Source organism: Gracilinanus agilis, chromosome 1, assembly GCF_016433145.1.
Source record: "Gracilinanus agilis isolate LMUSP501 chromosome 1, AgileGrace, whole genome shotgun sequence".
Taxonomy (NCBI): domain Eukaryota; kingdom Metazoa; phylum Chordata; class Mammalia; order Didelphimorphia; family Didelphidae; genus Gracilinanus; species Gracilinanus agilis.
In genome coordinates, this window is record NC_058130.1 from 222,267,487 (window position 1) to 222,339,575 (window position 72,089).

General features: G+C 37.4%; 2 protein-coding genes across 4 annotated transcripts; one reads left to right on the forward strand and one right to left on the reverse strand.

The window, feature by feature from the left end:
* Nucleotides 1–14,609: 14,609 nt before the first annotated feature.
* On the reverse strand, nt 14,610–40,000 carry LYRM1 (LYR motif containing 1). Of its 3 annotated transcripts, none has more exons than XM_044657460.1 (4): nt 39,938–40,000; nt 25,877–26,043; nt 18,515–18,607; nt 14,610–15,718 (listed from the first exon to the last, which is right to left on the reverse strand). In XM_044657460.1, exons 2-4 carry the CDS (start codon nt 26,033–26,035, stop codon nt 15,602–15,604), a joined length of 369 nt encoding a protein of 122 aa, XP_044513395.1. In that variant the 5' UTR covers nt 26,036–26,043; nt 39,938–40,000; the 3' UTR covers nt 14,610–15,601. The 3 variants fall into 3 exon arrangements, with proteins under 3 accessions (XP_044513395.1, XP_044513394.1, XP_044513393.1); XM_044657459.1 differs by lacking the exon at nt 39,938–40,000 and adding an exon at nt 39,656–39,712; XM_044657458.1 differs by lacking the exon at nt 39,938–40,000 and adding an exon at nt 34,721–34,908.
* Nucleotides 40,001–66,046: 26,046 nt separating this feature from the next.
* Nucleotides 66,047–69,575, forward strand: DCUN1D3 (defective in cullin neddylation 1 domain containing 3). The gene is made up of 2 exons (XM_044657461.1): nt 66,047–66,477; nt 69,080–69,575. Exons 1-2 carry the CDS (start codon nt 66,047–66,049, stop codon nt 69,573–69,575), a joined length of 927 nt encoding a protein of 308 aa, XP_044513396.1.
* Nucleotides 69,576–72,089: the final 2,514 nt, after the last annotated feature.

A 72,089-nucleotide genomic window follows, 5' to 3' on the forward strand; every position in this document is an offset into this window, starting at 1 on the left:
CTACAAGCTTCTTAGTTGATTCTCTAGGATTTTTTAAGTAGACTATCATATCATCTGCAAAAAGTGATAGCTTAGTCTCCTCATTGCCTATTTTGATATCTTCAATTTCTTTTCCTTCTCAAATTGCTACTGCTATTGTTTCTAGTACTATGTTGAATAATAGAGGTGATAATGGGCATCCTTGTTTCACTCCTGATCTTATTGGAAAGGCTTCTAATTTATCCCCATTGCATATGATGTTTGTTGATGGTTTTAGGTATATACTGTTTATTATTTTTAGGAAAAGTCCTTCTATTCTTATACTTTTCAATGTTTTCAATAGGAATGGGTGCTGTATTTTGTCAAAGGCTTTTTCAGCATCTATTGAGATAATCATGTGATTTTTGTTTATTAGATTGCTGATATGGTCAATTATGTGGATGGTTTTCCTAATGTTGAACCATCCTTGCATTCCTGGTATAAATCCCACCTGATCATGGTGGATGATCCTCTTGATCACTTGCTGGAGTCTCTTTGCTAGTATTCTATTTACGATTTTTGCATCTATGTTCATTAGGGAGATTGCTCTGTAGTTTTCTTTCTCTGTTTTTGATCTACCTGGCTTTGGAATTCAGTACCATATTTGTGTCATAAAAGGAACTTGGCAGGACTCCTCCTTTGCTTATTATATCAAATGATTTGTATAGTATTGGGATTAGTTGCTCTTTAAATGTTTGGTAGAATTCACTTGTGAATCCATCAGGCCCTGGAGATTTTTTTCTTAGGGAGTTCTTTGATGGTTTGTTCAATTTCTTTTTCTGATGGTGGATTATTTAGGTATTCTATTTCTTCTGCTATTAATCTAGGCAATTTATATTTTTGTAAATATTGATCCATATCTCCTAGATTACTAATTGGGCAAAATAGTTTTTAATGATTGCCTTAATTTACCCTTCATTAGAGGTGAGGTCTCCCTTTTCATCTTTGATACTGTCAATTTGGTTTTCTTCTTTCCTTTTTTTATTACATTGACCAGTACTTTGTCTATTTTATCTGTTTTTTCAAAATACCAGCTTCTAGTTTTATTTATTAATTCAATAGTTCTTTTATTTTCAATTTTATTAATTTCTCCCTTGGTTTTTAGTATTTCTAATTTAGTTTTCATCTGGGGATTTTTAATTTGCTCGCTTTCCAATTTTTGAAGTTGCATGCCCAATTCATTAATCTCTGCCCTCTCTAATTTGTTAATATATGCACTCAGGGATATAAATTTCCCCCTGTGTACTGCCTTGGCTGCATCCCACAGAGTTTGGTAGGATGTCTCATCATTGTCATTCTTTTCAATGAAATTGTTGATTGTTTCTATGATTTCTTCTTTGACTAATTGGTTTTGGAGAATCATATTATTTAATTTCCAATTAGTTTTTGATTTGCCTGTCTAGGTGCCCTTACTAATTATTATTTTTATTGCATTATGATCTGAGAAGGTTGCATTTATTATTTCTGCTCTTTTGCATTTGTTTACAATGTTTCTATGCCCTATTACATGGTCAATCTTTGTGAATGTACATGTCCAGCTGAAAAGGTGTATTCCTTTTTGTCCCCATTTATTTTTCTCCACATATTTATTAAGTCTAATTTTTCTAAGACTTCATTCATCTCTCTTACCTCTTTCTTTTTTTTATCTAGATCTGAAAGAGGAATATTTAGATCTCCCACTAGTATGGTTTTACTATCTATTTCCTTCTTGAGATCTGCCAGTTTCTCCTTTACTAATCTGGTTGCTATGCCATTTGGTGCATACATATTCAGCAATGTAATTTCCTCATTGTCTATACTGCCTTTAATCAGGATGTAATGACCTTCCCTGTCTTTTTTAATCATATCTATTTTTACTTTGGCTTTGTCAGAAATCATAATTGCCACTCCTGCCTTCTTTTTCTCATTTGAGGCCCAAAGGATTTTGCTCAAGCCCTTGACCTTAAACCTGTGTATGTCCACCCGCCTCATATGTGCTCCTTGTAGACAACATATGCTAGGATTTTGTTTTCTAATTCACTCTGCTATTTGCTTCCTTTTATGGGCTAGTTCATCTCATTCACATTCAGAGTTATAATTATCAGTTGTGTATTCGCCGACATTTTGGTATCCTCTCCTAGTTCTACCCCTTCTTCTTACACTATTTCCTTTTAAACCAGTGGTTTGCTTTATGCCAGTAACCATTGTCCCCTCCCTTGATTTACTTCCCTTTCTACCCCTCCCTTATTATTCCCCTCTTTTTATTTTTAAGGCCTAATGAGTTGCCTCCCCTTTTTTCTCCCCTCCCTTTTTTGACTTCCCCACTCCTCTGCTCCCCTTGGTTTATCCCTTCTGACCTTCTCAGTAGGGTTAGATAGAGTTTTATATCCCAATGGATAAAGCTACTCTTCCCTCTCAGGGTTAATTCCACTGAGAATAAGGTTTAAATATTACCTTTTAATGCTCTCTTCCTCTCCTTCTTATAATAGTATTCATCCCTTCCCATGCCCTGTTTGTGTGTAATAGAATATCCTATTTTTCTTATTCATTCAAGTTTCTCTTGGTGTCCTCTACTATTCATCTCCTTCTTTCCCAACCCATACCATCTTAGACCATTTAGTATTCCAACCTCTCCCTATGAATAATTCTTCTAATTATTATAATAGTGAAAACTATAATAGTGAATAGAGTTCACTACAGAGAATTATACATAGCATTTCTCCACATAGGAATACAGATAATTAGATCTTATTGAAGCCCTTAAAGAGGCAAATTTAAAAAAATAGGAGTTTTCTTTCTTGTCCCTCGTTTCTTATTTACCTTTTCATGTTTCTCTTGATTTTTGTGGTTGGATATCAAACTTTCCATTTAGTCCTAGTCTTTTCTGTGCAAATATTTGGAAATCATCCATCTTGTTGAATGCCCAAACTTTCCCCTGGAAGTATATAGTTAGTTTTGATGGGCAGGTGATCCTTGGTTGTAGATCCAGTTCTCTTGCCTTTCTCAATATCATATTCCAAGCCTAGTGGTCTTTTAGTGTGGAGGCTGCCAGATCCTGTGTGATCCTGATTGGTGCTCCTTGATATCTGAATTGTCTCTTTCTGGCTTTTTGTAAAATTTTTTCATTTACTTGGAAGCTCTTGAATTTGGATCATATTCCTGGGGGTTGTCTTTTCTGGGTCTAGTACAGAGGGTGATCTATGGATCCTTTCAATGTCTATATTGTCCTCTTGTTGTAGAATTTCAGGGCAATTTTGCTGAATAATTTCTTTTAGTATGGAGTCCAAATTTCTATTAATTTTTGCTTTTTCACGAAGATTAATGATTCTCAGATTGTCTCTTCTAGACCTGTTTTGTTGGTCTGTCACTTTCTCATTGAGATATTTCATGTTTCCTTCTATTTTATCAGTCTTTTGACTTTGTTTTATTTGTTCTTGTTGTCTTAGGAGATCATTAGCTTCTAATTGTTCAATTATAGCCTTTAGGGACTGGCTTTTGGCTATAATCTTTTGGTTTTCCTTTTCAATCTGGTCATTTTGGTCTTCAATTTACTTGCCTCACTTTCCAATTGTGAAATTCTGCCTTTTAAACTGTTGTTTTCTTGCCAGATTTTGTTTTCCAATTTGCTTAACACTTTGTTTGATTTTGGGGCATCTTTCTCCAATTGGGAATTTCTGTCTTCTAACCTGTAAATTTCCTTTTGAGCTATTTTCCAATTGTCTCACCAAATCTCTTCCATCTTTCTCATCATCTCAGATTTGAACTCTTCAATAGCTTGTGGCCAGTTTTCATTATTTTGGGAAGGTTTGGATATGATTACTTGTTTGTTCTCCTCTGCTGTTTGCTCTGTTGTCTGGATTTTCTCTGTGTAAAAGTTGTTGAAGTGTTACAGAGTTCTTCTTGATAATCTTTCTCTTTTGGGGTTCTTGAGAATTGCTTGCCATTGTTAGCCCTGCATCCTCTCAGGTTTATCCTCACACTCAGGGTCTGTCTGCACTCTTTAAGCTCCTGAGGTCTCAGGTCTAGTTGTTCTCAGGGTCAAGCCTCCTGAAGGTCCACTTGCTTGTTCCTCTGCCCAAGGTTCCTTTAACAGTCTCAGGGCACTGCTTCCAGTTGTGCACCCCTCTGCACTGGGTCCCCACTCAAGGTCCTCACCTGCGCTCAGGATCCGTGTCTGTACTTGCATTCGCGCCCGCACTCATGCCTACGCTCTGGTTCTGTGTTCAAAGTCAGCGTGTTCTTTAGCCTCTTGCAGTCTTAAGTCTTGCTGCTCTCAGGGGCAGGCCCTGGTGACCCCAGGTATCTGCCAAGGACTTAATGTGTGCCCCAAACTTGCTCTAACTCTTGTGAGGTGTCTTTGGCACTGTAGGTGGTGTGGGTTAGGGGAGGTTGTTGCTTAGTTCGCATTTTAGTGAGAACCATTTCACCCCTTTATAGCATGGAAATGCCTTGATTCCACGTACCTGCAATGCTGCACCCTGTTGTGGGGTCCCTTTGCTCCTCTGGATTTGTTTTTATGTCTTCTTGAGGAGTCCTATATGTGTGGGTTAGGAGAGGTTAAGCAGCTGCTTTTTACTCTGCAGCCATCTTAACCAGGAAGTCTCTATATCTTCAGGCCATTTCAAATGAGTCTCAGTGCACAGTTTTCTGATTATAGTTTTCAGTTCCCTGTTCATTCTTTTGACTTACCTTGAGCTCTCGGTGTGGTATGGTATATGAAACTTTGGTGTTATTCCTAAACATGAATAAATGTGTGACAAGACTGAATCAGTAAAATGAGTTCCTCTGTCTGAACCAATCCTTGCGGACAGGCCAAAATGAGGTATAATTTTTCTTAAAAGCACTACCACAACAAATGATGCTGTTACTCTAGTGGTTGGAAATGCTTCTGGCCATCTGGTTAGCTTGTCTAGTATGACTAAGCAAAATTTGTAATGTCCAACCTTTGGCATTGTAATGAAATCTATTTGCAGATGTTCAAAAGGTGTATAAGTCAAAGGACATCCACCAAAAGCTTTTCCGCAAAAGATATGCTGGTTATCTGCTTGGCAGGTTTGGTAGGCTGCATACATTTTAGAGTGGATGTTAGTTATGCCAGGGGCTAGCCATACTTTTTTCAGAGGGTTTACAATGCCTTGCGTTTCACAATGACCAATTTTTATGGATGGATTGACAGATTTGATAATAAAAAGTTCTAGGGAGTATTGGTTTTCCTTCAGATGCCACCCATACTCCATTACTCTGGTTAGCCTGGAAGTTTTGTTTACATTTAAATTTTTTTTTCATCATATGAAAGAGATAGAGCTTAGTCATTGATAATTGCCAAATTTAAGATTAATTCAGGGCCTTCTATAGCAGTGAGTTTTGTAATAGCATCTGCTCAGTGGTTTCCTCTAGAGACAGGGTCAGTTCCACCTGTAAGACATTATGGTGCTCCTGAAGCTATTGGGTCTAGCTGAGCCAAATAATATGCAGTTGGACATTGAACAGGTCCTAAAGGTTGGGTTGACACCTGAAGCGTCTCCTTTTCATTCATGTATGTGTAGAGTGAGTGTTTTTTTTTAATTTGGGATGCCTGGAACAGGCATAAACAGGATAGCCCGTTTTAATTTAGTAAGCACTGTTAGGTTTTCTGCATCCAACCTTAGTGATTCAATGACTGCATCTTTTGTCAGTGCTATAAGGGTTTTGTCAAATTCTGTGACTATAGCTGATCCAATGTAATGTATACCATTCCTCATAAAGGAAGAATCATCCATAAATAAAACTAGATCTGCATTTTCCAAAAGAATGTCCAGGAGATTTTCATGAGGTTTTGCTGTCATGGACACTAATGATTTGCAACTATGCAAATGGTTCTCCTGTGATTGTTAAACCTGGAAGCAAGGTGGCAGGGTTGAGTGGTGTATAGCATTTTAAAGTGATGTTTTCGTTGCCTAATAAAGTTATTTCATATTTTATCAGTCTTTGGTCAGAGAATGCCTGTGTTCTATGCCTTAGCAACAATGCTTCAACTTCATGAGGGTACATTATCGTTAGTGGGCATCCCAATACTAAATCTGGGGATTTTGTTACTAGCAAAGCTGTTGCAGCTATGCTTCTAAGACATTATGGTGCTCCTGAAGCTATTGGGTCTAGTTGAGCCAAATAATATGCAGTTGGACATTGAACAGGTCCTAAAGGTTGGGTTAAGACACCTGAAGCGTCTCCTTTTCTTTCATGTATGTGTAGAGTGAATGTTTTTTTTTTTAATTTGGGATGCCTGGAACAGGCATAAACAGGATAGCCCGTTTTAATTTAGTAAGCACTGTTAGGTGTTCTGCATCCAACCTTAGTGATTTAATGACTGCATCTTTTGTCAGTGCTATAAGGGGTTTGGCAATTTCCCCATAGCAAGGAATCCACTGCCTGCAATACCCTGTTGTTCCCAAAATTGTTCTGAAATAAATGAGTTATTTCACCTATAAAGATGTTAAATTTATAAAGTGCTGTTCTCTGTGTCAGGCTGATGGGCTGGAATAGTAGGTCTCAGACCTGAATCTGTGATAAACTATTCAATTCCAAGTGCTGTGTACCTGAGGGCCATGAAGTTAAGTCAGGGTTGTTAATGGACTCATTTATAAATTGCTCCTTCTCCCTCTTAGTAAATAATTCACTCAGAAGAATATCTGTGTCTTCAAAGCTTTACTGCCCTCTTAAACTCCTTAATAGCATGGCGGGGTTCCTCAAAATATCTAGGCATCCCCTTTCTGAGGCTATCTAAAGCCCTAGAAGTAAATAGTTTCTGTGTTCTCAAATGGACAATCCAAGAATCTGGCTGCAGATAGGTAACTTCTCTCAATAGCAATAAGGAATCAGCAGCTGTGCTTGTTTCCTTAATTCCCTGTTCTACAGTTGGTGTTGGTTGGGAATCAGAATTGTCTTTTTTAGCCAATTTAACTTTGCAAAGTTTGCTGCATTTGCTCCACAGCATCCTTCAACGTTAGGACAAGCAGTTTCAATTCATTGTCCTTCTGGGCTACAGCACCTCTGCCTAGAAGCCTAAATAACATCTTTCTGATGTTACTATAGGTCTGGTACATAATGAAAACCAAAAAGAATATCACTGGAACATACAAGAGTACCCTATCAAAAGTCAAGCTTCAACAATTTAAAATTCCCATATAAATTCATCAAAAAATATATTGTTTCAGGTATTTCTACCATTTAGCAAACTGTAACCCAGCAGCAGGTATTGAAACATATAGGCCAACATTCCATCATTATTATTAACTTTGTTCTTTTGATTGTTTTCAAGTTTTATTAGAAAAAATTTTTTCTGGTACTGGCCTTTTAAATAGTTCCAAGCCAAAGATAGTATCTTTTCCTGATTGATTGGTCTTATTCCTGGGGAGATTTCAGTTGCTCAGAAAAAAATTTTCCAAGATGACTGCCAGCTACTGTCTTGGTAGTGTTATAATAAAACTAGATGTAGTAGATGTTGAGAGAGAGGGAGAGGACGATATGACCTCCCTCCTTTATAACAGTGCCCAAGCAGGATCCTGCAGGTCAAAGGATGATATCCCTTCAGGTCCCACCTGGGGTTGATTGATATTATATAATGGGCTCTTTAGCTTGGTAATGGTTGGTATCTGACTGCGTATCTCCCTTCCCAAAGAAGCTATGAATAACCACTTCAGGAAGGTACTTTAAAAGCTTTGAATGTATTTAAACAATGATGGGGTAATGGGATTGGATAGAGGTATTGGGAAACCCTAATTAAATTTGGTAATGATAAATCCCTAAACTGTAGGCAAATAATGAATTAGGATGGTAAGCTTCTCTCTGGTCCAGCCTGGCCACAGCCACACCAGAGTAGGCAAACTGCTGCTTGATGTTTTAGCTTTTTCTTTGCTAGATGATATGCCTAATCAGTCTTTGGGATATCCACCCCTTTCCACCCTCTTCTTCTTCTCCTGCCCACTTCCCGGATCCCTCCCGGGCCCTGGGAAACCTAGATAACTAAGATGACTGATTTCCTATATCTAGGGGCAGTAAAATCAGAGATAATGGTCTGGGTACAGGTTGATGATGTTAACAGGAACAAACAGGAGGATCTTGCAAGGCTGAGCCCGCAAGTCTCAATCCTCGAAAGACCAGGATCCACAGATCTCAGGTCTCAGGGAAAGAAAGGAAGCTCAGCCAGGGCTGCCAGGGTGTTTTATACCTTCCTGGGCCAACTGCTCTCCCCCCTGTTCTCACAGCCCCCTGGGAACATTACAATATCCAAAGGATCCACCTGTCAGTCAACAGTGTGGATTCCTGGCTCCCAGAGATTCAATATAACAGTAGGCTTCAGTAGGCCTCACTTTTCAAACAGACAAAAACTACCATTTTGCTTCAAAAATCTGCCCAGCTTCAACAGATTCTTGCCTAACCTGGCTCAGCCAACCGAAATAAATGTTATTTCACTTATAAAGATGTTAAATTTATAAAGTGCTGTTCTCTGTCTGTGTCTTCAAAAAAGACCATACCAATCCAGGTAGGACTGACAGAACTTTCTCACGCCAATACTGAAGGACTTGAACTTAGCAATTGAGGTTCAAGGTTGCAGCTTTTCTGACATATGTTAGAGGCCAGACTTCCCTGAGCTTCATCTTAGTCAAGTACCAAAGGCTGGCTATCATGGCTCGTGCCCTATCCCTAAGAGTCAAGGCAAATCAAACCAGGGAATGACATTTCCCTTTTCACACACAAAAAAAGTGGTCATTTTCTTTTTCTTTTAAGTGTGGCAACTTTCTGTAGTCATGGCTACTGAATGGGTAATTGCACAATTGCTTAAATCACTTTAATTGGGCCTTGATTTAAGGACCTGCTGTACGTTTATTTTTCCTTACATTTTTGCACATAATACTGATATTTTACATTTCATTCACAAGTTATTTTTTTCTCTTTAATTTGGATTTTTAATTTTTTTTTTTAAATTTCTTTTGCCAATTGATTTACACAACCCCATAACTCAGCCATGTATCCTTAGCTGGTCTGGGTGTTGGCCCTAACCCTCTTCAGGGAAGAATGTGTTATTAATTATCCTCAGGGGGATATGTATCTTTCATAATCAGAATGTATATATTATAACCTATAATGTAAAGTTTAAATTCTTTTGAGAGTAATTTCAGGATAGGAAATTTTTTTTAAAACCCTTAACTTCTGTGTATTGGCTCCTTGGTGGAAGAATAGTAAGGGTGGGCAATGGGGGTCAAGTGATTTACCCAGGGTCACACAGCTGGGAAGTGTCTGAGGCCAGATTTGAACCTAGGACCTCCTGTCTCTAGGCCTGACTCTCAATCCACTAAGCTACCCAGCTGCCCCCAGGATAGGAAATTTGCCATCTCCCCAGAATCCAGACAACGAACCTGTTTGGAGAAGGCACCATGAAGATGCCTGCAGAAACCTACACTGCATCAAGAAGATCCAAAATGAACTTTGGGGTGCAGTTGATTGAACTATGAAGAGTTGAATGCATTTGTTTTGAATGTACACTCATGCCAAAGGGGACTGCCCCCTAATTGGCTTTTTGTCAATGTGCCTAGGAATCATAGGGTCATTGTTTTTGTCCTCTTTTCTTTTTATCCCCAAATTTCTGTAATTTAAAAGTTAGTTATGTTTGCAAGAGCCTTCGGGGAGACCAGTCTCTCTTGGCTCTTCAGGGGGAATGTGTAATTGAAATTTTAAGGACTCTGATCTAAAAAGTTTAGGGGTCTTTCAAACCACATTTCCCATGATTCCTGGCTTGAATAATCACATGGACAGGAAGCATAACATAGAGAGAATAATAAAAAGGAAGTGCCAGGATTGGCACACCCTCTTTCCTGGCTAAAGCAGCATGGTGACGGAGGTAATGGAGGTTCTTTTAAAATGACTCTTAACATGGCATGTGGCTTCATTTTTCTAATGTCTACCAATAAATCCTTTAATACCCTAATATTTTTAAATCTATCCTTTTTATATCCATTTTATTTCTTACAGAGGACAGGTTCTTCTTGCCTGGTAAGATCAGACCTATCTAACCTACACTATCTAAAATTGATTCATTATCTTCCTAAACAAACAGACATTCACCACTCATGAACTCCTTCAATCTGTTTTTAGACCCAGATGTCAGTATTTAACTGCCAGTAGCTCTTGACTAAGACAGAAACCTCCTGAGTTCACAAGATCCAGGGGCAAAAGCCTTCTAACTGCCAACCCTTCCTTCCTTATCTCCCCTTCATCACCTTGGTAACAGAATCCTCAGCTCTGGCTCACTAACCCATCAGTTCTGCTCTACTTAGAAATCCTGCTCTCCTACCTCTTAAAAAGAAAGAGTGAGAGATTAAGAAAATCCCTTTAACACTATTGCATTATGGTCCAAAAGATTGAATTTAATATTTGTTCTTTTCTACATTTGTTGTGAAGTTTTTATTCCTGAATACAAGGTCAATTTTTGTAAAGGTGCCCTAGCTGAGAAAAAGGTATACTACTTCCTACTCCCATTTGGTTTTCTCTTTTCTAAAATTCTATTCATCTCCTTACTTTCTTTATTATATGGTTAAGACTTATCTACTTCTGAGAGGGGTTCCTCTCACAAGTATCATTTTTACTATTTCCTCCTGTAAATCATTTATCTTTTCCTTCAAGATTTTAAATGCTATGAAATTTGGTACATATGTTTAGTGCTGACATTAAATCATTATCTATTAGCAAGACGTAGTTTTCCTGCTTATCTCTTTTAATTAGGTCCATTTTTGCTTTCACTTTGTCTGAAATTATTGTGATCTGTATTTTTAAAAAAGAATGCATTTTTTCAATTGAGCATAGAAATAAACAAACAAATAAATATATACTATCTTTGAATCAATTCAAATGAGAGTAAGATTCAAGACCTTGCCTATTACTTTCATTTTCCCCTCTCATACTATTCCTTTTCTCTTTCATGGGCTTAATTTGCCCATTTTTCCTTTCCTGTTCTTCTTCTCATACATCCCTTTTTAAATACTCATAATTATTATCTAAGGAAATTCAAGTCCACTGCCCCAGTGATGATAAAGTTCTTAGGGGTTCCATTAAGCACTTTAAGTTCTTTTTATGTTTAGCTCTTATGCTCGAGTCTGTGCTTGTCAAATATTTTATTTAGCCTTTGCTCTTTTCTTCAGCAATGCCTGAAAGTTCTCTATTTTGTTAAATATTCACCTTCCCCCCCCTGTAGGATTATACTCAGTTTTGCTTCTGGATAGATTATTCTTGGTTGTAATCCTAGCTCCTTCTTTTTTCAGAGTATCATTTTCTAAGCTCACCACTTCTTTAATGTGGAAGCTTCTAAAGCCCCATGGTGTTTGAATTTATCTTTTTTGACAGCTAGCAGTGTTTTTTTCCTTGACCCCCTGGGAACTCTGGAATTTAGGCTACAATCTTCCTGGGAGTTTTCATTTTGGGATCTTTTTCAGGAGATGACCAATGGATTCATTCAATTTTTATTTTGCCTCCTGGTTCTATATGTTGGGGCAGTTTTCCTCTATAATTTTCTGAAGTTGGATGTCTAGACTCTTTTTCTGATCGTGGGTTTAGTCAAATAATTTGAAAATGATTTCTACTCAATCTATTTTCCAAGTGGATTTTCTGATGACATAGGTCACATATTTTCTTGTCTTTTGCCTTTATTGTTTCTTGATGTTTTATGAAGTCATTAACTTCCACTTGCCCAATTTTAATTTTTGAAGAATTATTTTCTTCAGAGGTAATTTATCTCTTTTACCATTTGGCCAATTCTCATTTTCAAGAAATTATTTTCTTCAGTGTTTTTTAAGGTCTCTTTTACTGAGCTGATAATTCTCTTTTTTATAATTTTCTTGCATTACCCTCATTTCTTTCTCTAATTTTTCCTCTACCCTTTTTATTCTTAAAAATATTTTTGCTCTTTTTAATAAAAACCTTTAACTCTTCTGAGAATTCTTGTTGGGCATATGTCCACTCAGTATTTCCTTCTCTTTGAGGCTTTGCTTATAGATTTTTCAAGTCATTGTAATCTTCTGTGTTAGTGTCTTAAGCTTCTCTGTCACTGTAGTAGATTTTTATGGTCAGACTATTTTGGTGTTTGCTCATTTTCTGTTTCTTCACTTAGGACTTTATGTTAGATTTGGGTTATGTTTACTTCTAGGAGAGGTGGGGTGGTGCTGTCTCTGAATTTCAGGCTTCTATGCCCTTATGTTTTCAGAGGTAGGTCTAGGGCCTATAAGTTTTGGATGCTTCTAGACAACCTCTGGGAATCCCAATAAAGGTATGGTCACTGCCCTTTTGATCTGTGCTCTAGTCCACATACAGGCAGGGTCCTTATTCCCTTGTGATCACAAGAGTTCTTCTCCACCCACGAAATGGGTAACAGGTAACAGAGTTACCAAATGGCATCTGGTTCTTTGTCCAGTGTTAGCATAGGAATCTCCTATAATCTTTCTGACTAGGTGTTTTAATTCTCATACTATTGCTACATGCTGAGTTTTCCCAGTACTACCGCTGCTGCTGTTGCTGTCTCCAAGGCCCAAAACTGATGTCTCTTCCACCATGTCATGGTCCCATCCAGCCTCCACAACGTCAGTGTCTGTGAGCCACTCTTTCTGTCCTCTAAAGCTGTTCTGGGCTGGAAAAAATGACTCATTGTGACTTTTTGTTAGGTGTGCTGACTCTAATTTAATTTGACAATCTTTAAAAAAAATGTTTAGAGGGAAAATGTTGTGAGAGGCTGGCAAAAATACTCACTTAGCCCTGCCATCCTCTTTATCAGTTCTAAATGTTTTTATGTCAGAAAATTTTGCTCTCCATGGTTCTGGGATAAATGTGGTTGTATGTGTTACAGTGAAAGCTCAAAGCCCTCAGTGGATAATAAAGGGGCTTCATTTTCCAAAGGAAGAGAGGATTTATTTTGCAGTTTTAAAATTTTGCCCAGGATACACAATTTGTGGCAGTTATGGTTATAGGGACAAAATGTCCTTCTTGCCTTGGTGATTGATTGATGCAGTCTCCTCCAAAGCCAAGGCAGGAATCTCAGCTACTCACCCAACAAGCTGACACAGGATCCAGGGAAAGAGTCTCCTTCAAAGCCAAGGAAGCAAAGAATCACTTCACTCTAGTAAGTGGCTTGTGAACTCTCATGCTTAATGGTTAAGTAGAGGTGCTTTGAGTTCTTGATTGAGTTAAAGGTTGCTGATTGATTTCATTAAAATAGACAAAAGGAGATAATTCTATCTTCACAATGCTGCTTCAGAAGGCATGATAAGAAGGTGCTGTGATGAAAACCACTTAAAAATGTCTTAAATAAGTCTTGATTGATGATACATGTTAAAACCAGTGGAAATGTGCATTGGCTATGGGGGGGGGGGCTTGAAGGGGCGGTGGAGAGGAAAGTAAAAACATGAATCATGTAACCATGAAAAATTTTTCTAAAATATTTAAATCCAAAAAAAAGTCTTAAACCAGTGATGGGCAAACTTTTTAAAGAGGGGGCCAAAGGAAAGGAAATGTTTATCTGTCAGTCTGTTTCTAAAGCAATTCTTTCGAAGTTTCATTGTATTGTATCCTACTCATTGTATTCATCAGATTAGGAATAATGTCGTGGGGCCAGAGAGAATATTTGAGGGGGCCACATATGGCCCCATCACCATCTTAAATCACTATTTTTATTTTCTTGTTGTAAGGGAAATAATGTTCTACTTAAAGAGCAAGTTCTGAAGAGCTTTGTACCTTAAAGCAAATTGTACAAAAATAAGCTATTAGGAATTTGGTAAGTGAACAAATGTATTAAAATTGTTAAAATGAGCACAAAGCTCTGCTTCCTACTCAAGAGTAAAAGGGGAAAGGGGAAGAGGGTTGTTTATTCCTTTAAAACTGTAGAAATCAATGAAAAATTTCTTTTGCTCAAAAAAGTAAAAAAAAAGTAGGTTGCCTAAAATTCAATGTTTGTATTCAAATATTTGTATTCATAAAGCATTAGTGCATATCCATGCAAAGAAGCAATATGGTCTCCAGATATCTTGATGATTTAGAGGGTAGCATCTTTGAAATGATTAGAGATCAGGGTTGGTGAAAAGCTATAGGTCTTGTCAACAAATATCCTAGCAGATGACTATCATCATGGATCTAGAGCTGGACTATAGAGGCCACTAGGTCCAACCCTTAATTTTACAGACAAGGAAGTTGAGTCCCAGAGAGGTTAATTTGACTTGCCCAGAGTCACAAAGCTAGTCAGTTTGAGACAGACTTGACTGTAGGTATCATTGACTACAGGTCCAATGCTCTATCAATGTCTCACCATCTACCTTTGTATTTCATAGAACATTTTCAAGTACCACAGAATATGGATTGTTATTTCCATTCCTTCTCTAATTCTAAATAAGCCTTCTATTTCTATCTCATTATAATTCTCATCTGTGAAGATGCCCCAGATCAGGATTACAAAGATTTGCTGTGATATGAATCAGATAGCCCTATCCTAAATGGAAAGTGTGATTCCAAATGTAGCATTCTTTCTGCTACAGAACTAAAATTGAATATAAATCTGTTGCAAAGTCATTTTGAGAATGGGTACAAATAGTGAAGTTCAAAATTTATGAATAATTTTTAGTGACAATTTCAATGACCTTTCAACATGAAAGACAACACAGTAGGGTTTTTGCTTAGCTTATTACAAAGGCACAGTCTCGTCTCCTTTTGATCTATATTTTTCTTTTCCCTATTTATAAATAATTACAAAATCTGCCTAGCCTTGTAATTTATATAGCTTATTTTCTGTTTGTGAGATTCCAATTTTGTTTTCAATTAGAAATAGTCTTTGGCTTTTACCAACTGTAGTATGAATTTGCAGTGAAACTTTGAGGCCAGGATTATAATTCATAGGTTTTAGAATTTAATTTGAATGCATTTAACGAACAGAATGAAATATATTACATTAGTTCCTGAAGAATCTGGGATATTTCCCTGAGATGATATGATCTCTTCCACTAGTAGTTAAGGGGGTGATAGTAATTAGAGTATGTATGATAAACTCTGCTAGTGTGGTAAAAGAGAAAAATAGCCTATTTGAATATTAATGAGAAGTATATCTTTGACACAAGAGAACCCCCCAAACTATCAGTAGAACAACTAAAACATAAAAGGTCTTATTTTAAATATATTCATAACTTAAATACAAAACAAAATAGTCCACAGTACAAGTCTGAGCTTAGTATCTGATTTTCATAATAATTTAAAGAACTTCCAAGAGAAACTGTTAACAAGTACTGCCATGTCTCTATTCTAAATTATTTCCACAAAAAAATTTTAATTTAAACAAACGCAATTTCTGCTATGTTTTGACTTTCATTTAAGAAATTACTTAAGATCATGATTAGAGCCAATGTTTTGGGAGTTAGCATCTTCCTGCCTATTAGCAAGACACTGACACTGATAAATTCAAGGATATATAAACTAGTGTAATAAGATTTGAAATCCAAATCTTTTAAGTGTTTAAGATAGACTAAATTCAAAAGATTCATCATCTAATTTGTGCTCAGGCCCTGATGGATTCATAGTTCATAGAGAGAACCTATTTCTTAGATTATGAAATTTCATCATGAGACTTGAGATATAATGGTCTGGAAAGTTTCCTTAGCTTCTCCTGGTTTTGAAATCCACGACTTTGAAGAGGAGAGAGGGCTGTTGGAGGCAGGTGAATCTACACAAAGAAAAAAACATCTGTGTCAGATAGTAAAGTAAAAACCCACAGTTGGTGTTTTCCTTTTAAAAATGTAGTATACTGTTTGGGGCAGCTAGGGAATACAGTGGATAGCTGGGCCTAGAGTTGGGAGGATCTGGGTTCAAATCTATCCTCAAAAACTAAGACAGAAGGTAAGGGTTAAAAAAAATGCAACAAGGCCAGGTTCCTGATAGTTCCATGGGAAAGACAAAAGAAAACCTTTTAAACAAGGTAGTGGTAATGCTATTTCACTTCCATATGGTTCTACAGATGCCATCGTCTCTGCCCTTCAGTTCCCAATCAGACAATCTCAACCTAGAGTAGGAATTCTTAACCTAGGGTCCATGTATTTCTGGGAGTCCATAAATAGATTTCAGGGGATCAGTGAATTTGAACAAGAAAAAAAATACATCTTAATTTTAACTAACCTCTAATTGAAACTTAACATTTTTTATCTATAGGCTTTTTTTATTAAACCCTTAACTTCTGTGGATTGACTTATAGGTGGAAGAGTGGTAAGGGTAGGCAATGGGGGTCAAGTGACTTGCCCAGGGTCACACTGCTGGGAAGTGTCTGAGGCTGGATTTGAACCTAGGACCTCCCGTCTCTAGGCCTGGCTCTCAATCCACTGAGCTACCCAGCTGCCCCAAAATTTAACATTTTTTTAAATGAGTGTAGGAGAGGACTTCCAGTTAAGATGGCGGCAGAGTAAGGAACAGCTGCTTGATCTCTCCTAACCGAAGCATACAGGACTCTTCAAGGGGGCATAAAAACAAATCCAGGCAAACGAAGGGACCCCACAACAGGGTGCAGCATTGAAGGTACGTGGAATTGGGGCATTTCCATGCTATAAAGGGGTGAAATAGCTCTCACTAAAACGTGAGAGGAAGAAGCCCCTCCCTCACCCCCCCCCCCGACCACGTACAACGTCAAGGCCAGCGCACAAGAGTTAAAGTAGGTTTGGGGCACCCATTAAGTCATTGGCAGCTCCAGGGCTTGTTCCTGAGAGCAGCAAGACTTAGGACCCCAAGAGGCTAAAGAACGCACATGGACTTTGAATACAGACCCCGAGCGCCTGCGCGGGTGAAGGCATTGCCCTAGGTGCATTCAAGGATCTTGAGCCCAGGCTTGGACCTCGAGTGGGAACCCTGTGCAGACTGGAGCACGGCTGTGGAAGCAGCGCCCTGAGACTGCTGAAGGAGCCTCGGGCAGAGGGGCAGACCAAGGACGACCAAGAGGCTCGACCCTGAGAACAACGAGACCTGAGACCTCAGGAGCCTAGAGAGCGCAGACAGACCCTGAGTGTGAGGACAAAGCGCAGAAGGCGCAGGTCTAACAATGGCAAGCCAAAATTGGGAACCCCAGAAGAGAAAGATTATCAAGAAGAACTCTGTAATACTTCAACAACTTTTACACAGAGAAAATCCAGACAACAGAGCAAACAGCAAAGGAGAACAAACAAGTAATCATATCCAAACCTTCCCAAAATAATGAAAACTGGTCACAAGCTACTGAAGAGTTCAAATCTGAGATGATGAGAAAGATGAAAGAGATCTGGCAAGAAAATAACAGTTTAAAAGGCAGAATTTTGCAATTGGAAAGTGAGGCTCAGAAATCAAATGAACTGATAAGCAAATTGAACATCAGAAATGACCAGACTGAAAAGGAAAACCAAAAGATCATAGCCGAAAACCAAAAGATTATAGCCGAAAACCAGTCCCTTAAGGCTAGAATTGAGCAATTAAAAGCTAATGATCTCTCAAAACAGCAAGAACAAATAAAACAAAGTCAAAAGACTGATAAAATAGAAGGAAACATGAAATATCTCAATGAGAAAGTGACAGACCAAGAAAACAGGTCTAGAAGAGAAGATTTGAGAATCATTGGTCTTCGTGAAAAAGCAGAAATTAATAGAAATTTGGATTCCATACTAAAAGAAATTATTCAGCAAAATTGCCCTGAAGTTCTACAACAAGAGGGCAATATAGACACTGAAAGGATCCATAGATCACCCTCTACACTAGACCCAGAAAGGATAACCCCCAGGAATATAATAGCCAAATTCAAGAGCTTCTAAGTAAAAGAAAAAAATCTTATAAGAAGCCAGAAAGAGACAATTCAAATATCAAGGAGCACCAATCAGAATCACACAGGATCTGGCATCCTCCATGCTAAAAGACCACAAGGCTTAGAATACGATATTCAGAAAGGCAAGAGAGCTGGGCCTTCAACCAAGGATCACCTACCCCTCAAAATTGACTATATACTTCCAGGGAAAAGTATGGGCATTCAACAAAATTGAAGATTTCCAAGTATTTGCACAGAAAAGACTAGGACTAAATGGAAAGTTTGATATCCAACCACAAAAATCAAGAGAAACATGAAAAGGTAAATAAGAAACAGAGGGGAAAGAAAGAAAACTCATAATTTTTTAAATTTGTCTCTTTAAGGGCTTCAATAAGATCTAATTATCTGTATTCCTATGTGGAGAAATGCTATGTATAATTCTCTGTAGTGAACTCTATTCACTATTATAAATCAATGTAGGAAAGAGTTAATATTGATAAGTTCATAGTTTTTATTAGACTATCAAAAATGGCCTAATAAAAGGTTGAGAACCCCAGATCTAGAGATTAAGTTATGTTATTTGTTTCTGCACTAATATCATACTTTCCCCAAACCACTAGTCCACATGAGAAAGAATGCTTAGAAATTACCAGCTTTGGGTGGTATAGTGGATTGGTACTAACATTTGGAGATTGACTCGAGACTTACCGGCCTTGGATATGGGATCTGATAATGCAATCCTATTTCAATTCTTGCTGTGCATTCATCTATACATTGTTTAATCAATTCCGAATCTGTAAGCTGTCAAAATGGGAAAATAAAAGTTAAAAAAAAATTGCCAGCATAGCACATTCTAATGCTAAATAAAGTACTTGCTTATTTTTTAAAATTTCCTTACATAGATAGCCAATAAATTTAATGTTGATCATGGAAAAGTAATTTAGCTTAAATTTTGCTATGTTGATTGAATTCTAAAGGAACCCCATGACCTCAGCTTGGGCTGCTCCAGAAAGCCCATCTGAGAAAGATAATCAAAAAGAAAATAAAGGATTCTATGCAAGGCATTGTAGCCTGAAGGTTTAAAGAAAAGGTCTTTCAAATTCCAAAACTGTTTACATGTCTAAATGTGCCCAAAAAGGCAACTCAATTTTAAGGAATGTAATGAAAAGATAGTATTTAAAAAACATAAAACTAATGTCCCTCAATTGAAGAATGGCTAAACTATAAAGCATATGATTGTGATGAGATATTACAGTGCCATAAAAAATGATGAGTGGATTAAATTTTTTTTAACTTGGAAAGAACTATATGAGATAATGAAGAATGAAATGAGTAGAACCAAGAGAAGAGTATATATAGCTATAGATTTAATATTGGAGAATAACTTGTGAATTTTTACCTCCAGACAATGAACTAAGAAGTGGAAACACAAAAGACACAATCTATATATTTTGCTGGATAATGCCTTTTATGGCATGGGAAGGGGCTGAAAAAAAGTAATTAAAAAAAAAACTAAATAGGAAAGGTGGAGAAAGGGCCAGGATTTTGGTGTTTATTCAAAGTTCACATTAAGACTATGAAAGAATTCAAGTTTCATCAGCTGCCCAGAAAACCTCAGTTACTGCATAGTCTGTGAACTACGTCTGTCTTGGCCATTCCAAAGATCTGCTTGTACTTTAGTACTGACTAGACTGGTGAAAGACAAGTTCCCTGGAAGGTAACATCTAGAATTAGCAACTGATTCCCTCAAGATAAAAACTTGGCTTTCTTCCTCTTTTGTAGCAAAAATGCAAGGCCAAATAGTCTCAGTTTCCCCATTATGAGAAGCTGTCATTGTGATAATTATCTATTTTAGCAACAAATACAAAATTCTTATTTCTCTTTTGGGATTTTATGTAGTTCATGAAGTGCCTTTGAGCTAGAAAGTTTTTTTCAGACAGAAATATAACTCGTCTCACATGAGTGAAAAGGCTTATTGAGGGGATAAAAGAAAAATCTCTAGTAAATATAATATAAAAAGAGGTTCCTTAGTCCTTAAAGGCCTGATGGATTCTTCTAAGCAATAGTCCATCAGGTTAATGACTCCTTGGATCAATCCAACTTGGGACAAAGCCCCACAAAAACATACTTCCTGAAAACAGAAAGACTTCTGCAATAACTTAAAACCCAAATTTTCTCAACAAGTCCATAATGAAACATGATTTTAAAAAAAGCCTAGACATCACATTTCAAGAAATTATAAAGGAAAACTGCTCTGATGTCCTAAGACCAGAGGATAAAAGAGAAATGGAAAGAATCCTGAAATAGATCACCTCCTGAAAGATATCCCAAAATGAAAACTCCCAGAAATATTAAAGTCAAATTCCAGAGTTCTAGGTCAAGGAGAAAATATTGCAACAAGCCACAGGGAAACAATTCAAATACCATGGAGTCATATGAAGTCAGAATAATACAAAATTTAGAAACCTCCACATTAAATGCTTAGAGGGCTTGGGTATGATATTCCAAAAGGCAAAGGAATTAGGATTACAAGCAAGAATAACCTATTCAACATCAAAACTGAGTATAATCCTTCAGGAGTTAAACAAATGAAATAGAAGACTTTCAAGTATTCCTGATGAAAAGACCAGAGCCAAACAGAAAATCTGACTTTCAAATATAAGACTCAAGAGAAGCATAAAAAAGTTAAACATGAAAGAGAAAACATAAGGGAACCAATAAAGTCAAATAGGAAGATGAAAATTAAGAACTTTATCAGTGGGGCAGTTAGAAGGAATATACACAGACAGAAGGCACAGATATAAAGTGACTATAATGGGATGATTTTGTATCAAGTAAAATACCTCCAGCCTGTGGCACCCCAACGATGGGACATAGGTATAATAGAGTAATGTTATATCTAATAGCCTGACACTGTTGTCTTCTGATATCCCCTAGTGTCAAAATTAGTGTCCCTAAGTGTCAAAGTACCAGAGACAGTGTAACATTACATGGATGGGCAGATAGCATGATATTTGAAAGCCACTGGCCAAAGACAGGTTTTTAAAACCCAGGCAGAAAGGCCAGTTGTTCACTTAGTTTCCATACCTGCCATGGGGCTGGTGTAATTTTCTCTGTACTCCTCCCTTATCTTGGCTATTGATTTATGGTGAGCCAGACCTTGGTCACAGCCTTAACCAGCCAAATGGAGGATTAATGATAGTCAGGCTGAAATCTCTCTTCTCTTTCTTTCTCTTTTCACTAATAAATGATTATAATTCTGGTGCTAAGCCTCTAGATCAATTTTTATTTGTTACAATTAAAAAAAATAAAATTAAGGAGTGAGAAAGAGAGATGCATTAGGAGGAGGGACAGGAAGGATAAGGGAAATTATCTATAAGGTATGAAAGGAAAAACTTTTACAATGGAGATGGAGGAGATGGCAATACTATTAGCAGAACTGGCTCAAAGAAGGCTTAACACACACTCAAGATGGGTAGAGAAATATATCTTACTTACAGGCATGTAGGAAGGGAGGAGGGTTAGAGAATGAGAAAGGGGAGTGGTGCTGATAGAAGGGAGGGTGGATTAAGAGAAGTAGTGGTCATAAACAAAACAGATGTTTAAGGAGGGACAGGGGAAAAAAGGGAAAAAAGAGACTGGAGGGAAATACAGTCAATAATCATAACTGTGAATGGGATAAACTTACCCATAAAAAGGAAACAGATAGGAGAGCATATTAAAAACCAGAATCCAACAATCTAGTGTTTACAAAAAACTTACTTGAAAAAGAGAGACACACAGAGTAAATAAGGAGCTGGAGAAGACTCTTATATGCTTCAGCTGGGATAAAAAAAGCAAGAGTAGCAAATCATGGTCTCAGATAAACAAAAGTAAAAACAGACCTAATTAAAAGGGATAAGTAGGAAACTGCATTTTGCTAAAAGATACCACAGATAATGAAGTAATATTAATATAAACAAATATGCACCAAGTGACATAGCATCCAAATTCTTATGAAAAAGTTAAATGAGTTTCAGGATGAAATAGAAAGCAAAACTATATAAGAGGATGACTTCAACTTTCCCCTCTCTGAACTAGATAAATCCAAGCCTAAAATAAACAATAAAGAAGTTCAGGGGATTATTAGAATTTTAGAAAAATTAGAGAAAACTGAACAGGAAAAGAAAGGAATATATTTTTTTCTCAACTGTGCATGGCACCTTCACAAAAACTGACCATGTATTAGGGCATAAAAACATCACCAACAAATGCAGAAAAACGAAAATACAAAATATATCCTTTTAAGACCATAATGCAATAAAAGTTATATTGAGTAAAGGGCTGTGAAAATAAATGAAAATTAATTTTAAACTAAAAAAAATCTAATCCTCAAAAATGAGTGGGTCAAAGCAACAATCAATTTCATTTAAGAGAATGACATTGATGGGACAACATGCCAAAATTTATGGGATGCAGACAAAGCAATACTTAGGGGGAAATTTATATCTCTAATCACATCAATAAGCTAGATTGGAAAATTCTCAAGCAATTGGGCATGCAACTACAAAAACTAGAAAAAGAACAAATAAGAAATCTCCAAATAAACAATAAACTGGAGATCCTGAAAATAAAGAGAGATTAATAAATTCAAAAGCAATCTTTTGAAGTAATAAAACTAGAGCTAAAACAATGAAAACAAACAATAAAATAACTGGTTATTTTGGTTAATGTATTTTGTTATTTTGAATAATTTGAATAAAAAAGAAAACTAAATAACCAGTATCAAAAATGAAAAAGGGTGAATTTACTACCAATGAAAATGAAATTAAAGTTAATTATTAGAAGCAATTTTGCACCAAAAATACTGAAGAAAATAACACCTTGAAAAGCAGAATTTGCAAAATGGTAAAAGCAGCACCAAAAAAATCCAAAGAAGGGAAGACTGTCTTAAAAAAGTAGAATTGGCCAAATAGAAAACAACATACAAAAGCTCCCTGAAGAAAATAATTCTTTAAAAATTAGAATTAGAAATGGAAGTTAAGGACTCCAGAGAAACAAAGAAGCAATAAAATTAAATTAAAAGAATAGAAATATGAATGAATAGGAGAAATTAAATAACTTATTAAAAAAACAACTAACCTGAAAAATGGATCCAATCATTCTAGGGAGCAATTTGGAACTATACCCAAAGGGCCATAAAACCACAAATCATTTGACAGAGCAAAGAGTTTGAGGTTTTTTTAAAAGGGGGGAGGTGGGGAGGGAACCTACAGATTTAAAAATATTTAAAATATTTATTTAGCTCTTTCTATGGTGACAAAGAAGTGGAAACTCAGTAAGTGATAAGAGATCCACACGTTGTGTGAGGGCCAGATAATCAGAAGTTAAACCCACCATAACAGCCACAGAGAGAAAATGAGCTTACTAACGAGGCCAGCACTCCTCATAAGTGAGGGAGAAAGAAAGAAAACAGAGATAGAAAGAGCAGATACCTGAAAGACTGGAGGGACCCCAAAAGCGGGTGAGACACAAATCACACAGAGATTATGGCTGGGTCTACTGTTTATTTTATGACAAAGTGAAAAGTTTTTATAGAATATAGAGTTTTAAGCATTACACCATTCTTAGAGGTGTAACTTTCTCACAAAAAATTGTTTGTGAAAAAACTTTAACCAAAACATTTCTAGAAACCCAAGCAATTGAGGTATATTGACAGTAACTTGAAAATTTACATTTGATCATGACCTTACAGAAGCTTCTTTGGTCATCAAAATAATGAACAACTGAAGTATGATCATGAAGGAAGTTTTCCAAGAGATGTCTGTATTTTGGTTATAACTAGGTGATACTTTTTTTTTTTTAAATTAAACCCTTACATTCCTTTGGCTCCAAGGCAGAAGAGTGGTAAGGGCTAGGCAATGGGGGTCAAGTGACTTGCCCAGAGTCACACAGCTGCCAAATTTGAACCTAAGAACTCCTGTCTAGGTCTGGCTCTCAATCCACTGAGCTCCTCAGCTGCCCCCTAGACAATACTTTTTAAGCTGTTACTTTGAGACACAGGCCCTGCCATGGAATCTCAGGCAGACTCAAGAGTATGTCTTTATGGCTGCTTTTTCTCAGTGGATCTATTTTGTCTTTAATTTCCTTCACATATCCTCTCAGAAACTGAGGGGATATCCACTAGTAGAACAAGTTATGATACATGATTGTGATGGAATACTATTGTGCTATAAGAAATGATGAGCAGGATGGTTTCAGAAAAACCTGTTAGGCTTACATGAACTGATACAAGGTGAAATAAGCAGAACCAGGAGAATACTGTATAGAATAATAGCAATATAGTACAATCATCAACTGTGGATAACTTAGCTATTCTCAGCAATACAATGATCCAAGACAATTCCAAAGGATGTAAAATGCTAATCACTTCCAGAGAAAGAACTGATTAAGTATGAATGCAGACTGAAGAATATTTTTAAAACTAACTTTTATTATTCTTCATTTTTCTTTGGGGGGGGACTTGCACTTCTTTTGCAACATGGCTTATATGGAAATGTTTTGCATGCTTGAACATGTATAATCTATATCAATTTGTGTGCTTTTGGGGGGGGGCAGGAGAGAATTCAGAACTCAAAACTTAAAAAAATAAATGTTAAAAAAAGTTTTTTTACATGTAACTGAGAAAAAATAAAATAAAGAGAATATTGGCAACCTCAGTGATACTAGTTTTAAATGAGCAGTGAGTTCATAAGCCATATTTCAGGAAGCAAAAGTGTAGACAAGAACAAACAGTTATTTTTAGAAACTTGCCTTGGAAAGGGAGGAAAGATTTAGGACAATAGCCTATAGGAATGGTAGGATCAAGTTATTTTTCACATTATAGCTAACACTTAATCTCTCATCCACATAGTTGCCAAATTGATATTCCTAAAGCACAGGTCTGATTATGTTACTCCCTTGTTTGAGAAGCTCTCGTGGCCCTTTTTTGCCTCCAAAATAAACTACATTCTTCTCTCTGGCATTTAAATCCCTCTACAATGTGGCTTCACCAACCTTTCCAGCTTTATTCAATGCTATATACTCCTTATGCATTCCAAGATCTTGTTACACTGACTTACTTGCTACTATCAGTGCACCTGCCAAGTCCTGCATATATGCCTTTATACATTTTGTCCACTTGTCTGTAGTACATACTCCCTCCACACCTTTGCCTAATTCCCTTTGAAACTCAGCTCAAATGCCACCTCCTACAAGAGCCTAATCCTGATTTCCAATTGCTAATGTTCTCCCTCTTGGAAACTACTTTGTATATTTTGCCTGTTCTTTTCTATATATCTATGTTGGGAGCTCCTTCTCCAAGAAAGAATTGCTTGAGGATCGGCATGGTTTTAGTTTTGGCTTTACATCCTCAATGCCTAATGTCTAGCATAGGGCCTGTCATAACAGGTACTTAAATACTTTTAAAATAATAAATGAAATCAAACCTCTTGGATGTGAGTCCTCAGTGCATGTTCAGTGTCTGGGTGGGTAGACTGATGAAGACCGAATCAATTCACCTGTGCTTTATGAAGATTACCTAAGCTTTAACCCTTGCTTTTAACTGTGCTCTTTTCCCTACGCAACACCTGACTGGTTCTTTATTTATTTCAATAATCCTTTATAAAGCACCTAAATGCACTGAGAGGTAAGAAGGTGGGCAGGGGGGCATCTCAAGAAGTTTTGAGGTTACAGTCTCTACCCTTGAAGATCTTATAACTTAGATAAGTTCCACTAAAAATTTCTACTGATTGGACTGAGGATAGGAACTAGTGAATTTTTCTGAGGGCAAGTGTGTGGCTCATTAGTAGTGCCCTAAAATGCTAGAAAAAGCAGAGTGAAATATCAGCTCTTCCATATGAGAATCACATTAGGCAATTCATAACCCAAGTCCTGACAAAAGTCCATTTCTACCAAAGGTATGGCTATGGCTTTGGACTGACCTGTCTATCCTAGAATATTAGCTCTTCCTCCACATTATTTTTAGGAATGAAATAAAACACCACAAAAAACGATTTAGTTCCTTAAGAAATCTCAATGGATCCCACTTACATTTTTGTTTTTTTGGAACAACATTCTGGCTTCATTTATAATATACTGCTTTTCTCTGATGGTGTCTTCCATCTGCCCTGATGCTGCATGCCACCTTCTTGCAAGCCTGAAAATCCTGCGGTATAGGCCAAGAACTTCTTGTCGTGTTGCCATTGTCATTTTAGGAACTAGAAAAATAGAAAAAGAAAAATTTGTGTAAAAATTCATTTTGATAGTAGGCAGTCAGGCAGATGTACATTTTTCACAAGGCTCTTTAATTAGTCTAGAAATAATTGCTCTTTCTAAACAGATATGCATGGTAATGTTACCCAGAATTGGAGAAGCAAGAACACCAGTTACTGCCTAACCATACTTGCTTTTTGTTTAGCCTACAAAAAGAGAAGAGGTTACTCAATGATGTCCTATTTTCCATGTTGGAAACTTAAATACTTTAGGAAACAGCTGGTTTGAGAGTTGCATTTGTACTCCATAATAAATTTCCTAGTGCGTCACTTTAAAATAAAAACTTCTTTAACTTGAATACTTAAGGCCATGGGTATTCTAGATAACTGAATTTTTCTGTTAGTTAAAAGTTCACCTTTTAAGTACAAGCCTTTTTTGTTTTTATTCTTAAACATCGGTAATTTCTTACCCTAATAATTAGTGAACATAAATGAATTTTTCTTTGATGACTGAGGCTTTTACAGAGTCTTCATCCTAAACATTAATTCTTCTTTTTATATACTTTATATATATAGGAGATTGGAATGGAAGTGTGTTTATCTAAGGAGTTAGGCCATATTATGCCCTTTAATTTGGGGGGAGGGGGCAGGAAAGAAGTAATGGCAGGATGGTTATACTTTCTATTGGTTTATGTTCTCATATCATTTGCTTTCTGTATCCACAAAGCAGAATTTTGAGGAAAAAGAATTCTGATTATTGGACAACTCCAGTTGGTTAGATTTCAGGTAATAGGGTTTTAGTGAACTAGGTCTCCTTTAACAGATGCATACTCCATTAAGTCAAATAATAGGGACATGGTAATGAGCTGTAGGCCTAGGAATAGAACCTATGATACCTACCTCCGAGTCCTTTCTGTGCTCTCTCCAACCCTCCCTAAACAGGATTATCAGGATTGTGAAGTAGTGTGATCACTGCTGTTAGGGAACATGACCCATTTTTAACACATGAAGAAGTTTAATACCTAGAAATCAGATACCTAGGATCATTCTGAACTTATAAGAATTTGATTATCAAAAGAAGGCATATTTGATCTGGAAGCAGTAATTATTTTAATCCAAACATACATTCTTAATGCAAAGGGTACTTGCTATAGAAATTCATCTTAAAGAGAATTTCTAAGCCTAAGCAGGCTTTCAAGAATGATTCTTTAGGCACTTTATAGATCCTGACTACAGTGACCTTTCTGGAGTTTTAAAATTTCTCATGAGTAAACCAGATTTAACCAGTTAAACAGTTTTATACACAAAAAGACAAACACCCCGCCATACTAACATTCAAAGTCTCTATAAAGTCCATGATATTCCAAGCAGTAAAATACTTAAGATGATTGGGGGGTGAGGGGGAGAAAGGAGCCAGAAGGTAACTAAGTTTGTGATCCCAAAATGCAAATCAAATTCAGGTAAAATGATGTCATTTTTTTTTTCTGGGTAAGGAAACTAGTTTCTGAGTTTCTGGCTCTCCCCAAACTCCAAGGTTTCATATGAAAAGATGTGAGTCAGTTTGTGTGAAAGACAAAGAGTATGTAACTGACTTCTACTAAGTGATTGCTTCATTTCTCTGTGACTAAAAGACAAAACTTCTCTAACTGCATGACACAGGCATGGAAGTGAGAAGGTCTGGTTGGTTGAAATAGAGTCTAAGATGTTAATAACAGTACTAACATGGTATTTTGGAGCTATTTTAAAGTTTCTAATAAAGATCTAGGGATATTTAAATAACAACACTGAGAGGGACACACACACTCTCTAGTGTGGGGAAGGGTGGGAGGGTAGGAGAGACCTGGAAATTTCAGTGCAACAAACTAATTAAAAAAAAGAATACATACATAAATTTTATAGGTTGCAAACTAATAGCTCTGTTTGTTCAGTGCCAAAGAATGAGTCTGAGAAAGCCAGGAATGCCTATTCCTATTCTTATGTCCTCATCGCATGCTCCTCCTTTTGTCATTTCAAAAAGTAAGCAACAGAAACTCATAAGTAATGGAATGTATCTCTATAAAAGCAAAAACTCAGCATCGCCCTTTCAGCTATTTAATGAGTTTGGAATATTCAAAGGCAAAATATAAGGAGTCATTATATATAGTAAGTATAGTGTTCCCCATGTCATGAATGCCAAAAAATCTCACCTCACCTCAATCAGCCAAAAAGGTTGCATCTCTCTTTTGTAAACTTCTCTAGTTTCTGTATTACCCCCGCCTATTATATTCACACTCTACTATCATGTTTATTTTAAAATTTAAGAAATGACAAGCTTGTGTAAAAATCTTGTTTTCCTGTATTACCCTGGTTCCCAACTAATGGGCCACTGGTGCCTAAGTGATTGCAAAGATTCTGTTATTAACATTAACATATTAGATAAGGCAATAAAATAAACTGGAGAAATGTCTTTTACATATATGTAGCACTATTTAATTAATTTATTTTTATTGACACTTTTGGATCTTATTTCACTTTTAGAAAGTATACAATGTCCCAAAACTTTTAATGCAGTTTTAAGTTATCAAAGTGTAAAAGACTGCACTAAAACTTTTGGGATACTCTTTATAGATGTTATAATACAAATTAACTTCCTAAAATTCAAAGCAGTTTTTGTTATTAAAGATTTTTTTTGCCAATGCATACTAATTAGAAAATCAGTATCATTTAAGAATCCATAAAAATTTATTTTTAATTTTAAAAACTCTTCATACTCAGAAAGTTTAGAATATACAACTTCTAGAAATAGATAAATTCTGAGGTGGTAACCACTGTATTCATATTTTTATCACAATAAGAGTGGCTAACAGTTTCTTACACATAATCAGGCAGGTTCTTGTCAAGTCTCTCCTACATTACATCAATAACCTAATTGGTTTCTTTGCTTTAAGTCTCTTGCCCCTTTTATGCATCCTCCACAGAGGTGCCTCTAACCATGTCATTTCCCAACTCAATAAACTCCCATGTCTCCCCATTACTTCTAGGATGAAATAAATTACATGCTCCTCTGGTATTTGGAGTCATTCATAACTTGAATCTAATCTCCCTCTGAAGGCTTATTTCTCTCTCCTGGTTTTGTTGCTGTTGCCTGTACAAATGATTCCATCTCCCATTCCAATGTCTATGTATAGGCCAGTGATGGTGAACCTTTTAGGGTCTGAGTGCCCAAACTGCAACCCTCACCTTATTCCAGACAGGGCACTGGATTGCTGGACAGAGGGGTGGGTCATGTGAGACATGTCCTCAGGTGTTGTTGGAAAGGGGAAAGGGAGCACAGATTTGCCAACATGGGCCAAATTGTCAACTTTGACTAGAATATACTCATATGCACCAAAATATCTCATATATATTTTGTATATCCCAACATAATCAAGCCAACACCAGGTATTGTGCTAAGTGCTGGAAATACAGCATAGAGTCTAATAAGAACATTAGAGAGTCAGGAATGCATCTTGGAAAGGACAGCTGCCTGAGCCATTGCACCTCGTCTCCCCTGAGAAAATTTCATTTTTGTCTATCACTAGTACTAACACAATGTTTGGCATAACCATACTCCATTAGTTGTTTGTTTTTTTAACTCTTACCTCCTGTCTCAGAATCAATACTGTGTATTGGTTCCAAGGCAGAAGAGTGGTAAGGGCTAGGCAATGGGGGTTAAGTGACTTGTCACACAGCTAGAAAGTGTCTAAGGCCACCTTTGAACCCAGGACCTCCTGTCTCTAGGTCTGGCTCTTAATCTACTGAGCCACCCAGATGCCCCCAACCATATTCCATTACACTCATCCCACCATAACTTGTATAGCCATTTCCCCAATTGTCTCCCCTCTCCTTCCCACTTAGTTTCTGGTTTTGTTTTGGTGCCACTACAAAAAGAGCTGCTATAGATATTTTTGTACATAAAAGACCTTTTCTTCTTTCTTTTATTTCTTTAGGGTAGAGGCCTATTAATGGTACCTCTGAGTCAAAAGTGTATACACATTAACTTTTGGAAATTGTTTCAAACTGCATTTCCAAAGCATTCAGAAGCCATTTCACAGTTCTACCAATGAGAGCATTCTGAACTACACCTCCTTTAACCGTGTCATTTTCTGTTTTTGTCATTTTTGTCGATTTGAAGGGTGTGAGATGGAACTTCAGAGTGGCTTTAATTTGCATTTCTCTTACAATATTAGTGATCTAAAGCATCAAAACAAATACTGTTCTAGGTAGCTTGACTTCTTCCTTTGAGAACTGCCTTTTCATATCCTTTGACCATTTATTCCTGGAGATTCTTATGGAGATAGTATTTCTGAGGTGGCCAATGATATGTTTAGATTTTCTATAAAATAAGATATAGAAATGCCTACTATTTAACCTAAGCTTGCAGAAGTATGATGGACAATGTTCCCAAAACTTCACCAATACATATAAGTACCTATAACAACGTCAAGAATCTCATAGGAAATAAAAAAAAAAATTTAAGTGGAAAGGAAGAATTTAAACCAGATTACAAAACAGACATCATCAAAACTATTCAGTATTGGGGCAGCTGGGTAGCTCAGTGGAGTTAGAGTCAGGCCTAGAGACAGGAGGTCCTAGGTTCAAACCCGGCCTCAGCCACTTCCCAGCTGTGTGACCCTGGGCAAGTCACTTGACCCCCATTGCCCACCCTTACCAATCTTCCACCTATGAGACAATACACTGAAGTACAAGGGTTTAAAAAAAAAACGAAAAAAAAAAAAACTATTCAGTATTGCTTAAAAAAACAAAACAAAAAACAGGAAAGTAGATCAGTGAAACAGATTGGGTACACAAGATCCAGAAGCAAATGTACACAGTTGCACAGTGTTCAACAAACCCCCAAATCCCAAATCCCAGGGTGATAAGGACACAATGTTCGGCAAAAACTGGAAAACTGCCTTACAGAAATTAAGTTTAGATCAACATCTCACAGTATGTACCATAATAAGCGCCAAATGGATGCATAACCTAGACCTAAAAAGTCACATCATAAAAAATTTAGAGGAGCAAGAAAGGAGTTATCTTTATCAAGTTTGTATAAAGGAAGAGTTGTTGACCAAACAAGGGATAGAGAGGATTTCAGGGCATAAAAAAGAAAATTTAGATTATGTAAAATTGAGATGCTTTTATTTAAACAAAATCAGTGCTGCTAGAGTCAGAAAGGAAAACAGTTAATTGGAAAAATTTTTTGGTAAGATTCTATGGTAAAGATGTAACATCCATAATAGAGAATATGTGTATGTGTGTGTGTGTGTGTGTATCAACATGTTGAAATATGGAATTGATACATACATATATCAATTCTCTATATAGCATGAATATTAGGCCTATATATATATAGTAAGAACAAATGTGATTCCCCAACAGATAAAATGTTCAAAGAAAATGAAGAAATTCAATCTATCAATAGATGAAAAAAACTTCCAAATCAACAGTATGAGATATACAAATTAAAACAACTCTGAGGTTCCAACTCACATCCATCAGATTGGTAAAGATGACAAAAAAGGAAAATGACAGTTGAAGAAGAGTCTTTGTAGGTCAAGCATACTAATGTAATATTGTCGGAGCTTTGAACTGATCTAAACACTCTCTAATTTGGAACTATATGCCCAAAGTTATTAAATAGTACTCTTTGACCCATGTGATACCACTACTTTCAAAGAAATAACATGGAAAAAGGCCTTTCACATATATAACCCTTTAAAATTTTTTTCTAATTATTAAGTATTTTCTCATTTTCCCTACCTCTCTCCTGGCCACTAAAAAGAAGAGAACTCCTGTATTATATAAGCATAGTCAAGCAAAAGCAAAATCCTGCACTGATTATATCCAAAATGCATTTCTTATTCTGTATATTAAGCCATCATCTCTCTGTCATGAGTTGGGCAGTGTTCTTTATTAGTTCTCTAGGATTATAGTTGATTATTTGATTTATAAGTTTTTCAGAATGGTTCATTTTGCAATGTTGTTATTATAAATTGTTTTTCTGATTCTGCTCACTTCACTCTGCATTAGTGCACACAGGTCTTTCCAGGTTTCTGAAACCATTTTTTTTTTTCATTTCTTACAGTCCAGTAAGATTCTATTACCTTCACTTAACCACAACTTGTTTATCCATTTCCAATAGATAGGCAATGCCCCCCCCCCTTAGGTTTCAGAGCTTTGATTTTACAAACTGGTGCTATATATATATATATATTTTTTTTTTTTTTTTTTTGCATATAACGGAACTTTATCTCTTTCTGTGATCTATTTGGGTAAAGGCCTAACATCAGTATTTGTTGACCCAGACACTGACACTTTTGGGGCATAATCCCAAACTGCTTTCCAGATTGGCTGGATCAATTTCATAGCTCTATAAACAGTGTATCAACGCAACTGTTTTCTCACAGCCCTTTCAAAGACTTTTATTTGTTGTTTTTTTGGTCACCTTTGCCAGCCTGATGGGCATAAAATAGAATCTCAGAACTGCTTAAAATTATATTTCACAACAACTCTTTGACATAGGTGTTGTTATTAACCCCATTTTACAAAAGAGGAAACTGAGGCAGACAGGTTAAGTGATTTGTCCAGTACACAGTTAAGTATCTGAGGCCACATTTGAACTCAGGTCATCTTGACTCCAGGCTCACCCCTCTAGTCACTATTGCTACCAACTAGCTGCCTCTGGAGAACAATTACAGGATGACCACAATAACATAAGGAAAAACATATTAATAACTTTGATCACTGCAACTGAACCAGGACTCCCAAAAACTAATGATAAAGACGCTTCCCATCTCTTGACAAAGCTATAATGAACTAAAGGTGTAGTATAAAATGTATATTTTCAGATACTGCCAACATATGAATTTGTTTTGCTTGACTATGCTTGTTTGTTATGAAAGAAGGGGAATGGGGACTAATAATACAAACTTCTAAGAGAATTTAAATGAAACTTTTTTTTTAAAGGAATAATAGATTGAAGTTTAGAGAAACAGAACAACGTTGTAAATCATGTACTTAACTTATTACATACTAAAAGTTGTGTGTCATATTTGGGGATCCATATATGAACCTCTTCTGTTTTGTGTGTGGAAAATGTTCGTGTTTGTTAAGTTCAGAATAACAAAAAAAATTAAAATGCTAAAAAATAAAATAAAAGTCTGTTGGCATGAATAACTTGGACCTGAGGGAAGAGAGGAAAAATTCCTCTAAATGATGAGATTTACAGAAATATGACTTTGGTCTCAGGAATGTCAGAATTCCAAGTACAAAGCTCTCCTATCTGGTGGAGAAATTGTGTTGCACAATACTACCAAGAAAACTAGGAAAGCCAAAGGCAATCACAATAAAAGGGTAATTCACTGCTTCCTAACTCTAGATGAGTAAAAAGGTGATTCTTTGATAGTGGATTAGAGAAGGCAAAATTAAGAAGCAGCTTTACTCTTTAGGGCCTTGTTCCAAAACGAGATTTTTCTCCCCCTGGCAATTTGTGACAAAACTACTATGTAGTCTAATTTGTTTGAAAAGTTTTGAACATCTGGAAAAGTGTGAACTCCATCGTGAAAATTTGTTCAAAATTCAAAAAACTTAGTAAGTACCTATGTGCAAGGCAATATGCTAGGCAATAAGGTTAAAAAGAAATAACAATAGAAAGTCCTTGTCTTCAAGAAATACACATTCTACTGGAATATATACAACATTTAAACAGATAAATTTACAACAAGAAAAAATAAGTATAACTACTAAGGCCAGGAAAGGCTTCTAACAGGATATAGCACATAAGAGCAATTTCTCAGGGGCATCTGTATCATGTTATACCTGTAATTTTTTGGTTCTTTTACACCGAAATGATTTAGCCACTGTCAGGAAAACTCGATAATGCAGAAAATTTTTTTTAAAGTTACTAATAATTAAGTCAATTACATTTACATCATGGGATATTCATGATTGATAATTATGGAACACTAGCTATTAGAGAAGCTCAAAATATTTTAAATACTAATTAATTCTTACAATGCCTTCTATAGACAGGAAAACTCAATAAAGAGCTATAGATCTAGTACAGTCTTAGTAAGTTTCATTATATACATGTCCTTTTGTGTTTTGGGAAAGTATTGCTTAGTCGCTGGTGATTTAAACTAAACTTTTTTTTTCATTCTACAATAAGCATTATTTGGAACAAAATATAAATACATACTACACAGAAAAGTGTGATTTGAATACATTTCTTTTAGAAGATATTTCTTTTGAGCTATAAGGTCAACTTCAAGCACCTCAAGATTTAAGTAACCTGTGTTGAGTTTTAAGCATTCTGCAAACCTTTGGAGTTCAAATATTAAAACAGTCAAAGAAATAAATAAATAATTCCATTAATATAAACAAAGGATGACTTGTCTCAACTCCTCTTTTTCTAAGTCTAAGGAACTGCTAAAAGTATTTGCTAGTTGAACTAGGTTACTCCTCTATCTGAGGTTTTTCTAACTCTTGATAAGGGCAAGAAGAATCTATTGCCTGTCAGTGAATTTATTGTTTAGAGGTGTTACCAAGCTATCCCAAAGCTGTTTTTCTCTGATCACTAATAATACCCATACAGTAGAGTTATATTGTTCTTCAGAGTGAGTAAATAACTCTCAGTTGGACACCCGGCTTATCTACATACCACAGCTCCTGATTCTTACTGGAAATATAATACTGGCTGCCAGCACCAAATGTATCACCATGCTTCCCTTCCTACTTTTTCTTTATCTCTTCCTCCCCATTCATCTTTGTGCATTCCTTTTTTCCAAATGTATGCTGCTCCCTTATTTCTGGTGAACAGAGATCATAGCCATTTTAGTCCTTACTTGTTACACACACTCACAAAGAAAAAGCAGTGAGTTTTATGAATCAATTTATGATATCTATACTTCCCCTTCCCCCTACCTTTGGGACTGGACTTTTAATTTACTGTTGTAGCTAAAAAGCAAAATTTCATGTTATATACTTGCTGTACAAATAATGGGGAAAAGGATAATATTCCTGTTCATACTACAATCATTGTTATATAAGAGTTATGTCTGGATATGCAAAAGGAAAATGGAAGATGCAAATTTGTTAGGACCTAATGTCAAAAAAAGGGGAAAAATAGATTTTATTGGCTTTTCTACTTCAAAAAAAAAAGACAAGTCTTTTACAACAGTTCTCAAATATGACATAGGAATGGGCCTATTATTATCTGGGAATATTCTCAAAAGATACATCTCAACCATATCAAATAAATGTACCAGGTTCAGAAAAATGCTATGGATTTCTCTACTACACACAAGTCTATGCATGTACTGGGAAGTTCTCCAATCAGGCTACTGTAACCATGACAGTAGCTTATCTTCCCAGGAAGAAAAATTTAAATTAAAACAGAACCTAGGTCCCAGATTCAAAATAAATGGAATAGTTATTTTCCCTCCTGGCATATTACAGTAAAAAAGGCAAGCTAAAAGAACCTCTACAAAGGAACGGCAGTCAGGTGTGAAAAGTATCTTGAATAAAATAGGGAACCAGCCACCAAGAGATGAAAGCTAGGCCAAAGTTAAAGATCAAGCCCTTTCACTCAGAGCTAAAAAATTGCACTATGAATAAACAGCTTAGAATACTGGTCACATAAGTAAGGCCTTCTGCGAAATCTAGGAAACATAAATAGGAAGTAAAAATACTAATATAATTCCTTCATTTGCAATGATGTAGCATTGGAAAAAATCCATTTAATTATATTAGAGTTGGGGCTTTTAAAAAACTCAACCTTCTAATACAGCTAACTAAAATATAGTTGCTGTCATTTCAAATGGATTCCCCAAATTAACTCATAAACTCCAAACAAGCTGGGAGTTCATGCATTTAAGTGAGTTCTGTCTGCCACAATGATGACAAGGATTTCCACATCCAGGCTGACCATAAATCACCACCTGATAAGACATGCTACTAACCCACAGGAAGGAAGTACATAACTGTTCTTCCTGGACTCTCAAGCATTGTCATAGGTGGTACTAGCAGCTATGAGGCTGAATATAATTGTCCAATGAAAGGATTCTGCCACCTTCCCCCTCCATGGGGCCCAAGTTTCCAAGTGCTATATTAATCCTAAACAAACATTTAAATGCCTCTTATGTGCAAGGCACACTCACATACACTGGCGGTATCAGAGGAAAAAACTTCTGCCTTCAAGGAGCATTTTATGGAGTGGAAATAATACAGACACAAAAAATAAATACAAAATAGATTCTAAATAAAGTTGAGGTAGTGAGAGGAAGAGCACTTACAACTGAGGGGGAGGGGGATTAGGAAATGCTGGAAGAGAGGAGGCGCCAATTAGGTTGAAGCTTGAAAGTAACTCGGGATTTCAAGTTAGAATTGTAGGATAGCACTTTATCCTGTGTAAAAGTGGGGTATAGAAACAAGCTTATCAAGGGGTTAAGGAATGAACAGTGAGGAAGTAGAAACAATGGCTACAGATATCTATTAGATTTCATCATATTGATAAATAATAGGATGTGTTATCACTATTCTTGATTGGGGATGGGGGTGGGGGTGCAATTTGATACAAAATTTTGCTGGGATCAAAAACTAGATCACTAGCAACACTAATAAAACAACAATGGACCTTGATTCCTAGGTGACGGCTCAGTTAATTATCATGACTAGGTATAAATGGTGGTGTGGTCATTCTGGTACTAGATCCATCAGATGAAGTCTTAGAATTTTCCTTACTGTGTATATTGGCTTTAGCTTTATGGAAGCTCTAGTACCAGGGCTAGTGGTGGAAGAGAACCAAATTAAAGAATCAGGCCAGGACCATTTAAAATATCTTGTTTAGTCACTCTCTTAACCTACTCTTATACCTTACAACTGCCTTTTGCCTTGTATGGACTGCACTAATAGCGTCTCAACCTCTATATAGTCAAAATTGAACTTATTTTCTTTCCCCAAAATGCTCTTGCTCTGAACTTTCATGTTTCTGTTAGGATTATGATATCATTCTGTCACCTTGGAATAATTAAACCTATGAAGATCTAAGTCACCTTTAATTTTTCCCTTCTCTCTCACCTTCTATTTTTCAATTAGTTGTTAAATTTTGTCCAGTCTTATCTCCATATTCTGCACATCTATGACCTCTCCAATATTCACCCTGTCATTGGATCTGAAGTCAAAAGATCTGGGTTCAAATTCTGGTTCTTTCACTGTATGGTGCAAGTCATGGTGTCCACCCCCCCACCCCACTCCAACCCCTGGGTCTAATTTTCCTTATGAAGAGGGTGGTCTACAGGTAATGGGGTTCAGGGGCCTTTTTTAATTAAAAAAACCCCTTATCTTCCATCTTAGAATTAATACTAAGTACTGGTTCCAAGGCAGAAGAGTGGTAAGGGCTAGGCAATGGGGGTTAAGTGACTTGCCCAGGGTCACACAGCTAGGAAGTGTCTAAGGTCACCTTTGAACCCTGGAATTCCTTTCTCTAGGTGTGGCTCTCAATTCATTTACCACCCAGTGCCCCCTGGCCTTTTTTAAAAATGTGATAATAATATTTCAACATAAATGGTTTCCTTTGTATTAGTCTTTTACTTTATGCATTTAAAAATATTAGAGAAAGGTTCTCTAAGTTTCACCTGATGGTTAAAAAGGGTACAGAACACAAAAAAGGTTAAGAATTCCTGGCCTGTATGATCTCCAAGAACTCCCAGATTTCTAATATTCTAGGATCCTAGTTTAGGGGTGCTATTATTTTTCAATTAGACTATTTTAAATCTCTTATTGTTCTTCTAACCAGCAATCTTCCTTTCCCATCCTCCCCCTTCCAATCTAAGGCTAACTAAAATGAATCTTTCTAATACACCAAAAATCTCACTATTGCCGTTATCTTATCAATGCTGTGATCTAATAACAATGGTCTTTGCTGTCCCCTGTAATAAATATTACACTTATCTACCTTGACTTATTCCTTATTATACCTCCAAGTCTGGAATGTTCTACCTTCTCCTTTCCGGGTTTCCCTGGCTTCTTAGAAGTCTTAGTTAAAACCTCAACTTCTATAAGATGCCTTCCCTCTGTATATCATCAGCAGTTTATCCTGTATATATGTTTGTATTTAATTGTTAGCATGTTGTATCCCTGGGAAAGGTTTTTTTTTTTTTTTTCCTTTTGCCTTTCCTTGTATTCCCAGTATTTAGCATAGTAAAGGAGCTAGATAAATGGTTATCTACTTGACTTACTTTGGAGATAGAGACTGTACTTTCCAAATTCCACACAACTGTAATACACTCCAATTTTCCAGCCAGTTGAATTCCTACTCTTCAAGGTCCAACTCAGGTATGACTTCCTGGCCTAAAGCACTTTGTCTGCATCTCTCATTCCCCTCTTTCCTCATCACTCCTAATCTTGTAATATATTTATGAGTATATTTTGCTGCCCTCCCCAAGTAGCCTGCAAGTTCTGGGAGGACAAATTCCACACAAGTGGGATGCACTCCCATTCTCCACTCAGTTGAATTCCATGGCTCCTGGTAAGGCTCCACTCAAGTGAGACTTTCACAAACCCTTCCCTGGCCTAAGGTACTTTGTCTGCAATTCTCATTCTCTATCATCTATCACTCCCAAGGTCAGCTAGGTGAGGCAAGGAATTGAGCAGAGCCTAGAGTCAGAAGACCTCAGTTCAAATCCAGGTTTGACATTTAACTAGCTATGTGACCCAGGGTAAGTCGCTTAATACTGTTTGCTTCAGTTTCCTCACCTGTAAAGAAGGAAATAGCAAACTTCCAGTATCTTTGCCAGTAAAACTCCAAATGGGGTCATGAAGGGTCGGCTAAAGCAGAAACGACTTTACATCATTCACTACCAATCTTGAAATATACTGCTGACCTTTTCACACCTAGTAGCCAATAAATTTACAAATTCCATAAAATTGGAATGTACTCCCATTCTCCAGCTAGTTGAATTCCTGCTCTCTTTGCAAGGCCCAGCTGCAGTGCGTTTCACTTCCCTAAACCCTTTGGGGTCTCTGCAGGTAAAAGCTATCCCTCCGAAGTCCCATTTCCTTCAAATAGTTGTTCTTCAGCCCTTCCTATTCACCGGCCGCCCCATAAAGTATTCAGGAGGAGAGAACGGTGTAGCGCTCACTCAGCAGAGTGGAAGCTCCCAGAGGGCAGCAGCCCACGTCACTTAAGTGTCCCTAGCACCTATGGCCTGCACCTACGAGGCTCAGAATCCATGAGAGGAAGCTAACTGATCAGGTACTTGCATAGAGGACCCACCCCTTTGGTGAGCCATCTCAATCTCTCCGCTCCCACCCCCACCCGAGTAGTCCGTTGGATCAAACCAACGCAGGTAATAATCCGGGGGAAATGGCGGCCATTAATCCAGCGAGGTGAGCCGGAGTCCACGAGCCAGGAGGGGGTGGGGTGGGGCAGGCCTCACTACCGCGTATCCTAGCAACGTCGCACCAAGCCACAGCTCTCTCCCCACTCCCTGCCTCCAACTCTAGTGAGCCAACCGCGCTCTCCATCGCCCAGAGCAGACCACCTTCACTTCTTACACTCACAGTGTCCATCACGCCTGCCCCCCCATACACACACCCACAGTGCCGCGGGTGAGAGAACGGAACGTCGAGAGCCCCGTGGAGCCGGTGCGGAAAGATCAGGGTCTGGCTCGGTAGGCCAGGTCGGACCGAACCATCTGAGGAAATCTAGGTGGGGAGCATCATTCATAGACAAGAAGAGGCTTGAGTCCCACACAAACTTCAATCCCCCGCGACATTTAGCTTCCGGCGTTTCCGCTAAAAACACGGTCAATCTCTTCACCTCCCTCCTCTTCTCTTTCTCTCACTACCCATTTCCTCCCTGACCCTTTCCCCCTACCTAACCACGCTGTGGTTCGGCCCAGTTCCGCCCAGGCGATTTCCTTCCCCTCCTGGGACTGGGGGGAAGGTGAGAAGGTCGGGTCGTTGCCCTTACTTGGCGACGGCTTCGCACGTTTCTGCGTGCGTCACTCCGCAGTCCGCCCTCCCGCTCCCTCGACCCTCCCTCCCCGAGCTGTGGGGTTACCGGAAGTGATGATGCAGGAGGAGATGGAGGAGGCGGGGCCTCCGGGCGACCGCCGCTGGTGGTGTTGCAGATGAGGAGGAGGCGGCTGCGGTGTTGGAAGAGGAGGAGGCGGCGGCGGTGGTGTAGGGAACTGGAACGCGAGCGGAGATGGTAGGTGGTTTGGACCCTCCGGGCTGCCGTCGTTTCCAGAAAGGGTTTGGCTGACTGAGCTGGAGGATCCTCAGGAGCAGCTGTGAGTTGGGTGGAGTGAGGAGGGGGAGTAGTGAGGTAAAGCTGAGGAGGGGGGGCGGGTATGGGGGAGGGAAGGGGGGGGGTCGACGACTCGTATGAACTGTTCATCCTGTAGGTGGCTGTGAGGAGAGCCTTGTGCCCAGTCACCTGGTGCTCGGGAAACTTACCTTTTACTCATCCCCTTCTCTTGACCACCCCCACCGGCCCCCACCCTAAAGCTTTGGGCGGGGGGTGGGGGGTAGGGAGATGGAGACGAGATCAGCTGGGGTGGGGTGTATGTATCGGGGAACTAGAGTTACTGGGATAATGTGCCCCAGGTAAGAGCATTGGGGTCTGTGCTTCAGTGGGGGTGGGGGTGGATGAATTCTCCAGCCCAGATCTCCTCCCCATCTTCCAACTCTATTCATAAAATGTTCCTAGTGTTCAGGAGCTTGGACCCGAAGGCCTCTCAGCACCTTTGCAGTAAATGATAAACATCTGTGCCTAGGGTAATGGGTCTGGAGCCTTTGCCTATATCCTGTGTAGGAAATGAGATGTGGTGACAAATATTATATTGCTTTTTTTTTTCCATTCCCATTTTTTTCCATTATGATCCCATGATCCTAGTTAATGTGTTTTGGTGATTATCATTATTATTTTATAAAATGACACTCGTAGCCTTGTGCCAGTGATCAGCCTCTTTCAAATTTGATGTTCAGCCTTTGATTGTAATCACTCAGAACTGCAAGCTTTGTAACATCGGTCATAGACTCTGTCACACTGGGAGCATCACTTAGTGTCTAATTGCTTCAGATTATAATGAATACTTATTCATTTGAAAAAAATCTGACCTTAAGGTTTCAGAGTTGAAGTGATCCCTTATCCCTTGCAAGGATTTAAATGGCATCCCAGCCTAGTAATCAAGGTCTGCTCTAAATACTTTGTGTATGAGGAATTTACACCTTGTCAACTATTTCTAGAATGGTTTGGTGTTCTTCTAATTCTAGATTCTCTCTCTTTCCACCCACACTTGATGATGCACTTCAGAGAGCAGAAAACCCCATATTACTTTTTTTTGTTTCCACAATTGGACATCAGCTCTTTATCTAAATTTTCTTTTATATTATTTAGCAGACACATTATTTTAAGGCATTATTTTAAGGCACATAGTGCATATGCTTATTTTCATTTTATTTATTTAGATTTGAGCATAACTTAATTTTAAAGGAGATAATATCTGTTTGGTTTGGTTTTTTGAGAGGGAATTCATTAATTAATATGAAAGCAAAAAATAGTTGTAAAGAAAGCTTCTTTGTTGGTATCTTGTATTAAAGAGAAAATAAATGAGGATGCCAGGCCTTCATAGACCATCACTTGGATTTTGGAGGGAGGTGTTAGCCTCAACTATGTAAAAATTCTTATTTTGACACTAACATTTTATTCGTCGGGAAATATGAACTGCATTTTTGGAAGATTGAAGATTTCCAAACTTTTTGCTATTTTTTTATTGGAACATTTATCCATTAACTACATGCTTCAGTTACAAGACTTGAACACCACATTTTTTAAAAACATACACACATATTTTATGTCTTCCTGATAAAGGGGATCCTTGCTAGAAATCAAATTACAAATTTTCTAGCTATAACAAAGTAGTATTGTACTTGTAGACCATAATTTGTGTGAATATAGAATGTTTTTGCTTAATAACCTAGAAAAAAAAAAGTTTCGATAGTGAAATGTGACAGGTTTTTTTTTTTTACATTTCCATTATACTTCTCAAATGGGCTTTTTTGATTTTTATAAATTTATTTAATTAATTTATTTCCCCCCTTTCTGTTCTGTTATGATCAGAAACTAATTTCATGATGTAGGCTAAGGTAAAGGTAGTAGTCACCTTGGTTTTCTGTAGCTAAAGAGTCTTCTAGTCTTCACTATTAAAATTCAGTGAGATGTTAAATTATATAGTCTTTTAAAAGTCCGGTGCTTATAAAGAATTTGCTGCTATTTTAAATTGTTAAGAAAAACCTGTATGTTTCTTAGTATAGGAATCCTTATTGACAGCCTTTGTATAAATCTGTAATAGTATTTCACCAAGTAATAACATTGCCTTTTTCTACTTATATAGTATAGGAAGATGATAGATACTACTGCCCTAATATCAGGTTGATGCTCCAAGAGTTGGCTCTTTTTAGTAGTGAGGAGAGTGCAGTGTTAACCTACTCTCAACTCTCATATTCTTGTCTGGCCCTCTTTGTGTCTGATGGACAGAATATCTAAGCAACTCCTATCTTTCAGTATTCTGCTGGATTAAAGGCAAAAGTGTGCTGGAGCAAACCCAGACTCCACATGAGAGCATTCGCACCTCAGAAATTGGCAAATGATACAAATCAAGGCTTGATTTATTGTTTTGTTGATTGACTAGACTTAAAAAAGTGATGGAGAGAATGTTAACTAATGTAGACTAAATTGAAAAGTTTGTTGTGAGTACATTTCCTCCCCCCCAGAGAACTTGTTAAACATTTGCCAGCATACCACTGACTAAAGGAGAGCTTTTCGAAGATGGACCTGTGCTAGGGGTCCAGACTATGTCAATGGAAGAGCAATGGTAATTGCCTAATTTGAGATTTGAACTAGAAAGGCAACGTGGTATAATGGAAAGAGTGTGTGAGAGACTTGGAGTCAAGAAGACCAAGGTTTGAATTTGGCCAGTTACACAACTACTAATTGTGTCATCATGGGCAAATTATTTAACCCCTTTGAGCCCATCTGTAAAATGGGGTTAATAATACCTGTAGTAGCTACTGCACTTGTTATGGGAACAAATGTGATAATGTATATAAAGAACTTTGTATGCCGTAAAGAGCTATTATTACTAGTTATTGAAGCCCTGACACTTACCTCTTGAGAACCATTCTTTCAACTATTTAAAATTATTAGCCAGCTACCTTTTCCTTTTGAGATTACTAATTTCTAATGGTTTCATATATGGGGGCTCAGCATAATAGTTTTGAAAGAGACTTCTGAGATCCTTCTTATTGAACGAAAGTACAGTGGAATATAACTGGAATTATGTATCTCTTTTATTTTTGAAACATACCTTCACAGGTTTTCTTTTGGTACCTTATCATGATGGTGCTCCTGCTTTTTCAAAGGTTGTACCATTGGAGTATGAACTATGCCGTTTTATACAAAGCTAAAAGGCTTTAAATAGAGACTCCCACTGCTGTCTGTCCTGAGAATAACAGCATAGCTAGGTTTGAAGAGACTCCTCACCAGTTTGGCCCTTACATGATGAATTTTTCCATCAGTTGTGAAGATGTCTAAATTGAGAGGTTTTAATCTGCCTGTGTAGCAGAAGTAACCTAGTCATTGGATCTTTCAAGTATTGGGAAGAAAAAAAAACCACAGTGAATAGTATTCCAGGGTAAAATGGCCTTTTACCCTGTAGAAAGCTGAAAAAAAGCACAATTTCACAAATGCTAATTTAAACCTTTTAATGTTTCAGAAAATGAAATCATGTGTTAAGAAATTGTTTGCCATTTTCAAGTCTTATTATTTTGGTAGACTTTACAGAAATTTTGCCAGAAATTCTCTTGATTATCCCAAATATGAAAACCTTTTGGATGACAGAAACAGTATGGATTGTTGCTGAATCTAATGAGTGTATAGATCCACATTCAGCATAGCAAATTACAAAAGAGAACAATTAATACTATAGAAACAATTAGATTTTTTTTTCTCCTTTGTTCCATAGAAATGGCCATTCAGAATAGTGGAGGATTTATTTTGATATGGCTTTTTTGGCATTGGCCCAGGTTAAAGAATTTTGATTTACTCTATATGCTAATGATGCACTTAAAATGCTCTATCCAGTAGGCTGTCAGGCTTTCCACTATTCATCCTTATTTCAATGGTTTATTATAACTCAAGTATGAAAATATCCTGTGGGCTGAAATCTCATCAGCCAGTTTAAAGACTGGTGGCTTTTTCTTTCTCACTTTAAAAAAAAATTGGAGAAAAGTATTAGATGCTGAAGCTACTGAGGTCTAAATTGGTTAGCTGTGTTTTAGAAATGAATTTCATACCTATCTACATAAATTTTCATTCCAAATTTTGGTTTTCTGTCCAGGTTGCCAATGGATTTGTTTCTTAAACTCTCGGTGCCTTTTGAAAAAACTCCTAAAGCAATGGGAGACCCAACAGGACAATTGAGGCTGCTGAACTAATGGGAATTGTGATTAAGTGGTTTTAAATTTCATCAGATGACTTAAAATCTAATCTGATTTTGATGTTTTTGATTTACATGCTGTGGCAAGGAGAGGTAATTGCTTACTGATTGCTGGTTGTTTTGAGGTGAGGACATGGTAACTCAGATGAAACAATGGTAATTACATGGTAACTTCTGTTACCCTGTCTCTTGATAACTTACAATTACCTCTTTGTGCTTGTTTACAGATGTAGAGCTAACTAGTTGAACACCAGTTCTCCATAAAATTCAGGAAAATGTTCAATAGTCTTTAGTATAACATTGCAGAATATTTATATGAGTAGCTTTCTTGTCAATAGCAGAACTTGACCCAGTCACTTCTCATGTTATTCTTCCCAAATGATAGGTAGGAAGAACACATTTTTTGGAGGCATTAATGGGCAGGGAAATAGATTGACTTAGATTATTTGATATCTTAATTAGTAGATGAATGATAGTGTGGTAGAATATATAGAGTTTGCATTGGAGTATGGGAGAGCAGGGTTCAAGGCCAGTCTTTGACACTACTGGCTGTGTGATTTGGGCAAACTGCTTATTCTCAGTGCCCTAAGCTATATAATTTATAGGGCTTATATACATTGGTATAAGTGGAGATTCCTATTAGGAATTCCTTATACTAGTGAAATTGGGTCCAGTTAGTCAATAATCACAATTAAGGCTTATACTCAAATTTATTTCATTAGTAAAATGTTAGTTTGGAAGTTCCCAAAATTTGAGTTCTCTGGAATCATATACAATTAAAAGAGAAGATAATGGAAGGAGAGGAATCTCTTTAGTGAGCTTAGCTGAAAGAAAATACATCAAGCACCATAATTCTGTAGCATTTAAAGGATATAGCTACTTCTTGGGTGTTACTGAGTAAAATGCCATGACCATAATCTACCACCACCCTTGATTCCATTCTGATTTCTTGAAAATATTAAATTTGTGTTAATGGCCCAATCCCTCCTTAAAAGGGTTTTACTCTAGTTACTTAATTACAGTGGTCAGTGGTTTAGCCTTGCCATATTGTGTTATTTCATATTGAATTTACTGCACTGCCTGAATGCTATCCATCCATCTCATTTGTTTTGTTCAAAGTTTCAACTGCAGGACCATTGTGATTAGAAATTCATTGTTATTCTCCATTGTAGTTCCATGCCAAGCATGGTAATGCCAGACATGAGATAAGACAACATTTTTTCTATGTTAGTTTTTAGCACTTCTAATTTTTTACCAGTTTCACCAGTTTAACACTTTACTATTATTATGTTCTACCAGTCATCCCACCTGATTATTATTAATATACTTAACTTTCTCATCTAGCAGTGCATCATTTTTGTGTCAAGGTAGCAGTTGTCATAGCTTTAAGATCTATGCAGTTAATGAAGATTTTTGACTGGGTGTAGCACCATTTGCTTAAAGTGGGGTGGCATGTGGCCTATCATTTTGAGTAAGTGCAGGCCCTTAGTTCCAGCATTTACTGTTGATTGCAATTCCTCTATGTACAGTTTAGGAAGAAAGAAAAATAAATACTTAAATTTTGCCTTTAAACTTCTTCCAAACTCTTGGTTTTCCCCTTTATTCCTACCTTCCTACATTTTTGTTCTTTATTTTGGAGTTTTTCAGTTTCCATGAATGTGTTGGGGGAAAGGCCCCTTAAATATGTTTTTGTTAACCTTTACCTTCTGTCTTAGAAGACTTTCTCAGTGTTGGTGCAAAAGGGAGGTAAGGGCTAGACCAGTGAAGGGCAAACTACAGCCCTTGGGCCAGATGCATCCCCCTGAAATGTTCTACCTGGCCATGTAACATTATTCCTAATCTGACGAATACAAAGAGTAGGATACAATACAATGAAACTTCGAAAGAGTTGACTTAGAAACAGACTGACAGATGAGCACTTCCTTTTCTTTGGCCCCCTCTTTAAAAAGTTTGACCATCATTGGGCTAGACAATTGGGGTTAAGTGACTTGCCCAAGGTCACACAGTCAGGAAGTATCTTGAGGTAACATTTGAACCTAGACCTGCTCTGCCTCATGTAATATCTAAAAAGCATTAGTGAAGAGAAACATTTTTGATTATTTCACCAAATGAGACAGTTGTTTTCTTTGACGGTAGAACAAATGTTTAGGTTTTTCATGGGGAGGGAAATGTTCCAAATGTTTCCAAAATTTGGGGGAAGGTGAATAACCAGATTATAATAGGCAGGAATTAAGACATATCACTGATTCTTAAGTGATATTAGGCAGAATGCTGAAGAAAATATTATTATAAAATGTTCAGACTCAGGTTGTCTCTTCTCAGTGACTTTTGTCTTGTATCTGAATTCTATAGTTAGAGGAATTTGGTCTAAATGGAGGAATGTTTAACATTCTAGAATTGGCACAATAGGCTTATAGCAAGCAGTGTCGTTCAGAGAGTGCTTCTCTATTCACTGTAATATGAAGGAATAGCCTAGACCTTTGAAACAACCATTTTCTCAGGTATGGTAATATTTTGCTCCTTTAAAGCAGAGGAATAATTTGGTAATAAGGAATGACACTGGATAATAATATTCCTTGGATGAAATTGGTTGAGTCTTTGTTTAAATGATTGATTTTTTTCAGTAATTAATTGATCAGATATGTACTGTCATTCTGAAAAGATGAAGTCAGCATGTTTTACCTACCATAAGAGAAAGCCCAACTTAGGAGTTCCTAGTCTTTATAATTCAACAAATACTTTTATTAGATATCTATTGCACAAGATTAGATGATGGGAGCCAGGAAGGAACTATAAAAATGAAAAGGATCTGTGTTATCATTATATGTATCCATGTGGAGTTTTTACAGTCTAGGAGGGTGTGTGTGTGTGTGTGTGTGTGTGTGTGTGTGTGTGTGTGTGTGTGTGTGTGTNTCTAGGAGGGTGTGTGTGTGTGTGTGTGTGTGTGTGTGTGTGTGTGTGTGTGTGTGTTTTAAGTAGATTCTCTCCCTTGAAAACCTTTGGCATTTCTCTCAAGTCTTAAGGTCAGCAGTAAAGAGTGAAAGGGAAAATGCTGAAAATATATTACTAAGAGGTAAGGGTGTGGAAGAGAGAGATGTGATGACTGGTACTGGGGGGAGTCTGGTAGTTTTTGGAGGGTATACTCTAATTGAGTATAGAGGGTAAGACCTATAAGTAAACAGACTATGTCTGCTTTCTCCATTGAAGTGCTTTTGAGCCATGAGGAAGAAGGGCAGTTTCCATTCTTGTGCCTAACTAGGTTGATCTTCAAGATGGACTGGTTAATCAGGACTTATTAATTAGTAGAACTCATCTCATTTTTCTTAGAGCTTTGTTTTTTGGTTTTATTACTTAGTCTGAAGCAATAGTCAATAAGTAGTAGGAAATTAAATGTTTCTAAATCTAAATCGTAACTTAAAGTATTTTGTTATACTTATGTTAGATGCGACTATTTGTTGGTACAATGTTATGAAATTGTGGAAAAAATGCTGTTGGCTTCTTTCTCCCTAAGAAAATCTATTTCTTGTTAGAAATGTGTGTGTGTGTGTGTGTATACGGATACATCTGTTTTTATATTTTGTTGGAATATAAGAAGTAAATATTATATCTTTGTAGCTTTTTGTGAGTATGAAGTACATTTAAGATAATGAAGTTTTTATTTTTATTTATTTTAAAAACCCTTACCTTCTGTCTTAGAATTAATACTAAGTATCAGTTCCAAGGCAGAAGAGTGGTAAGGGATAGGCAATGAATGTTAAGTGACTTGCCCAGAGTCACATAGCTAGGAAGTGTCTGAGGTCACATTTGAACCCAGGACCTCCCATCTCTAGCCCTGGTTCTCAATCCACTAAGCCACCTAGCTGCCCCTGAAGTTTTTATTTCTTAGAAGAATCTACTTGACTTGCTCATGAGCATTCAAACTGTGACCAGTTAACTCTTTCATCTTAACTTCCCTTTCTTTATTTTTGTTTTAACAGGTGCCCTTGGCTCTGCTCAGTAGGATCAGAATTCCTGCTAGTGCTGCAGATACCCAGCATGTGCTAACCTGGTGACAGCCATAGTTATCATAATTAGTGATTAGATATCACTCAAGAAAGTGGCTTCTAAGAGTAAAGTAAGTAGAGTTGGGGGGGTGCTATTCTTTCAACATCCTTAATATTCCCCAAATTTGACTTAGATGATAGATACCTACTACTTTGATTTGTTTCAAACCACTCAGCCTCAAGATGCTACATATTGAACAGCTTCGCTTCAGATTCCAAAGAACAAACTCCAGAATTTGAAATCAGTGTTGGAAAGGCATCTCAGAATGTGATCCTTTCTTCACTTCCTGGTGGAACTTCAAGAGGTGTTAACCTATGCTTTGCTGCCCTAGCAGTTAAACTTATTTAGATAAAAATCAGAGATATATTTTTGCTTCTAAATAACTCTGAAAGGATTTTGGTTTAATAGTAATTTGGTGCGTGTTCCTATTAATACATTGTAGGTTGTCAGTTTTTAGAAGGGACTCCACTGACTTTTATGTTTTGTAATATTTTACAGTTATGTAATACAATTGTATGTACCCAGTTGGCTCAGGTTGTTAATTGTTTAAAGATAAAACCCCGAGGGAGGGCCCCCCACCCGCCCAGGTATCTTAAATGTGTGCAAGGAACTCTAATTGAAATTTACTGTACATTTCCAGTCCATCCTGGAGATGGAAAATTCACAATCTATGTTGTAATGCCTTATAGAATTTGAACAGATATGCTAAGGGATAGGTTGCTGGACACAGAAAACTGATCCAGGAGATTTTTTTACCTTTGAATCTAAGTTGGACACAACCACATGCTGTTGGTGGGGGGGAGGAGTTGGTGGAGAGGAGATAACTGAATGGATTCCATATCTGTCTTTTAATGAGTCAACTGGAAAACTCCATATTACTGTTACTTTCTCTCAGATGAAGCTAAGAACCTGATTTCAGGTAAGTTGAAGGGAACAGTTTACTACTTCCAGATGAGGTTAGCTCATTAATATGTACTCCTGGATGGCAGAGACTTTGTTGTCAGGTGTCATAGAATAAGCCCTGGCCTTAGAATCCAAAGACTTTTTGAATTCTTACTGAGTGACCATGAGGCAGGACTTTTATGTAACTCTCTGAGCTTCAGTTTTCTCTTTTCAACATGGATCATGCTATTTATTTCACAAGTTTTGTGAAGAAAATGTTTTGTAAACTTTAATAGAGTATATAAATATGGATAGTTAGTAATTTTTGATTATTTCGAGTACTTTTTATACATGTAAAATACCATATGAGAGAGCTGTGTCACTAGTTTAATCCTTAGAAAAACACCTAATATAGAGATACATCTAAGTAAATCACAATGACTAAGAGAAGGAAAGCTGCAGAATATATGGACTATTGTTAACAAAACCAACTCAAATTGACTCAAACTAAGTTTTTCTTTTCATTCATTGAGTGAAATGTCAGTAAATAGATGATCAATTACCACCGCTAAATTCTGTGATATTTTGAGGTATTCATTAAAATCTGTACTATTCCAGGTTGCTTTTACAATTTTTTATTGCAACAGAACTTCCATTTATCAATATTATCCTTCATCCTTTTATTGTAATGGCTATCTTTCAGTTGGAAAGGCACTGTGGTTTAATGGATGGAGAACTAGCTTCAGAGTCAAGTCCTATCCCTGCCTTCCATTGGGCTATAATGGTCCTGGACAGGGGCACTTAAACTCTCAATGTCTTAGGCAGCTTTCTAAGACTATAGATTGCAGAGCAGGGGCCAGTCTACCTTAGTACAGGTGGTTCTCTCAGTAGGAATTCGTTATACCAATGAAACAATAGATCTGCTCCCAGCATCCCCCTCCCCCCCCCCATGCCTGTGCTGAGAAGGAAACATACGACTACCAATCATAATCCTAATTCAGAATCTGAATTGAGATCCTTTGAAGAACCAAGGATCAATACCAGCTGGCATATTGACCCTTGCTGTGCCACTCCTAAGAACACTGAAACTTGGTCTATTTAATATTACTTTTCATTTCCTGTTATATTTCTTATAACCCAAAACATTGGATGAGATGAAGTATGAGTAGTAGTAGAAGATTGTTGTGAAAAAGGGTTTCTGTTTTAGTTTAATCCTAAGATTAAAAACCAGAATCTTAACTGGGTTTCAGAAGTCAAGAAAGCTTCTTCAAGATGCAAAATAAAGTTTCTAATTAAAGCATTAATTACTGTTGCTCCCTCAACATATTTCATTATGTATATCTGTTTAGTGAGTTTTTTTGAGCTCATCTTGTTCTATAATAACTCAACATGAAAGGCTGTAGGGCTGATTAGCTTCTTGTAATAAAAATGTAGCTTTAAATTTTTTCAAATCCCTCGTCTCTTAACTTTATCATAATGGTCGTCTTTGCTTAGATAAAGTTTTAAAAAAGAGCAAAGGAGTGTCTATTTTTGTTTTAGCCTCACACACCTTATCAGTAGCATAGTCCCAAATTTTTCCCTTCCGTGTTGTTTTGTCATGTCTACATCTGATTTTTTAAAATGAAAAACTGCTACACATTTCCAAGCTGTGGTCTATACCTCGTGTTTTAAAGATTGTAAATTGATGTTCTCATCTGATAAAAGTATCATCTAACACTTAGAATAGCTATTATGCTGAGAAAAGTTACCAGAATTGTTGAGGACTGATAGAAGGATCTTTCCATCAAAATTGTATTATGCAAAATAAAAAATCTACTTTGCAATTCTAATTTGATTCGAATTTCTATTTGATTATGTTCTCCATGATCTCCGAAGATAATAACTTATGCAATTAAAAAAAAAAAGACTACTTTTATTTGGCTGGAAATTTCAGGGGAGACTGGAATTGCTGATTGTTTAGCGTGGCACTTGCTGATTAAGTTGTCCTTTTCTAGTTCCTATGTGAGTGAGATAAAATGCTGACAAGAATGGATCAATTATTGAATTGTGGGGAGTGTGACAGTTGTCATTTTATAGGTTTGTTTTTGCAAAACCAATAACACATTAGGATGTTTATTTAGCTTTTTGAGTATTGGCCTGCCATTAGGATAAGCTGCCATCAGGTATAAACAGTGGTGCTTTGGTTATAACCCCTATAGCCTGGATGGCTAGCTAGGATTTCTGTCAAAATTAAGTTAAAGAATATCATGTTTCCCTTCTCAATAATGCTTATTTAAAATTTGTTTATTTTTTAAATCTCATGAAAATAACATTATATAGATATCATGATTATCTATTTGTGTTTGAGATAAATATTTATGTGCTTAGGATATCAATATGCCAACTGCTTTGTTTCCACTTCATAATGAAGTCACAGATAGACCATTTATTTTAAAAATCAAGCCAGAACTTTCTGGGGAAAATTGATAATACAATTTTCAGTTCTATGTTTTTGTTTTTAAAGTTTCAACTTGGTGGTAGTTTTTTGAATGAAGAATAGTATTTAGAGCTAGAAGGGACCTTAAAAGTAAATTAGAGAATTTGAGAAAGAATTGAAGCTACTTGGCTGTGGTCACCTAGATTCAAAAACAGCATTTCTCATTCCAAATTTCTTTTCCTTCCTTCCTTCTTCCCTCCCTCCCTTCCTTCCGTTTAGTTTAACAAAAAGTGAGAAGGTGCTATAAAAAGAATATACATTTCTTCATGAGTCCTACTTGATAATAACATTTCCCTATGATATGGCTAGTTGCATTGAACAACTCACCAGAAAGACTGGCCAGCTATGTGCCATAGAATTTAAGGTTTGAAGTAGTTTTCTCAGTCTGGTTATCATCATCATTCACTTCAGTCTTATGACTAATTGGTGTCGATCCTTCCTAGGAATAGTATTTGCCTGTCTCTCAGTTTTTCTTCTTGATTCTTGCTTTGATATGAAGATTTGTTAGTCAGAAATAGAAGTTTGAAATCCAGAGATACTTCAGTTAGTGATTTATTAATAGTTTTGGCTTTAAAAACTAATTTAACTCCTAAAACTGAATCATCTTTGTTTCAAAGTTTCTTCTTTGAATAGCCTCAAAAATAGGTTTATTACTTTTGCCACTTGGTACATTCCTGCTTTAATTTTACTTGTCTAGAATTATTACCACTGAGCTATAGTTCAAACACATGCACGAGAAAGGTCAATTTGATTTCATTTTAACATTGAGTAAGGGAACTTATTATTAAATGGGTAGAAGTTAGTCATGCTTAAATAGTCTTAAAACTTTTTGTCCCTCATGGAGAAGTCATGTATTCTGTTCTCTCCCCTTTACCTTTTAGTATTCCTAAGCATTTCAACTTGTAATCTTCAATATATTGTGTTAAATTAGTTTTTTTTTCTTTTCACTTTAAGCCTAAAATTGGAAGTGATACTTATAAAATGCCCTACATGAGTGGGAAAGTTGCACATTTTATAAGTTGTAATCCTTAAGTAGTTAGGGCTGGGAAATAAGAGCTGGCTTTTTGAGGTGTTTAAAGAATAGGCAGAAAATACCATCCTGTAACAGCCCTCCTAAGTGAAAGTTTCTTTGTAGTTGCCTAGTAAGTGTTAGGTTTACTTGGATATTTAGGTCTTGAATTAGAATTTAACTTCCCAATTTCTAAGCCATTGTTTTCAAGTCAGTTGTCTTATCTTCTTGGTCTTGCTTAGAAGAGATAGAGATATATGTTTCAGGCCAAGTTAAAAGCCACTCTGTCATCAAGTGAGAATTATAAAATATATAAACATGAGATTGAATATTAGAAGAATAAAACATGTTGTGTTTAGTTTTTAACTTTGCTTTCATTAGCCATCTTTTAGCATTTTAAATCTTTTTTCAAGTAAGCTGTACTCAGAGAATGTTATGAGTGTTAAAATTAATGGTTTGGCTAAATATATGAAAATTATAAATCTTTTATTTATAAAGTAGAGAAATACAAAAGGGTAGAAAAGACATAAACTTAGCTAACTAAATATTGTTCCGGTGCTTGGCTCAGTCAGGACTTGTTAACCTTCAATCAGAATTAAACTATCTCCAGAAGACAGGAAGGGAAAACCAGCTATTCACTCACCCAAGACAGTGACTGGAGCTGAAGGTGACTCCTGAGGCCTACCTTCTTCTTTGAGCTGACCTTCTTGAAGCCAATTTCCTTCTTGGAGTGACTCTCTTCTTGGAGTTCACTCTCTACTCCCCTCCTTCACCACACCCTGCTTTTATGGTGGTTTCCTGTCCCTACCCCTTTTCTTGGGAGCCAGTCACAGTTTCTAAATTGTCTAAGTTGTCACCTTTGGATTCACACCTTTCTGAGTGTGTGAACTCTTCTTCTCAACTAGCATCAAGTAGTAAGGTGTGAACTCACTACAAGTTTTCAAGCTTGTGTTGATTCAAAGTTATTGCCAACCAGACTGTTAAACTCCAGTTAGGCAAAGGGAGCAAAGGATTCCCTTTTCACAAGTGTGAACTCAAAGAGAACCAAGAACTCCCTTTTACATCAGGTATCAGAGGGCTGTTCAGATTTTTCTTTGACTCTTTCCCTCTTCTCTCTCTCTTTCCATCCCCATTCCTGCCAATTGAAGCTCTCATTCAGTTGTTTAATATAACATCCTCTAGTAGACATTCTAGGATCTTACTTAGCCCTAAAAGAAGGTGAGGAGGTAAAGCTGGTAGGCCTTTAAAGGGCAGTAACATTGAGTTACAAGGAGACCCACAAGACTCTGTGGTTTATATGGAGAAGAGAAAGTGGATACTTTTCTTAGTCCGACTTCTGGAGTTTTGATTCCAGAGGTAAAGATTATAGGAGAGAAAGGTGTTATAAAGGTAGTATTCTTGTCACATTACATTAGGAAATGATAAGTTAAAGAACAATCTGAATGCTAAAAATTAATAATATTTCAGAGTGGATTCCAGGCTAACAGGTTGAGAAAAGATTTCTTCAGCTTTTGTTTCCTCACTTTGAAAGTAGTGTGAATGCCAGAGTTTCTTTATAAATTTGTCTTGGATTCAGTTTTTAAGAAGTATATTTGGATATCATGACCTTGAGGAACCTCTCCCTTGCACTTCTGTCCATATGTTGTACCACTGGCATACTACTGTACTACTCATTATGAACTACATTTCTGCTTCTTAATCTTTGATGAAATGAATAGGAATGGCTAATGCATCAGTAGATAGTACCTTGCTTTTTTTTTTTTTTTTTTTAAACCCTTAACTTCTTTGTATTGGCTCCTAGGTGGAAGAGTGGTAAGGGTAGGCAATGGGGGTCAAGTGACTTGCCCAGGGTCACACAGCTGGGAAGTGTCTGAGGCCAGATTTGAACCTAGGACCTCCCCGTCTCTAGGCCTGGTTCTCAATCCACTGAGCTACCCAGCTGCCCCTATAGTACCTTGCTTTAAGTAATAGAGACTTTTCCAAGAAAGTTGTATATAAATTTTTATAAGTGGAATTATTTATCCCATTGAGTTAGAAAATTTCAATAATACTCAAAATGCTTTTATTGCTGTCTTTTGTTTTTACATCATCTATATTTTCCACTGTATACTTCTCACCCTGCCCCAGGGAACCATACCAAATAAAAAAAGAAAAAAAAAGGGGGGGTGGAGGGAAGTTCAGTTAAACTAACCAGTGTTCTCTATCCATTAATTTCTGCCTCTGCAAAGAAGTTAAGGAAGGGGGCTTCTTATATCTCTTCTTTGGGTCCAAGTTGGAGAAATGTCTTATTCTCATTTCTGATTCACTATCAATAGGCATTGACTACCCAACATTTTAGATTAAAATTTTTCTGCCTCCTTTATACCACTTGTTTAACTTAAAACTTTTGAAAAGTTAGAAAAAAAATTTAAATAGCTTAAATTATGAGTGATAATACTAAATCATTTTTTAGTATTCATATCACCCACTAATTCATCTTTTTTTAAGTTAGGATTGTAATACTGAGGGTAAGGCTCTCATGTTTGGGGAAAATTCTAAAAACCAGCATTGCAGTGGCCACTAGATGGCAGACCATCAGTGTGGCTGCTATCAGAAGTCAGAATGGGAAAATAAATATGGGAATTAGATATAGTGTATTCAGATTTTGTCTGGTATATATATCTAATAAACTATCACCATGACTTTAATAATTTCCAAGACGCTCTTACTGAGTTTCTTTTTTTGCAAAACTACCGGCATATTTCAAACTTATGTTACTATTTAAAGACTAGTAAAACCAAAAGTTGGCACTGAGTTCTAACTTGGAAGTATAAAGACAATAGGAGTTGAGAGGTATGTGCCTATAAGTATAAATGATGCTATAAATATACTTCATTGATGTGTAGCTTCTTAGAAATTGGAATTGGAAAGGATCTATTAACTTAGTAGTTCTATCATTATTCTTGTGTAGAGTAACTCCATCATGGAGAAATACTGTCTGATACCAATTTAGTTAAGTATTGACCAGGCTATACATTAGGAACCATATTTCTTTTCTTCGGCTGAATTGGCTCTGTACTTGTTAGTCAGTTGTAAGTCAGGGGACCTTGGGTGTTAGTCCTAATTCTACACCAAATTGCTGTATGCAATTGATCCTTTGGTATTACTGAGACTTGTTAGAGGAAGATACCCATTGCTAGAATATGGCTCTGGAAGGACTTTATTCAACAAAAACAAAAAGTAAAAGGAGGAGAGAGAGAGAGTAGTATATATTAAGAAGTTATATTCAAGGGGCAGCTGGGTAGCTCAGTGGATTGAGAGCCAGGCCTAGAGACGGGAGGTCCTAGGTTCAAATCCAGCCTCAGACACTTCCCAGCTGTGTGACCCTGGGCAAGTCACTTGACCCCCATTGCCTACCCTTACCACTCTTCCACCTATAAGTCAATACACAGAAGTTAAGGGTTTAAAATTAAAAAAAAAAGAAGAAGAAGAAGAAGAAGAAGAAGAAGAAGAAGAAGAAGAAGAAGAAGAAGAAGAAGAAGAAGAAGAAGTTATATTCATGTAGGGATATCTAGGACTCAGGTGGGAAGCATGATGGAGAGCACTTTGATGAAGATGGGAGCAGAAATAGAGGTAATAGTGTCATCAGAGTGTTATCAGAATATATTACAGATCACTTAGACTGAAAGAAAATAGATGAGAAGTTTGAGAAACAGATCACAAGCTTAGGGCAGAGATATGCTCTAGTGTATGTTTTGGGGCTTGAGCCTTCCCACTGTGTAGAATAAACCCCATGGTACCTATTTTCCTTTCTCAGTAGGACCTTAATAAGTTGTAAAGTATCCCCAATGATTTTTTCAAATTAAACATATCTGTGAGCCTTAAGTGGTTTGGCTGTATGGTACCTTGGGCCCTTCAGTTTTAGCTAGAGTTCTTCAAATCCACAGTCCATCCCAGTGAATATTTTCTAACGTCTGAATTTCTAAATTTCTAAAATTTTCATTTCAGCCTTGGGTTTGTGTCAGGCTTTGGCTATTGTGGTCCAATCATAAACCATCTGAAAATGTCAGTTGTACTAAGAGTCTCAAGAACTAGAGCTTGCTGACCACTGATATTAAGCCACAAGGTAGCTCTGTAGTTCATTGAACTTATAGCAAGAAGAATCTTTGATCCTTTCATGGATATGTCTGCATATTCACACACATGCACATAAAGCAAAGGATCAAAAGAATCATTCCATAGACGTCTATGTATGGAGGGACGCATATGTGTGTAAAGGTTTGCATTCATATCTCCTGATTCTTTTGAGGCTATTAGATCAGAGACAGGTTGAGATAGGGACTTCAGTCTGAAATATTTGGCAGATGGTAGAGACAATTAAGAATTCAAATTAGTTCAACAAATATTTGTTAAATGCCTACTACACAAAAATGAAAATAAATAGCCCTTCATCTCAAGAAGTTTGCTTTCCATGGGGAAGATACAACATTGATACAGATCAGTAAATACAAAGTAATTTCCAGAGAATGTTTACAATTTGGGGGATCAAAAATGGCCAATCCAAAAGGACCTCGTGGAGGAAGTAGAATTAGATCTGTGCTTTGAAGAAAGCTAGGAATTCTGAAGCATGAGTGAAGAGGGTGTGCATTCCAGGTAAATGGGCCAATCCACTTGCAAAGCATGGAAATGAAAATAGAATAGCTTGTGTGTAGAATAGCCAGGATGACAGTTTGACAGGACTGGAAAGCTGGTGAAGGCGGGAAGTAAAATGAGAAAGAAAAAGTAGATGAGAAAGTCTGCCTTTTGTGAAGAGTATTAAATGCTAGACAGGTTAAGAACAGATCTTACTTTAAGTCTCAGTCCCATCTTTCTTCTCTCTTATTTTCTCTCAATAATTTGGGTTTTGGGGGCAGCTGGGTGGCTCAGTGGATTGAGAGTCAGACCCAGAGACGGGAGGTCATGGGTTCAAATGTGACCTCAGACACTTCCTAGCCTTATGACCCTGGGCAAGTCCCTTAACCCCCATTGCCTAGCTCTTACCATTCTTCTGCCTTAGAACTAATACCCAGTATTAATTCTAAGATGGAAGGTAAGGATTTTAGGAAAAAAAATAATTGGGGTTCTTGTTGACTAGAAAAAAAAATTGGTAAGTGTGGTATTAATTGATTTGGCCTTTTTCTTTGTTTTAGAATTAGAGAAATAAAAATAGAATATATATTGTAAAGCTGATAGTTCCTTGGAGCTCCCGAAGCCACATCATTATACATTTTGGGGCTTATGTTTGCTTTAATACAACTAAAGTCAACCCTTTAAAATCTATATCAATTTCCTTCTATGGTGTTTTGCTACTTCCATAGTTTCTTTTGTGTCCTTTTTTCCTTAGATGCAAAAACCTAATTTTCAGCCAATAAGCTGCTGAATATTCTATATCCTTCCAAAGGTTATTGAAAAGTGACTATATGATAATTGAATATTTGAGCACTAATCAGCTATAATTAGGTAGATCTCTAGTGTAGCTGGTATCCATATGTTGGTTTGGAAGCTGGGAATTGGTGGTTTGCTTCAGTACAATTTAATCCCAATTGTTGAACTTTCACATAGAGAAACAAAGAACTGCAAGCCTTTCTACACTACAGCTACAGACTAAGGAAGTTGATGGCCATTATATATTTTTAGTGTGGTGGTTCTTTGTTTTTTTGACCATATGACTTTTTAAGATAGATCCTTGATTTTAAGCAGATAGTGGAAATAACTATCCACTGCCAGCTATGTAGCTTGGTGGTTCAGTGATTTGAAGTTCAAGTGAAGTTCAGTGACTTTCAAGTTCAGGACTTGAAAATTTGAGTTCAAATTCAGCATCAGGCACTTAATAGCTTTGTAAACTTGGGCAAACTCTGCCACAGTTTCCTCATCTGTAAAAATGGGGATAGTAATAACAGCAGTTACCTCCCAGGTTTATTGTGAAGATCAAATTAATATTTTTTAAAGTGCTTTGAAAACCTTAAAGCACTATGTAAGCCAGCTGTCATTTTAACTCAAAAAAGATAAAACAGAAAGAAAAATGAATGGCTAGCTTAAAATTTCCAGTCTTCTTTAATGTGTGATATTACACGTATAATTTGAGTTTAGGAAAGCATCATGCAAAATTGTCCACAGATCAGTAGTGATGTGGAAAAAATTTCCAGTGTGAGTCAACATAAAATATGTGGCCCTTTTTAGTTATTTTGAACCATAGGGGATTAAATAAGACCTGGAGACCAAAAAAATTGCCTCAACTTTTGGTATTTGGACACATTTTAAAGAGTATGTTTGTTGGCTTAGTTGAATTTGGCAAGTAGGAGTGATATTAGTTGGCCTACAGAACACTCAGGCCATAACTTAGGTAGTAGTATATTGGGTTACAGTGTAAAAATGAATAGAATACACTTTTTAAAAATCCCACAAAGTCATTTTTGTGCCAGGCACAGTTCTGATGACTGGGTTTGTTCATGCGACCTGAATTTATTTTACTTGAACATACTTACTGATGAAACTTTCTTTGGTGGGGGGGGAAGGGAGTTAAGGGAGCTTTCATGATTGGCTAAAAAAAGAGTCATGCGATCAGGCCACCCATACTAAAGATGGTTTAGCCTTCTGTTACAGTACATTTTAGAACAAAAAAAATCTTAAAAAATTATGAAAATAGAGACAGACATGTTTAGTTTGCTGTGGAAAATAGTAAGATTTTCTCTCCCAAGTTGCTTGTTGTGAGACTTACACCAAAACTTCCTAAGGTTATTTTTCTGCATAAGCACCGACAATCACTCTCAATGTTAAGATATTCTCACAATACTTCCTCTCTTATTTATGAAAGCTTACTTTCTAGGAAGTGTGTTTTAGAGTTTAATGCCTCTGATTTCCAGAATCCCAAGTGATTGGGGTGACTTGGGGTTTGTAGGTGGTTTAGGGGCTGCAGCTGAAGATGTGTGTGCTTGTGGCCTTATCAGATTTCCCAGAGGGAATAGATTCTCTAGCTTTGGAAGCCAGCCTTTGTGAATATAATATCCCTCTCTCTCAGCTGGGAAAAAGCTGTTTAAGGAATTTATGCATTAATGTTCTTTGGCCTTTTGGTGTCTGACATCTCTATTTATAAAAATATGTGCACAAACCCCAGCTATAATACTATTGCATTTATGTAGCACTGTGGACTATTTAGATGAAGGCTAAAAGGGCAGTAGGCAAAAGAATATAGACAACAATACATATCCATCAAGGATACTTGCCGCTTAACATGAACTTGATTAGGAGTGAGCACATTTTATAGATGTTACAAGTTACAAGAGAAAGTTGTGGGGTTCAGGGGATTGAATTTGTGGTTGCCTCCTAGGTTTTTTTCCCAATTAACAGGTATTTGTTTTTTCTCTCTGATTCCCTGTCTCCATTGGAAAAACAAAACCAGAATCCTTTGTAAAGTACATGTGGTCAGACAAAGCTATTACTCACGTCTTTGCCTCTTTAGTGAGGAATTGATGGGAATTAGTGCTTATATATGTGGCTGGCACCTTTCATGATTTGGATTCTTCAGTTTCTTAGTTCTTTGTCTCTTAAACTTATTTGTTGGGTGACAGACTACCAATCAGCAGCCTCCCACAAAACTAGCTCCATGACCCATCCAGCTGCAAAGGCAAGCCTATATGCTACTTTTCTGCCAATCCTACAGAGATCAAAACCAAGGTAATTGGGGAATAAAAGGCTGCTGTACTGTCAGCTTCATTTTAGATTTGATGAAGGCAGCTTTTCTTTAAGTGTAGACCTCTGGAGGGTTGTGACTTAAAATATCCTCAAGCCCTACTGGATGGTGGAAAAGCAAATGAAATATGTTTGATTGAGATATGGTGTTGTTTGAAGAAGTGGGAGAGGTCCATCAAATCACTCTGAACATTGAGACCCAGTTTCTGATAGAGGCTGCCTTTCTACCTTACCTTCAGAAGGATTGCCAGTCCTCTCCCCAGGAGCTGCCACTACTGTAGGAGATATGAGAGAAAAGAGAGGAACAGGAGTTGGGGTCCTGGAGGTCAAAGTTGAGGGAGAGAAGATAGGATGATTTTTCACACGGGGGTCACTAGGAGTCTAGTTCTTCAGGTAGGGGGATGGGCCCTGGACCTGTGGTTCATTACTGTAGGGAGAAACTCCTTCTACAGTGAAGGTCAGCATCTTCTCTGCAATCTCATAGTTTCAGAGTTGCCTACAACATTTGAGACATTAAGTGCCTTGCCAGGTTCTCATAGGCAGAATGTGTCGAGATGGGACTTAAGACCTGGGCTTTGGGGGCAGAAGTTGTACAATGGATAGTGATGAGCCTGAAGTCAAGAAGACTCATCTTCCTGGGTTCAAATCTGGCTTCCAAAACTTATTAACTGTGTGACCCTGGGCAAGTCACTTAACCCTGATTGCCTCAGTTTCCTCATCTATAAAGTGAGCTGGAGAAGGAAATGGCAAACCACTCCAGTAAAAGAAAACCCAAATGGGGGTCAGGAAGAGTTGGACATAACTGAAAACCACTAAAACACTTCCTGGCTCTGAGGCCAGATCCGTCAGGCAATCTCTTCAGGTATATGATTAAGTAATAACCTTTCGTAAAAATTGTTTACAAGTTTTTTCTTCCTACTTAGCCCTTTCTAATCTTTCACTTTTCTTGATAGAATATGCCACTGGCTCTAATGTATGCTGAATATACCTTTTTAAAAAGCCACATAATAATCCAGCTGATTGGTGCAGCTTGGACTGAGAAGCTGAAGGGATGAGCTTGGTGCAGAGGCTTAATAGAATGAGAAGGGATTGCCAGGCCTTTGGATGCTCTTTTTCTCCATAGTACTATGGGAATTTGGTTTTGCTGCTACTGAAAAGAGTACTGGATTAGAAGTCAGGAGACCTAGCTTCTAGAATTTAGCTGTGTGACCTCAGGGAATTTACATAATCTCTTCATATCTAAGTTTCTTTATTAATTGGTTATGGAACAGGGTTTTGTACCTATTTTTCTATGCCTGTATCTCTATCTCTGTTTGTGGTATGAAAAATAGTTCTCTATAATGATATACAAGTATGGATATATAAATGACATGTACCTGTATAGATATCAATATATAGATAGGTGATTGTGTAGGCTATACTGTGAAATTAGTAGGTAGTATGTCTCTAGTGTATACTCGGTCTTTGTTTTGAAAAGATGACAACTATGAGAATAGAGAGCAAAGAGGATTTTGAGAGAAGTATTGTAAAAGAAGAGGTCTTAGATTTGCAAGTATGAATAAGTTTCCTAGCTCCTAAACTTTTTATGTGTGGAATAGGATGCTAGATTAGAATTTAGATTCTTTGTCAGGCACTTGCTGAATCCCCTTCTAAGTGACTTGTAGCCCTTTAAAAAATATATACCTATTTGTAGGCCTCGTCCTTACTGGACTGTCCAGTTTCCCTTTGATTGTTAGTTATACTTTCAATTGTATAATGCAGGCTGTTAATCTTGCACAGGGATATTTTTTTGATGGTTCAAAAGAACATTTTTAATATTTTCTTGAAAAATATTCAGTAGGGATGGAGACCTAGCATAGGTAGTCTTGTTTAGCCACCATGACTGTCCATTCCAGAGATAGTGTGTCTATTGCTTTCTCTTGCCCTTTCTCAGCTGATTTCTCTTTCTGCCTTTCTCTGTATTCTTTCTTCCCTCTTTATTCCCCTGTCTCTCACTTCTCTCTGACTGTTTCCCTCTCTTCTTCCTCCCCCTCACTTTCTGCCACCACTCCACCCCAGTAACAGGGTAGAGGAGCAAAAAAACCCAACAACCTCTTGGGCTCTTTATATGTAATTAAATAACTGAGCTGCCTTCATGATTGTAGTGATCTATTGAAAACAATACAAGTGATACTTGTAAGGTTAATGGGCAAGGAACATTTAAATAGCAGGTAGTATGAATTTATGTTTGTATAATACTTTTACATTTTCACATTCATTATCTCATTTGATTTTTGTCAATAGCCCTGTAGAATAGACAGGAAAGTATTATTCACATTTTATAGGTGAGGAAATTGAGACTTTGAAGGTAAAGTGACTTGCCCAATATTATGTTTCTAGTGAATGGAAGTAGGACTAGAATAAAATATCTTTATATTGATATGATTTAGTGGAATCTTTCTGGACCATGTTACCCATTATCTAAAAGAAAAGGCAATACTGCAAATGTGTCTGGTTGAAACCTGGTTAATTGATCAATAAATATTTTTTAAATGCCTACTATGTGTTAGATACTGTGTTGAGCTAGGGGGAAAAAAAGCTAGTTCCTTCCCTTAAGGAGCTTATAATCTGTCTAATGGAGGAAAGATAACATACAAAAGAAAGCCAAAAGTGGGAGCAGGGTCAAGAAGTGCCAGAAGTGAGCAGATGTTCTGAGCTGAGTTTCCTCCTAAAAAGGAGGTGGGGTCCAAAGCTGATGGTAAGTTTTTACCAATAATGAGCTGCATAGGGTGTGGTGGAAAAGTTAGTCAGGGGAAGTCCGAAATAGAGCTTCCAGGTGAGAAATGAAGACTTTGCTGTCCTCTGTGAACTAGCCCAGCTAAGTTGGGAGAAACTCATCCACAAGTTACCTGCCAGAGTGATGAGTTTTGAAGTACACTGACTCTGGGAGACCTCTTGAATCTGTCCCTGTGGAGTCAATGCCCACTCTAATGGGAGAATTAGGTCATTGGTGTGCTTTTTTCTGAAATAAATTGACCAGCATATAATTATATTGATTTCTGCCACCACACCCTATTTATAGCGTTGTGGTCAAACTAAAAAGTCTCCAGGTTTCTGATGGTTCCACTGCATTAGGCTGCATAGCTAAAGTTCTTTTACACAAGGCCATTTGGATCATTGGGATTTTTGAAGCCTAGTTTGCTCAGACCCTGCCTGAAATTCATTTTCTGTATCTGATGGCAGGATTTTAGGTAATAGAGATATCTGTCTCATATGGGAAAATTGGAACCTGGGATGTGTCATAGAAAGGCAGAAAACCCCTTCCAGGGTGCTGCAAGCTTAGCTTCAGCAACAGGAAGAGAGCATCGTATGCTGGTGAGTCAGAGGGCTTGGAAATTGGAGTTGTCAGTTTGTGAGCATGTGGGATTTGTGTAAGTTTACTCCTTTTGTTTCTTACAGCAGTACTCCAGTTTTTGGAAACACAAATCTGGCAACCAGACCCTCCACATGGTCTAATCTCTTGTGTTTTGAGTTGACAAGGCAGATCTACCAGTTGCTTCCCATGTGTGATATGTGCTCCTACGAAATAACCTTAGATTTCAAATCTAATAAGTTTCTAATTCAATACTGTTTGTATTACTATACTAATTGTCTTCTTCCCCCAGTCCAAAAAATAAGGCTTTCTGCTCCAAAAAAAATTTCATTTTTCACTCTGACTTCAAAAACCTAGGAAAAATGGAACCCTTTCAGTCATCTGGTAGAAGACATGTATAGTCATGTTTCTGATGGTATATTTTCATAGCAGGAAAATCAGGGAGACACTTTGATGTGATTCAAAATTTATTTTATACCTAAGAAAGCTTCCATAGGCCATATGAATAAATCTATGTTTATCTAGGCACTTCTTGAGGAGACTGTCCTTCCAGGAAATTATGAAGTTATAATTTTGTACAGAAAGTAGGCTTTTCCTTTTTTTCCCCTTATGATTCCTATCCCTAGAAACTTTGAATTGTAGTGTACGTTGAGGGCAACTAGACTGCTGTTTGAGCTTTTTCTTATGAATGGTTTAGTCATTTTGACCCCTGAGGAAGATTGAGCTAATTTAGACATTAATTTAATTCTAATTAAATGGGTTTCCTCCTTCCTTTTTCTTCATATACTTGTTTGTTCCCTGGCTAGTTTAAAAGAGCAAGTACTAGAAATGACATTTTTAAAGTAATGTTTAAAATGACTTCATTTAGCACAGAAGTTGGCAACTTTTCAGAAGTAGGGAGTATTAATTACTAGTATCCATTCTTGACAGAGTAGGCTAGGAGCATAGAAAAGTCCTTCCCTCACATATCCTACTAATTAGAGATACACATGGATTAGTTAGCACCTCTTTAAAAACTGTAAATATACCTGATGTGCCTGGAGGGTAAGCCTATCTTGCCCTACCTACTTTAGTGTCTATTACTTTAATCAGCTAGAAGTCTTTCTGACACCTCAGAGGGGTTAGCCAGCCAGGAATGGGGGGTGGCAGGGAGGGAAATAGGGTCTAAGAAGGAAGCCAAGGAGTTTCTTTGGACTTGGGTGGGATCTTATAATGGGGACTTTCAGCAGCAGGGAGGCTGAGAGCATTGTGTGTGGGAAGGTGAAGACAGACAACTAACTTTAATATTCCCCAGTGCCCTGGCAGGGACTTCATGCCAGTGAACATGAATGATCTCACCTGTCTGAATTATAAATAGCCACATTTTCTATAACTATAGACAGTTCCTTTCTCTTCCTATTTTCTACTCCACATTAGATCGTATAAGATGGTCCTTATTGTTGAAAACTTTTGGACTTTTTATTACTTGGCAATCTAAAGCCCATATAATATCCTTACATACTGTAGAGCTAGCTCATTAGTTATTTCCTCTGGAATATTTCTGGGTTGGAATAGACTCCCTTGATGAATTCTACACATGAATCAACCTCTTTGTAACCTATGTTACAGTAAGAATTTTTGGAATTTCCTTTATTAGTTCTTCTAGTGTACTATAGCCATGGAGAGAACTACATTTACAAGGTAAAGCAACAAACTGGCTTACGAAATGATGTGGTAAGATTGGTTATGAACAATCAATATCTCATTAATTCTTTGTTGTCTTGCTGAGGAAGAACAATATATAGCCTATTGGAATTCCCTGCCTCGGCTGGGGGGGATGGAATGGGGAGCCTTAGAACATTATATCCTTTTCAGATTTTGTGCTATATTTCTCATGCGTAGAGGCAACTGACTCTTAAAATTGTTTCTAGGTTGTCTGCTTCCTGTCGATGGAATGTTGAGGCACGCTGGCCATCATCAGAGAGGCTGTCCAATCAGAAGGGGGCCGCTCTAAAGGCTGGGCCACCTGCACCATGGGCCAGTGTGTCACCAAATGCAAGAATCCATCATCTACCTTAGGCAGCAAAAATGGAGATCGGGATCCCAGTGGCAAATCCCATAGTAAGCGCAGTGGGAGCCACCGAGATGATCACACCCCAACTTGTGGGAAGCCTGGTGGTGACATCCTTGTCAATGGGACCAAGAAGGCAGAGGCAGCTTCAGAGTCATGTCAGTTTCCAACATCATCTGGAGATGCCAGGAGGGATCCTGAGTCCAGCACTGAGGAGTCATCCCTGCAGAGGATGGAGGAACTATTTAGGCGTTATAAGGATGAGCGGGAAGAGGCGATTTTGGAGGAAGGCATGGAGCGCTTCTGTAATGATCTGTGTGTTGATCCCACAGAATTTAAAGTACTAGTCTTGGCTTGGAAATTCCAGGCTGCTACCATGTGCAAGTTCACAAGGTTAGTTAGAAGTACATTTTGTTTGGGGTACAGGGTGAGAGGTTTAAAAGGGAGCTACTATGTACAAGCAAAAGGAAGAACTAGAATGGAATATGGGAGATATAGATTCAAGTTTTGGTTCTTTACTTCCTGGCCATTGGGCAGGGGGCAAGTCATTTTACTGTTTTGTCTCATTGATTTCTTAAAATTAGTATGAAGTTTAGATGTGAAGATTAAAGAACTCATGTCATTCTTTCTTTTGAAAATACATACAACTTTCTCTTTAAAGTTTGATAATTCATAACTGCCTCAGATGCCTCGTGATAGAATAGAGATTCTCAAAGGTTAAGCCAATAGAATCTTTATGTTCTTACAGATCTACAAAGATGGAAAGATACTTAGTTCTGTGCTGGTATTTTTCCCAAGTTGACATGATTTTCGTTTAATGTTCTCTAATTTTGAGCAGTTAGTGGAAATAACTATCCTGTCAGCTGTGCATTTATTTAGGTGGTACGGTGGTTAGAGTGCTGAGCCTGGAGTCATGAAGACTGGAGTTCATGTCTGGCCCCAGACACTTATTAGTGTGTATTATTTGGCAAGTTTCTTAACTTCTATATGCCCAAATTTTCTCAGCAGTAGAATAATAATAGCACCTACCTTCCAAGATCATTGTGAGGAATAAATGATATAATTATTGTAAAGTGCTTACTGTAATACCTGGCACATAGTAGGTACTTAATAAACCTTACCTTCTTTCCCTCCATCTTTCCATCCCTCAGACTAGTTGGCAAGATCCCTTCCAGTTCTTAAATCTATGATCAAAAACCTAACCATTTATTTGTAGTTATTGAAAAGGGAGAATGGCTACTTGCTTATTATTCTCTTGTTCCTGGAAATTATCTCTTCTGAGAGCTGTCACTGGTGGTGGGTAATTTATTAACATCATATCCCTTTAGGGATAGGGATAAATGCAGTGACACCCTATCTTTCAAGATATCCATAACAGTTCTTGCCATGGTCTCCTGATCACAATATTCCCAGTAAGTTGGGAGGGAAGTTCAGAGGCTGCATTTCCCTGTACTAAAGTGTACCAAAGGACTTCATTCACAATACTAATTCTACACACACCTCTTCAGAAAATCTAAATGAAAATGCATAATAATTACTTTTCACATTAGAGACTCTGGGTTAGTTGATCCTTTGGATTACCATCAATCAAGCACCAAACAAGACCTCCACCATGGTGGCTATTCTGACCACCTCCTTTTGATGGAAATCCACTACCTGTTGCGACAGTTTCTTCTCATTTTCTTTAGTCAGATCCCTGGCCTTATCCTCTCCCCTTTACTTCAGTGTACCCCAGGCTCTTTTCTCAATATTCTGTTGGTAAAAAACCTCATCGGTTCTCATGATGGTTAACATGTCTATTTGGATGACTCCTGAGTCTGCCTTTATCTTCTGAATTCCAGACATTTCCACTGTATTTTAACTTCCTTGTTTGTGTCAAGAATATCATTGCCCTTGTCACTCAGGTTTGAAACTTTCTTTACTCTCCATCAATCAATCCCCAAATCTTGTTAGTTTACCAAAACCTATTGATGTTACTTTTACAAAATCTCTCATAAACATCCTTTTCACTCACACAACCATTGCCTTAAATTAGCCAGTCAATCACTGAGCATCTATTAAGACTTACTATGTGTTGGGCATTGTGCTAAAGCACTAAGGTTTCAAAGAAAGGCAAATGAAGGTCCCTCCTTTCAGGATCACAGCCCTGATGACTTCTAGCATTTGTCTTTCTACCTTCACTTTGTCCTTCCTGCAATCCCTCCTCCACATAGCTATTAAATTGATTCTCTTTAAAACACAGGTGTGGCCATGCCATTCCACTGCAGAAAACTCTTCAGCAGCAAATTTATTGTCTCTAAGACAGTGATGGGCAAACTATGGCCCGCAGGCCAGATGTGGCCCCCTGAAATGTTCTATCCGACCCTGCAACATTATTCCTAATCTGACGAATATGAGTAGGATACAATTTAGAAACAGACTGACAGATGAGCATTTCCTTTCCTTTAAAATGTTTGCCCATAACTGCTCTAAGATAAAGTAAAAATGCTTCTATTTGCTATTTAAAGCCTTTCCCTCTCTGGCTTTTCAAGCTGATTTCATTTTACTCCCTCTCAAGCACATTATATTCCAGACAAACTAACTTACTTGATATTCCTCATGTACAGTATTCTATCTCTAGTCTTTGTCAGACTGATCTCCACATTAGGAATGCATTTCTATCTGATTTCTGCTTTGTAGAAATTGTAATTCAGCATTTAGTTCTTATGCTGCCTAGCCCTTAAGAGAAGGCTTTCCTAATGCCTCCTCCTGTTATTAATATTTTCTCCCTCTTCCTCCATTATTTTGTATATAATTAATATTTGTTATTTATTTTTGTATTGTTTCTCCCTGATAGGAAGGGTAGGGACTGTTTTGTTTAGGTCTTCACATCCCTGTCCTGTCTTTCTTAATAAATATTTAATTAATTAAATTGAACTCTCTCTTGAATTAGTCTTTTAATGGAAAATCTGAATGTGTTTTGGTGATACCTTTTTTTTTCTACTTCCCTTTATAGGAAGGAGTTTTTTGAGGGCTGCAAAGCCATAAGTGCAGACAGCATTGATGGGATTTGTGCTCGGTTCCCCAGTCTCCTAAATGAAGCCAAACAAGAGGATAAGTTCAAGGATCTCTACCGCTTTACATTTCAGTTTGGCCTGGACTCTGAAGAAGGGCAGAGGTCACTGCATAGGGAAATAGCCATTGCCCTTTGGAAGCTTGTTTTTACCCAAAACAACCCCCCTGTGTTGGACCAGTGGTTACACTTCCTAACAGAGAACCCCTCGGGAGTCAAGGGAATTTCCCGGGACACATGGAACATGTTCCTAAACTTTACTCAGGTGATCGGACCCGACCTCAGTAACTACAGTGAAGATGAGGCCTGGCCTAGTCTCTTTGATACCTTTGTGGAATGGGAGATGGAACGAAGGAAAAAGGGAGAGGAAACGAAAGGTCTGACGACTTCAGACACAGAGAGCCTGTGTCAAGAGGAGCAGACTTATCAGTATGTGTGAGAAGCCGTGTCAGAACCACCTGCTGTCTGTTGTCCTTCAGCCAGTGGAGAACTTGGAACTTTCTGGAAATTACTGAGGATCCGGATATTTTCTACTTTACACCTTTCTCTGCCTTGTATTTGAAAGGGCTCTAAAATGCTGTATCATGTTTTAGGCACTTTCTTCATTTTTGGTTATCCTTTTTAAACGTTTTTTTTTTTTTGTTTTTGGGGGGTTTTTTTTTTTGGTCCTGAAATATTTGACCCTGGCTACATGTTGTGTAATTTTTTTTAAGCCTTCAGATAGAATGAGTCTGCCATTTCTTGCACAATTTAGATTTTTATTTGGGGGGAGGGGAGGAGGCAGGGTTAGGTTGAATTAACATTACAAAATGATACAGTGCCAGATCTCAGTTTTGCATACTACATTTTTCAGGGCAGGTCTGTACTGTGTGTAGTGCTGTTTACATGGTTGAATTTAGGTTGTAATAATTATTTTACAAGATTTACACAGAGTTGAATAGCAGTGTTAACTGTTAGCCACTTTGCGTTAATTCCCAGACAGTTTGAAGCTCTAAAAACAAAGGAAAACAATTTGCAGTCTGGTGAAATCCCATTTTAAGCTAATTCATTAGAAACCCTAATTTTTTTTCTTCCTGTTCATTCCTTTCCTTCACCCATTGCATTGCATAGGTTATTCATCAACATGCTGTGCCTGTCATTCAAGTGAGCGGTTTCTAACACATTGTACTGAAAACCACTTAAGCGTCAAATGCAGAGAAAGCAGTGCTACCTCAGTTTTGCTGGAAGTAGACCTCTTTGATAGTTTTCTGTCTTTGATGAAGTTGCTGTATTTTCATGTTCTAAGTGGAAATACTTTTTTTTTCTTTGACTCGGAGCCAAAGGTTCTGTTCCCCATGGTTGGCAAACTCCGTGCCCACTGGCCAACTAACTTGAAGGAAAACTGTGGTAATGGAGCTCTGCTTGAATTTTTGTTTTGATCTCTCTCTCTCTCTCTCTCAAGTATCATCAGCTTACTTGTCTGGCAAGTGCAGGAAGCCCTGGCTGGCCTCAGTGCTGCCAAACAAATGTTTGAAAGTGTGTTTAATGGTTAAATTCTTATGCCCTCTCCCTTCTTGCTGCAGCCATGTTGTCACCTGACCCAGTGAGTTATTTATTATCTTTTTTTTTTAATGTTGGGCTCATTTGGGGTGACGTGATGACTGTTTAGGTTTACATAAATTTCCCTCCCTCCCCTCTGAAATTTCTTAAGTTCATTGCCTGTTTAAGCTGGTTTGTATAAAGGGAAGCAGCCTTCAGGGTGCAGAGTATATGTGTGGGGATGGGGGGAAGGGTGGAATGTAGGAGGCTTTTTCTAGGCTGTTGATGGAGTCTTTGAATTCTGAAATCAGAATCTGGACCATTTTCATAAAAGAGAGGATGGATGCTTGCAGCTTTTCCCCCTGCCTGGAACATTGACCTGGTTGGTCTCTATGATGTATTTGGATAAACCTTGGGCTGACTGATCTCCCAGGCTGGGTGATGAGGAACTGGTTTCTTGTCCAAACCTAATCCCAGTGGAGGGATCATCTCTTATATTTTGGTTTTAATAAATTAGTTTGGTAAGGAAAAGAGTATGGCACTGGGGACTTAACAATATACAAATCTGCTTCCAATGCTTTTGAACTCATTGAAAAGAGAATCTGTCAAGTGAAAACTTTTTTATGCCCTTTTATAGTAAAAATGGTTTGTTTCTTAATGTTTAAGCCCATTTTCTGCCCGTGTGCTGCACAGCCTTTAGCTTGGGCATGGTCTATTCCCTTCTAGCTCTTGCCTCCTTTACTAGAGAGCTTGAACTTAGATCTTTGCAGGAATGATGTTTTGTGGAGTTTCTGCAGTGAACATTTTTCTATTGAACTTAAAACACATTTTATATCAAAATTTTTTAAAGCCCTGAACTCAACAAGTTTTCCTTTAAAAGAAAGAGAGAGGGGTGGGGGTGGGGGTATCTACATTTTAAAATTACCACAAAGTGAATAGGTGATATTGTAGGACTGTAGGGAATTCTGGCTGATTTCCAGAGCAACCACAGCTCAGGCCAGCTTAACTGAAGGCCTTCAGTTGCCCCAGCAGGTTTGGTAGATTCAATTGCAGTTTTAAGACTGAAAAAGTCTTTGCCTGATAATGCTAGAGTGACAGCCAGAGGGCTTTTCCCATTTCAGTTTGTTTTATAGCCCCCCCCCCCCTTCCAAATGCAATCTCAGGCATTTTGGGGACAGGCAGACACCGTTGCTTGTAGGGGAGCAGTAGTCCAATTGAAAGGGGGTGAGGGAAGCCATAAGAATCCTCTAGACCTTAAATGAGATTGGATTCCTTTCCTAGCCTAAAAAGAAGGCATTCCGTATAGATGTACTGTATTATGGGTTTGGTTTTTGTTTATTTTAAATAAAAAAAGGAAAATTTTCAGAGGAGCCATTTTTAAAAAATATTTTTAATGAACCATTCGTTATAAAAATGCAACACAAAAGCAGTTCAG

What these genes read in the sequence shown, in the direction of transcription:
- LYRM1 (XM_044657458.1), bottom strand. Translation starts at nt 34,781, where the DNA reads ATGGTGATACATTTGGTGCTGGCAGCCAGTATTATATTTCCAGTAAGA. An exon ending in AGTAAGAATCAGGAGCTGTG is followed by an intron (nt 26,044 to 34,720) that starts GTATGTAGATAA and finishes CTATTTTTCTAG; the next exon opens with TTCCTAAAATGACAATGGCA. An exon ending in AGATCCCATATCCAAGGCCG is followed by an intron (nt 15,719 to 18,514) that starts GTAAGTCTCGAG and finishes TTCTTTGTGTAG; the next exon opens with ATTCACCTGCCTCCAACAGC.
- DCUN1D3 (XM_044657461.1), top strand. Translation starts at nt 66,047, where the DNA reads ATGGGCCAGTGTGTCACCAAATGCAAGAATCCATCATCTACCTTAGGC. An exon ending in ACCATGTGCAAGTTCACAAG is followed by an intron (nt 66,478 to 69,079) that starts GTTAGTTAGAAG and finishes TTCCCTTTATAG; the next exon opens with GAAGGAGTTTTTTGAGGGCT.